General features: G+C 44.7%; 3 protein-coding genes across 5 annotated transcripts in view; 1 reads left to right on the top strand and 2 right to left on the bottom strand.

The window, feature by feature from the left end:
* Positions 1–6770, bottom strand: part of LOC126991037 (uncharacterized) — a 16110-nt gene extending 9340 nt beyond the window's left edge. The window contains exons 1-5 of the mRNA XM_050849728.1: positions 6696–6770; positions 2609–2713; positions 1931–2078; positions 1429–1509; positions 545–632 (exon numbers count right to left, since the gene is read on the bottom strand). Coding sequence (XP_050705685.1) covers positions 545–632; positions 1429–1509; positions 1931–2078; positions 2609–2713; positions 6696–6770 — 497 coding nt within the window. The remainder of the gene's footprint in view (positions 1–544; positions 633–1428; positions 1510–1930; positions 2079–2608; positions 2714–6695) is intronic.
* A 2543-nt stretch (positions 6771–9313) lies between these two features.
* On the bottom strand, positions 9314–21162 carry LOC126991027 (polyamine deacetylase HDAC10-like). The gene is made up of 6 exons (XM_050849718.1): positions 20785–21162; positions 13054–13160; positions 10917–11014; positions 10129–10289; positions 9656–9864; positions 9314–9392 (listed from the first exon to the last, which is right to left on the bottom strand). Exons 2-6 carry the CDS (start codon positions 13072–13074, stop codon positions 9366–9368), a joined length of 516 nt encoding a protein of 171 aa, XP_050705675.1. The 5' UTR covers positions 13075–13160; positions 20785–21162; the 3' UTR covers positions 9314–9365.
* Positions 21163–51518: 30356 nt separating this feature from the next.
* LOC126991036 (very low-density lipoprotein receptor-like) lies at positions 51519–67279 on the top strand. 3 transcript variants are annotated; one of them, XM_050849725.1, is made up of 9 exons: positions 51519–51683; positions 53324–53516; positions 57996–58136; positions 58366–58476; positions 59364–59528; positions 60285–60395; positions 61906–62019; positions 66175–66309; positions 66771–67279. In XM_050849725.1, exons 1-9 carry the CDS (start codon positions 51615–51617, stop codon positions 66824–66826), a joined length of 1095 nt encoding a protein of 364 aa, XP_050705682.1. In that variant the 5' UTR covers positions 51519–51614; the 3' UTR covers positions 66827–67279. The 3 variants fall into 3 exon arrangements, with proteins under 3 accessions (XP_050705682.1, XP_050705683.1, XP_050705684.1); XM_050849726.1 differs by lacking the exon at positions 58366–58476; XM_050849727.1 differs by lacking the exon at positions 57996–58136 and having other exon boundaries at positions 66771–67278.
* The last annotated feature ends 4810 nt before the right edge of the window (positions 67280–72089 follow it).

The raw sequence follows: 72089 nt of genomic DNA, 5'->3' as shown, positions 1-72089 counted from the left end.
GGATAGAAGGAGGGAGAAAAGGGTTAGACTAAGATTAGACTCTTTCTTTATTAATATCTCTTTGGCATCATCTATAAATCTCTCTATTTCTCATTTACTCTCTCCCATCTCTCCTTCCTTTATCCAGAATCTGTTTTGCATATATATATATATATATATATATATATATATATATATATATATATATATATATATATATATATATATATATATATATATCTCTCTCTCTCTCTCTCTCTCTCTCTCTCCTTCCTCAATCCTAATTCCAACAATGAGAACAACTTCTTTGCCTCAACTCAACCCAACTGATCCTACTGGCTGACACTGCATCAAGTTTATAAAGCAGGTCCAAGGAATAGAGAGAGCTGCATACCCTCTATGCTTTGCTATGGGTGGCTATACAGGTGTTAGTCAGTGCAGGTGTGAAGGGAGACTCATACTAAGCAAGGCGAACAAGGAGCAGTAAACAACTGAACAGTGAACGACGGAGCAGTGACATAAACATGAACACACACATCATACAGACAGTGCCTCCACCACCCACCTGCAGCCGCTGGCCTCGCCCCAGCACCCCGGCACGCCCCAGCATCTCCCACACCCGCTGGATGCGCTCTGGCCGCTCTGGATGTTCCCTGTGTGTGGGGGGGGAGAGGGTGAATTAGTGTGTCCCTCTGTGTGTTGTGGTGTGAGGGAAACTTGTCTGGTAAAACAGGTTGCTCTAGTACGAGGGTAGAAAGCTGCCTCAAGGGGTTCTGTGTGGTCAAAGTTATGGTGGTTAAGTGTTGGTTAGATAAGTGAGGAAAGCTTTGTCTTCTAGCTCTGGTAAAGAGTATTAAAGCTGCCTGAATGGGTGACATATGTAACAAGGAATTGGGTGAAAATAAATAAATGTTATGCAGAAAGTTGGAAAGTTTGGTTTAGTCGGCACAACATCTGTGGTCATATGCCAGAGAGAGACAGAAGGGAAGGAATTATAGGAGAAGGGAACAGATCCCAGGAGACGGGACACAACCCCCGATTAATACCTGGTACCCATTCACTGCTGGCTGGACAGGGGCGTGGGGTATCGGAAAAGCCTCCCAAATTTTTCCACTCTGCCCAGGAATCGAACCCGGGCTCTCTCGGTTGTGAGCCGAGAGTGCTAACCACTGTACCACGAAGTCCTCTATAAATGGTATGTGTGAGGGAAACTCTGAGTCTTTTTGAGGTAAAAGCTCTGGTAAAAAGATGCCATGTGCTGCCTCAGTGGGTTTGGTGTGGACAAGAAATTCGGTCCAAGTAGATATATATGTGAGGGAAACTTGGTCTTCTTGAGGTAAAAACTCTGGCAGGTACCAAGAGCTGCCTCGGGTACATCAGAGTACTTAGACTATCTTCATTAAGTTTTGTCTGTGAATGAAAAAACACCTTAGTGTGTAGTGCACTTACCCTTCCGTAAGGCTGCGTGTTGCTCCACCTGCTCGTCACACACCAGACACAGCCTCGGAGACTCACTCAGCACCACGGCCTCTGAAGACAAGGCACAGAGCTCCTCAGTGACTCCTGTTTGCTGTGACTGAGCTTCCTATGAAAGGTGTACATCCCTCCCTCTTCCTTCTCCTCCTCCTCCTCAGCCATTATTATTGGTCCACTGCAGTACAAAGGCATTTCCTAATGTTCCCAACCTCTTTCACATCTCCTTCACTCCCTCCCATCCCTTAACTCTCCTTTCCCCTCCTTCCTTTCCCTTTCTTTGCCTCCCTCTCCCTTCCTCCCTGCTTCCTTTTCTTTCCCTCTCAACCCCCCTCTTTCTCTCCCTCTTCCTCTTTGCCTTCCCTTTCCTTTCCTTCCCTCCCTCTCTTCCATTTTTTCCTTTCTCCTCTTCCTTCCCTCTCCCTCTCCCTCTTTCTCCCCCTCCCTCCTCCCCTTCCTTCCCTTCCTCCCTACATACCTTCCCTCCTCAGCTGCAGCAGTTTTTCACCAATCCTCTCCCTGAGCTGCTGGTCTGTGGTGTGAGGAGCTGCATGGTGTCTCTGGTCTGGAGGCGTAGGGGCCAGACACTCACCAGGCCTTGGAAGGAGAGGCTCGGGGTGAAGGTGCTGGGGTCAGCCTCGCCCCACACCTCCTGCTGGCATAAGGACCCTGGTACTGGAAGCAGCGCCAGTGTGCCCGCTGGACGTACACCAGGCTCAGCAGTGTCTCCTGGAGGCTGGGGAGGACAGGGAAGGGAAAGGAAGGTCAATGTTGAGAAAAAGAGCAGGTTAACTATAGGAAAAAGACATTGTTTCTGAGATCCAAGAAAGGCCATCAAGGAAAAATAAAACAATGCAATAGGCCTAAACAGCTTCCTCTTAATGAGCAGACATGGATAGGGAAAATAAAATAGACAGCAACAGTAAAGTAAGGAGAATAATAATAATAAAAAAGAGGGACAAAAACAATATTAAAACAAAACAGTTCAATAAATCCTGCATCAGAGATAAGGCAGACAGAGAGATAGATAAATGGATATAGAGAGACTGATATAGATAGATAGATAAAGACAGATATAAGCAGAGATAGATAGATAGGCACAGAGATGGACAGATTGATACAGAAAGATATAGACAGACAGACAGCTATCAGGCACCTTGGTGATGGCTGCAGGGGGGTCCAGCAGGGGGGCAGTGGTGGCCCAGCAAGGCACTGAGGGTGTGGGCGGCACTCTTGGCCTGCACGGCAGGCAGCTCCCACCCTGCACACACAACAGGGATTGCTTATTACCATTACTATTATTATTATTATTATTATTATTATTATTATTATTATTATTATTATTATTATTGTTATTACTATTATTATTATTATCAATATTACTATCACCCTGCTATATAATAATAATTGTCTGAGCTATTTTTTAGATTTCTGTGCAATATTTTTTTTTCAAGTTTTCAGTGGTCATTTTTTTTTTCCCAATTGAATTCTATAGGGAGGTAGAATGCATACCAGTGTGTGGATGTGTGGTGCTCAGTTCCTGCCACAATGTTTGGGTGAGGTCAGACTGGTCACCTCCAGCACCAGCACCACCTTGCCCCACGCCAGGGCCATCAGCTGGGAGGTGAGGTGTGTGTACAGTAGGGTGGAGTGAAAAAGGGGGTATTTGCACTTTTTTTCATAATGAGATATCCTATAGTAAAAATTTTATGATAAATTCTCTAAAAAGTTATATGTTAAAATTTCAGGTGATTAAGTTAATATCTTCAGGTGCCCCAACGAAATTTAATATTTTGAAATTATGCTAAAATGGTATCTGCTTATAAATGTTATAGGTGACAATTATCAGTCCTTATCCAATTTCAATAGTGAAGAATAAGCACTATTTACTTCCAAATTATAAATGTTAAAAAGGCAATTGCATTAAGTAATATCTATAGGTGCCCCAACGCTAATCAAAATAGATATATGTTGGTCATAATATTCTTTATTTGTATGGGTGCCAAGGCATTCTCATCAACAAACCAAACTTAGGTAAAAGTTTCTGCAACGTCATATTGCACTTTAAAGTTGCATACAGACGTTTTGTTTCATGTACAGCTCTCAGTTTGTTCTGTTTACTATTTGATCAGTATCAACAGAGCAATCCAGAACCCACCACGAGGAGGTGGCTGTACCTCGGGTTCCACCCAAGCCCAGCCCAACCACCCATCCATGTGAACTTGGTCAATTTCAGGATTTCATTTTACACACAGAATTCTGCTTTAGATTCAAAGGTAGGCATCTTTTTGCATGATTCAATTCTTGCACGAATTAATCCATCTCTATTTTTTATCCCACAAACTGATGATGAAGCTTTTGTCACGAGCTTTACAACTCTTTCTACTGCTTGAGTGTGACACGGCAAATTTGCAAATACTTTCTTCTGCTTTGACTCAATCAAGTCATCTATGTCTTTGTCAGAGAGGTTGTAGGTTAAGGGAGGTTCTGTGATATTCATATCATGCCAGTTAATTATGTCAGTGTAGTCTTTGGCATCAAAATTCAGCACAGGAATTTTGAAGATTCTAATGGATTGACCCTTGCGTTGTTCTCTGGCCCTTTTAGTCCTCCTCCAAGCAAGTTCTCTTATGTGGCTTCTGTCATCATTCATCATCCCCAATAAAACATTTTCCGGGTGAGCAAAAAATGCATTGCGCTGAATAACTGGATACACAATTTCCCTTATATCAGCCTTAAGTGACCGCGAAAGTTCAATAGTCTTAAACACATTTTGTGATCCATGCTCACAGCCAGAATGAGTTTTAATTGTAAACCACATAGGAGCATACACTTTCATCACATACTGAACAATAGTTTTCATAGACTCTGATGGCAATTTGGTTGATACATACAATCTCAAAATGCGGTTTGCTGTCGTAAGCCAACGAGAATGAGCCAACTTTCCAGGATTTCGTAAGGCTAAATCTTTAGAGCAATCTCCACTTGACACTGCATGGTGGATGTCGTACAGATATTTTTGGTCAGTACTTAGCACATTTCGGTCTACAGTTGGCAAATCAGATGGAATTTTTTCAAATTCCACTACACTGAGCTTTTCACAACCTCTAGTTTTTTCCCATTTCTCCAACAAACCCTCTAGGTCCTCCTGTTTTGCCATCTAGATTTTCAATGAGATGTCGAAGAGGTAGCTCATTGGCGCAATTGGCAAATAAACCAGTGAAATGGTTTGCCTAGTTTAGTCTCTAATAGTCTAATAACACCACCCTTTTGCCCTGTGTTGACAGCTGTACCATCACAACCTAAAGCCTTGATTTCATCTTTCTTCATTTGTGCTGTCTCAATGAACTGTGCTATGCAATCAGAAATTTCCCTTGCTGAGCCACTCTTAACTGCTAAATGTCCCATGTACTTTGATCCTGGCTCTTCTACTAATGAAATATGCTCTTCCTGGATTCTCTTTCGATAATACTTATTCCCTTCTTGTTCTTGGATTAGTGTGGTGTCCTTTCTACCATCAAAATAAATGCTAAGCAGAGGCTTTTCAGAACTGGCACTTTGCTGAAGAGACTTTCGTTGCTTTAGTCTTTCTCTTCGAACTTTAGATCGATCTATTACATAAGAGGAGTCTGCCTCAGAAGTGCTTGCAATATCGTGCAAAACAGAACTAGCTATAATGGCTGCAGCACGATCGGAAACACTAGTACGATCACAAGCAGATGCCAAAGCGGGAAGATGTAAATTTTTCCGTGAGTGTTTCTGTGAAGGAGATGGAGTTCTTTTTCTTCGCTTAAGGGATTTTGGAATTGTGAATTCCTGGTCTTCTTTAATATTTCCTTCATTTTCTGAAGACGAGGATCCATGCACTATACTAGGCTCTTCTGTCATATTTGTACTCCGCTGACGTTCATAAAAACGGTCCAGCCTGCTTTTCCTTTCAATTGCAAGTTTGTTTCTTTTTGTAGTTACAACATCAATTGAGCTCATGACCATTTTCCTATCAGTACGTTGATCAGTTAAGAATGTCTGTTCTTCTTTAGGCACTTTTCTTTCTTTCAAACAAAGACAGTCAGTGAAACACTTGCATTTACAGCAAGAAGCGTCAAATAATGTCTTCCTTGCATGATCTCTGAATTGGTCACACTTACGTTTGTATGAAGGCACATCTTTTCTACATTTCATTGGTTTCAGAATGCATCGGTACTTCTTATGATAATCTAGTATCATTTTCTTAATGCGATCATGAGAAACACATGGGATTGAGGCTTTTTTCCACAGAGACTCTATTTTCTTACTTACAATATTTGCAATGTCATTGACTGCAGGATCTTTCTTAGTAAGCTGTTGCATCTGGTGTCTCTCATATAGGTAACACTTCATCATATCTTCATAAGTGGGAAGCATTCTACCACTTAAATCACTAAAGCTGCCAAATATGGGACAGTCTATCATTTTCCGGGTTGCTGCCATTGTAGTGATCTAGCCTGAAACAAAGTAACGAAATACTGTAAATAATAAAAAAAAGAAAATAAACCAATAATTGACAATTCTAAATATTGCTTTAAAGTAGAGCGAATGCAGCACACTCCTCCCTCACTGAGTGTTTCTGTGTCACTGATGGGAATACAACAACTAGCAACTGCTAACTAAGACGTATCGTAGCCTACCATACGAGTTATATTTCCTGAATAATACCTGTTGGTAAATTTTCGCAGAAAACTGGTTTATATGAGTATGTAAGGTGTATCTATGATATTTATGCCATTATACAAGATTTAACTGTGGGCACTGTGAAAACTATAAGGGAAGTATGTAGAGAAATAAAAAAAAACATTCAATACAGTTTTATGCTCTTTGGGGCACCTAAGAAAATTGTTTAAATTCAAAATGCTTTTAACACAGATAATGGCTATTGACATATCAAACAAAAATCACTATTGCATATGGAATTTCGAAAATTTTGTTTTTCACTCCACCCTAGTGTACAGGCCTGGCCACACCTCCAGCACCAGCACCACCTTGCCCCGCGCCAGGGCCATCAGGTGGGAGGTGAGGTGTGTGTACAGGCCTGGCCACACCTCCAGCACCAGCACCACCTTGCCCCGCGCCAGGGCCATCAGCTGGGAGGTGAGGTGTGTGTACAGGCCTGGCCACACCTCCAGCACCAGCACCACCTTGCCCCGCGCCAGGGCCATCAGCTGGGAGGTGAGGTGTGTGTACAGGCCTGGCCACACCTCCATCACCAGCACCACCTTGCCCCACACCAGGCCCATCAGCTGCGAGGTGAGGTGTGCGTACAGGCCTGGCCACACCTCCATCTCACCCTGAAACACCAGACAGTGAAATAAAGTATAATAAATATACTGTATTATTATTAATATTATTATTATTATTACTATTATTATTATTATTATTATTATTATTATTATTATTATTATTATTATTATTATTATTATTATTATTATTACTATTGTGTTTGGCTTCCCTGTTAAGAGTGGTTCACAATAGGAAGTTTGTGATATAGTTGAGTAAAATAAAATATATATACCATCTTTTATTATTATTATTATTATTATTATTATTATTATTACTATTATTATTATTATTATCATCGTTATTATGAGGTTTGACTTCCCTGCTGGAGTGATTCACACCGGCAAGTGTCTGGATGAGGAGACAGAGCTGAGAACATCCATGAATTTATAAAAGTAAGTACAGTTGTTTGAAAGCAGATATGGAGGCAGGTCAACACAAGCTTAGTTAAAATCCTCTATACTATGACTAAATAAATGCATACAAAAAAACAGACAAGCAAGCAGAGGCACACACACACACACACACACACACACACACACACACACACACACACACACACACACACACACACACACAGATACATTGTGACTTAGAATGACCTTGAAAATAGAGAAAATTGAGCTCAAGCGAAAAATATTCATGAATTAATGCTAAACTTGATAAACTGAAATTTGGAGACAGGACCATACCAGTGTAAACCATCCTGTATATCACTAGGTAAATACACACACACACACACACACATACAACCTCCACCCTAACGGACATACACAAGAGCCCACAAGTGTAGCTCAATTCCTATATATCACAACTATAGTCTGTTCACTTAATTCTGACCCAAGCTGACAATATAAACCTAAGCGTGGTCATAAGCACAGTGCAGATTAGCAGAAAGTGCTGCGTGAGATAAACACAAACAGAGGTTAAAAAAACTTGGAAGCCACAGCAGCAGCCAGTCAGCACTCAGCTTGCAAACACACTTAGGTTTATGTTGTCAGCTTGGGTCTGACTTAAGTGAACAGACTTTAGTAAGGCTTTAGGCCAAGAGAGAGAGACTGAGAGAGCAGGACTTGCCTTTTCATCCCCCACTGCCGAGTCATAACCAGCAGACACAACACTATAACTAACTCAGGACCAACCTAGAAGAGAAAATAGTTGTGCTTAGGGTTCAAACGGCACACCAGGTTCAGTCTAGCCTCCTCCGATCATATGCTGAGGTTTGTGCATAGGTATGTGTGTGTGTGTGTGTGTGTGTGTGTGTGTGTGTGTGTGTGTGTGTGTGTGTGTGTGTGTGTGTGTGTGTGTGTGTGTGTGTGTGTGTGCTCTGAGGGACAGTAGAGTGCTTGCAGCTATGAAAGGTTGGCAGGACAAAAAAAGACCATCCATTGCATTTTCTCAGACCAATTCACAACCATTCAACTCTGAGGTCGGTAATATAAGACATTTTCGCTTCTCACATCAACTAGGTATTTCTAAAGGTCAAAGAGGGGACCAGTCGGGTTCTAAGGAGTGTTTCCTTAAGTTCAAGTGTCATGCCCCAAGATTTTGATTTTATCTTTCCTACGACTCAATAATCCCACACGTCCTCTGCGTGTATTGAAACACAAGGGAAATTAATCACGACAAGGAAAGGGTATTCACTGGCTGCCTGGGATTGAACCCGCGACCAGCGTGACGGGAGAGCCACTCTTTACTGAGTCAGCCAAAGAGGTACCTCACTGGCCAAGTGGGTTACGGGAGGCTCCCTCATCAGGCCTAGTCACCGCACTACACAAGGAACAGAAGAAGGGCCAAACTACCACCAGGGTCATAAAACTACTCCAGGAAATGCCCACAACTCCTACGAAAGCCTTGTCAAATATGTGAACATGGGCGGCGAAATGTCTAGTACTACGGCCCTGAGACTCAGGTTATAAACATTATGAGTAAATAGAAAAAGAATAAATAAATATATTAAAAAATCATCAGACATGCTAAGAGTTGCTCCTGTAAAAGTGTGCAGAACTGAGTGGCAAGAAGAGTGTCACTTTCAGAGAGAGAGTGTCGTGATACTTCCCTCCTGAAAGTGTTCAAGTCATAGGCAGGAGGAAATAAACACAAAGGTCTTGAGGCTGTTCCAGAGGAGGAGATGAAAGAATGGAGATGCCAGAAACTCTTGCATAAGAGATTTGGATAGCACGAAGCCATGTGGTGAAGGGACTGAGGAAGCTGCATTGGTTGGACATGGTGTATGGTAGCATCAGACAGCCTGGCAGCAGCATGCAACTCAGCACCTGACCTCAGAGGCTACACATCAACACACACAACTGGCTCTGACCTCAGGACATCCCAGGACAGCCTCATAGCCAGCCCACACTATCACCAACTCAGGGCTTAACTGTAGAGGGCAAAGCTTGCTGAGATAATAAATATTACACTAATGACTTCAGATTGGATATCAATATCACCTAATGCCCATACAGGTATGTATGGTGGCCAGGGTTCCTGTGTCAGTGCGCAGCCTTACAGAGTCACACACAAACACAACAATTACTTACACTAATGACTTGACGTATTGCAAGAAATTATGCATCATCACTCTCAGATGTACAAAAATGTCACACTGTTGCCAACTCAGGACTGAACTGTGGAGGGCAAAGACTGGTGTGATAGTAACACTGACTATACTAATCACTTCATGTACTGGAAAAAATATATATTATCACCATTACAGTTGTGGAAAAAACTATTACATTACTGACTGCAAAATTAGAGCACTGGCAATTGATGCATTAGTCCACAACTGATATGAGGCATCTCAAACCACAGAGACGTCCACACCAAAAGAGTGAGTTTGGAGATGCTTAGGCTTGATACTTCCCATGTATTAGTCAGCCCCACAACCCACCTTGTAGGCCACGGGCAGCAGCACTTGGTGAAGGGTGGCCAGGAAGTCGTGGTTGGTCATGCCAGTTGTGTTGAGCGGCACGTTGAAGTTGAACCTCCGGCCGTGGCCCTGCCTGCCTGCCTGCCTGCCCCATGTAGTCGTAGTTGCTCTCCCGCAGGTTGGGCCAGTAGCTGCCGGGCTCGTAGCAGTGGATGGAGAAGTACAGCACTCTGGGGGGGGACAGTGACCATTACTTCACTATATGCTAAGTAATGTCATTATCTCATCATTTTTTGTGTATGTACCAGTGGCCAGTAATGCTTCTCTCTCTCTGTTTCTTTCTTTTTTCTCTCTCTGCTTCTCTCTTCTCTTTCCTTCCCTTCCCTCCCTTCCCTTCCTTTCCTTTCCCTTCCCTTTCTTTTCCTATCCATTTCCTTTGTTTTCCATCCCTTCCTTCCCTTCCCTTCTCTCCTTTCCATCCCCTCCTTCCTCACCTTGGCCCTGCTGTGTGGCCTGTCCGTGGTGCACATCCCAGTCCACTATGAGGGCGCGGCTGAGGCGGTGTGTGTTGAGGGCGTGTCGGGCAGCCAGCGCCACATTGTTGACGAAGCAGTAGCCACAGAACTCACTCTCCATGGCGTGGTGGCCGGGCAGTCTGCAGAATGGAATCACAGAGGTGTGTGTTAGAGTCTTGACGTTAAACAGTAAATGAAGATGATGATAATGTGTCTTCCTCTCCTCTCCTCTCCTTCCCTTCTCTTCTCTTCCTTTCCCTTCCCTTCTCTTCCCTTGTTAGATGTATGGCGGCCAGGTACAGGGCTGAGAGTAAGGACACTGAGGTGGTATGGGCACATGAAGAGGAGGGAGGAGGGTGAGGCATTAGGGGGAGCTGTCCAGGAGGTCTGAGGCACAAAGAGAGAACTTGCTGGCAGTTCTTGTTGGGTGTGAAGGAGCTGAGTACAGGGCTGAAAGTAAGGAGATGGAGGTGGTTTAAACATGTGACGAGGAGGGAGGAGGGTGAGGCATTGGGGACAGCTGTTGGGGTGGAAATGCCAGGCTGCCACCCACAAGGCAGGCCAAGGAGAGCATGGAGGCAGTGTGTTGAAAAGGACTTGGCATCACTGGCCACTGAAGAGGCTGAGGCAAGGGACAGAAATAGGTGGAAGTATCTCACTGACTGCTGACAAGAGACATGCAAAGTCTACCCACAGTGGTACTAACATTAATGACAGCAGACTTTTACCCGCGTTCCCAGGTGGAGGTGAAGGACTAACACACACACCTGACAATAGCAAAGCTGTTCTGGAGTCTCCCGGCAGCCAAAGCGTCCACCAGGTCCAATGTGCTGCCCGCCGCTAGCAAGGCACTCTCATATGTGGCCTGGGGAGAGAGAGAGACTTATTAGCAGAAGAGGAGCAGCTATTGTGTGAGGCCTGACCCTGTTGTTGTATAGTGTATAGGGACTTTGTTATGGTGGATGAGCCCTGTTTCAATATAAGGTGATTAGAGTAGCAGGGGTGACCAAATCAGTTAAGGCAGTGTTCTGTTGTAGTAGTTTTAGTAGTGTACAGGAATGATGAATGAACAGATGGATGAAGAAAAGAAGGAAAGAGAGAGTCAGATTGAGAGGCAAGGAAGAAAAGAAGGAAAAAGAAAGATTGGGAAGAAGAAAAGTGGGAGAGAAAGAAAAGGAAGGAGGGAAAGGAGAGAAAGAAAGGAAGGGAACAAAGAAAAGAAAGAGAAAGAAAGGGAACAAAGAAAAGAAAGAGAAAGAAAGGAAGGGAACAAAGAAAAGAAAGAGAAAGAAAGGAAGGGAAGCAGAAAAGAAGGAGAAAGAAAGACAAAGGGAAGGAAGGAATGCAGGAAAAAAGAAATGACGGAAGAATCAAATAAAAAAGAAAGGAGTGATGAATGAATGAAGGAACCACAGAACACACACACACACACACACACACACACACACACACACACACACACACACACACACACACACACAGACCAGGAAACAAGGACTCACTGGATGGAAGAGTATGGAAACAGAGCATGCAGCAAGGTCCTCCAGCTTGTTGGCGTAGTATTAGTATTAGTAGTAGTAGTAGTAGTAGTAGTTATAACGGAGGGTAAGGGAGTGGAGTGAGGGTAAGGAAAGGGGTGGAGGGAGGGAGGAAGGGCATTATTATTATTATTATTATTATTATTAGTAGTAGTAGTAGTATAATTATTATTTTTATTATTATTGAGATTTATGAGATGGCAACAAGGTAAAATAAAACAATGCTCTAGACCCAAAGTTCCCTTAATGAGCAGACATGGATAGGGAATACAAGAGAGACAGTGACAGCAAAGTGAGGAAAATAATAAAAAGAAAAGAAAAAGGGGGGAAAAAAACAATACCCAAGGTTCACTTCAGGAGCCCAATCAGGTTGCAAATAATATATAGCTCCTAAGAAACACTTATTCATCATTTACCTTCCCTGGCAAAATGTGAAAGCTGAAAAATTTCATTCCTTTCTTCCCTCCTCCCTTCCATTCATTATTTTTTCCCTCTTCCCTTCCTTTCATTTCCCTGAAATCTACCTAACCTCCATTCAGTCACCAATATGACCAATGGAGAGAAACAAACTCTCTCTCTCTCTCTCTCTCTCTCTCTCTCTCTCTCTCTCTCTCTCTCTCTTGCACACATCAGATATGTAAAATGATTATCCCTTGCCAGTGTGTGTGTATTTACCTAGTTGTAGTTTTACAGGGCCTTGGCTTATGCTCGTGTGGTCCCATCTCTGTATCTGTATTTGTATTTGTGTGTGTGTGTGTGTGTGTGTGTGTGTGTGTGTGTGTGTGTGTGTGTGTGTGTGTTGGGGTCCTAATCTGTCAATCAGATTGTATCTTACTGACAAAATGTGTGTCAAATGTAGCAATTTTAATATGGAATGCCACGTAAACTGTACTGCATTGTAGGGATCTTGCTTTTTCTCTCCCTCAAGTCTGGACATCTAACGCCACTTAGTAATGAAGGGGAAAAACTTACACTAAGCTGCACACAACTTTCTACTCTGTCTCATTCCTGTACTATACAAATCCCTTATGCAGGAGTAAACCACCGTCTGCATTCCTTTATCCCTTTCGCTGGTACACTCTAGAACAAAAAAGCTTCCTTTATCTGTGTTTCCTCCTGCCTATGACTTGAACTCTTTAATGAGGGGAATATCAAGACACCTCTCCACCTGTAACTGACTCTCTCCAGACCACTCACTTCTATCTACTTTTACAGGACCAATGCATAGTGGGCTTTTTTCCCCTTGAGCTGCTTCATTTACTGGACAAAGGAAAAAAAGAAAAAGAGCTTCTCACTCCCTTGGCCTCTGCCTTTTCCTGACCTACTAACAAAGACCAGAGCTGCCCAGCCTCAACCTCTGCCTCACCTGCTTCTCCAGACTTGCCATCGGTTGCTGCCGCTGCCGCACCCCCAGCAAGAGGCTGACTGGGATTCCTGGCTGACGTCTTCCTCTGGGGCGTGTCTTCCGTCATCCTGCAACACAAAGGTTCACCTTCATCAACTGGTTAAGATTTATTTCAGAGGCAATATTTGCCCAAGGTTTTTGATATGGGGTCATTTTCAATAATTTTAAATGTAGAAATTCAACTGTGACAAAACAGAGCCTTGAGGACACATTATTGTGGGGATAAATGCCTAACAGATAGGTAATAACCAATATCTATAACCATTGCAAAGTGGATCACAGGGATTTATCAAAAACTACCCCGTGTGCTGCCACTCCATGTTTTCTAGGGTGAATACAAACCCATCAAAGCCTGACATGATAACCAATATCTATACCCTTGTAAAGCATATCAAAAAAATTTCAAAAATAATATACAATAATCAGTGGTAGGCATTGCAGCCAAGAAAGGACCTTGCACAAGCACTAGGTAGCTTATGACACACTTGTGAGACCAACACTTGAATACTGCTCCACGGTGTGAGATCCTTACACACAGAAACATTGATAGGCTAGAACAAATCAACACCAAGGCGGCTAGGTTCATTACAAACAATTACACTTGAACGCCTGGCATCACAACACAGATCAAACAACAAATAAACATGGAACCTCTTCACATACGCAGACAAGCACACAGACTTACACTGATATACAAGATCACAAACACTCACATTGTCATTGACCCACACACATACTTACACAACGCAAACAGTCAACGTACTCGTAACACACACACACCCATAAATACCAAACATATCACACTAACACTGACGCATACAAGCACTCATACTTTCCACGCACCATGTGTGACTGGAACAGCCTCCCTCAACAGATTTTAGACTGTGGTACAATAGACTCATTCAGAAAACAAATACACACTCACTTGTCACCACTACACACCAACACTAACAATTACACTTGATTCACTTCCCTCCCCCACACACCCAGCTCCCCCGTCCCCCAACAGCCAACACAAATATGCATGTTATGCACCTGAATGGGTGCCCTGCGCATTATAAATCAAGATCAAGATCAAGGTAATTTTGCTGTGCAGGTGTAACTACTAATTTTGCACTTGTGCACCGGCATGAGTGCAATATTACACAAGAATGAGCACTGCACTGCTGATATTTACTGAAGAACAACACTGTGCAAGTCATTGCACAGTGCCCCATCACTAAACTTAACAGATCTATTCAAATTTAACATCACCTGCTGGGTGGGGCTTTGTCCCCGTCAACCCTTCCTTGGTTTAAAATATCCAAATCTGACACAGCACCTCCTTAGGGGGGCATTACCTTTGTTCCCCCTTGACCCCTGGCGTGTGTCATGCTCCACCCACTCAACAGGAACAGCAGGCACCCATTTAACTGTTTCTGCAGGGAATGGTTATGTAAAAAGCTGAGCAGTAGGGGTGGGCAGGTACCGGTACCAGTACCAGTACTAACGGTACCAGCTAAACGGTACGGTACCGGTACCAGATTGCTCGGATTTATTTATTGGCTTTATTGATAATTCTTCATGTCCGATTTTTTTTTTAGGTTGCTAATAAATATTGTTATTGTTATTAGACTACGATCGAGTACATCCTTATTTCCTATACATGCTATTTTTTTATCGAAAAAATAAATATTCACTTCATTCAGAGAGAGAGAGAGAGAGAGAGAGAGAGAGAGAGAGAGAGAGAGAGAGAGAGAGAGAGAGAGAGAGAGAGAGAGAGAGAGAGAGAGAGAGAGAGAGAGAGAGAGAGAGATCACCACTCAGTGAGTGGATATCTCGGTGATATGGGTACTCGATAGTCTATCAATAACAATATTATCAATAAATAATAAATAAATAAATTGAATAATGGGTGAGGCAGTGACTCAGCCTCCACACAGGGCCATATCGGTGATACTGCATGGAGGCGGGCGAGCGTTACTAAGATCCAAACGGTACCGGTATTAGCGGCTATGATCAATGCCGAGTGATCTTGAGGCTTTGCGGCACCAGGTACCGGTACCGGGTGCCGGATGAATCGATTCTTCTCGGCACCCGGTACCGGTACCTGGTGCCGAGAAGAGTCGATTCAGCCGGCACCCGGTACCGGTACCTGGTGCCGAGAAGAATCTATTCAGCCGGCACCCGATACCGGTACCAGGTGCCGCGAAGACTCATGATCACTCGGCACTGAGCATTGCCGCTAGTATTGGTACCGTTTGGATCTTAGTGACGCTCGGCGCTCGCCCGCCTCCATGCGGTATCACCCGGTATGGGCCCTGTGTGGAGACGCTGAGTCACTGCCTCGCTGACCTCCCAAGATCCCACCATTTTGTCTTGCTTTTCGTTTCCATCACAGCTCCCGTTTCCATTATTTTATTATTTTATTTATTTATTGGAGTTACTGGATAATTCTTGATGTCCGATTCTTTTTCTTTTTTAGGTTGCTAATAAATATTGTTATTGTTATTTGACTATGATCGAGTACATCCATAATAACTATACATGCTATTTTTTTTTCGAAAAAATAAATATTCACTTCATTCAGAGAGAGAGAGAGAGAGAGAGAGAGAGAGAGAGAGAGAGAGAGAGAGAGAGAGAGAGAGAGAGTTTTCTTTACAGGAAATTTATTTGGGAATTTTATCATAAGTCATTAAGATAAAAATACTCCTTCGGGTAACGGTACCGGTACCGGTATTAACGCTAAATGAGTTTTCGTGATTAGAGCGCTTCTCCGTGTCGTATTTGGCCGGCAGCAGTCGAGTGTTTAGGAAGAAGAGGAGGAGGAGGAAAAGGAGAAGAATGTGGGGGAGGAGGAGGAGGGGCGGCTGTCTGGTGCTGTCGAGAGATGGAAGGTGGCTGTACGAGAGAGAGAGAGAGAGAGAGAGAGAGAGAGAGAGAGAGAGAGAGAAATTAACGGTACTTGCCCATCTCTATCTCTCACACAGACATGCCTTCCTTCGCCTCCCCGTTCCTCACCCTCCTGACACCCCTCCCCTCGCCCCCCTTTCTCCACCTCCCTCAGCCTTCTCCTCCCCCGTCATCCTCATGAGCGAGGGACCTACACGAGTACTATACACGCCTTGATGATGATGATGGTGATGCCAGAGTCGAGAATGTTGTGTTACCTTGAGTCATTATTATCAGTCCGGTGCAAAACATAGGACTGTCCCAATGCTCTCTCTCTCTCTCTCTCTCTCTCTCTCTCTCTCTCTCTCTCTCTCTCTCTCTCTCGTACAGCCACCTTCCATCTCTCGACAGCACCAGACAGCCGCCCCTCCTCCTCCTACCCCACATTCTTCTCCTTTTACTCCTACTCCTCTTCCTACTAAACACTCGACTGCTGCCTCCAAATAAGACACCGAGAAGCGCTCTAAACACACACACACACACACACACACACACACACACACACACACACACACACACACACGCACACACACACACACACACACACACACACGAGCGCCACAGGAAAAGAGAAACACAAAGCCCCAGCGCAGAGAGAGAGAGAGAGAGAGAGAGAGAGAGAGAGAGAGAGAGAGAGAGAGAGAGAGAGAGAGAGAGAGAGAGTATATATATATATATATATATTTTTATATATATAAATATATTAATATATATAATATATATATATATATATATATATATATATATATATATATCAGTCAGTGATTTTTATGAATATCGTCTCGCTTTACATAAACATAAAAAAAACACCTTACAATGCGCGCGCGAGCGACAGCAAGAGAGAGAGAGAGAGAGAGAGAGAGAGAGAGAGAGAGAGAGAGAGAGAGAGAGAGAGAGAGAGAGAGAGAGAGAGAGAGAGAGAGAGAGAGAGAGAGAGAGAGAGAGAGCAAATACTATATCCAAGTCTGCGTTTTTTATCAATAACATCTATCATTTTACACATGGAAGGAAACCCTCCGAAAAGATATATATGATTCATGTGACCCTGAATTCCTTCACCTCGCCTCAACGCAAACATAACAACTCGTCAAATACTAGCAAACCAACATTATCACTTTTTTTATTCAAGAACCTCAAAACCAACTCTACGAAAAGAAATGACTTACATGAACTTATATTCCTTCCCTTCCTTACCTCAGAGCTAACGTAATAACTCCTCAAATACAAAATACAAACAAATAACAAGTTTTAATTCCCCCACCAAAACGTAGGGCACATAAATCATCCCGTAATGGCGTATTATTAACTGCCGCACCATTAAACTCATCACATAATTGCAGGCTTCTCGTACCAATGAAAAAAATCACTCAGGAGCGAATGGCAACAGGTATATTTATTTATCCTGCTTCCCCGTCGCCGCCTTCGCCATTAGATACTCAGTGTGGGAGTCACGTCGATACCCGCCAGGAAGGGAGGACTTGGTATAAACATTTCCCGCTGATGGAAACGTGGTGCTCGCCTCTCACGCCAACCCAAACTATATTCCCCTTAATGGTCAGGTTTTCTACTTGGCACCGGCTACTAACATGATTTATTGTACAGTATTCTCCAATTCCTAAGCTTTTATTGTGGGTAATACTACTTCGGGGCTAATGACAACGTTAATCCTGTAATTGGCTTCCCAAAGGATATAGTACGGACTAAGTTTATTCAATGCCTATCTATCCCATAATTACAGAACCTGACAAACGCCCTAAACCACATCGATGGACTATTTTCTGAAACATTTCGGTTTCCAAGCCAAGGCTTTCGTAGTATTCCTGGCTATTTCCATGGGTAGTTTTATGACCCTGGTGGTACTCAAACTCTTCTTCTGTACCAGGAACCTAAAAAAAACACTCATTAGACCCCAAGTAATCTTCTTTCCGGCCTTTGAAAATCGTTGATGTGAGAGGTGGAAGCGTCTGAGAACACCAACCAATATCAGCACCAAACATTACACAAGGACTTTTCGCATTTAGTTCTTTAGCTTACAAACCCCATCTGCGTCAAACAGTATAACTTGCTCTTATTAGTCCCGCCTTCCTGCCTCCCTATTATTACCAGGTCCTGGCGTGATAGGTTCTCCTTTTCTTTCCTCCTCGTCCTTCCCTCAGTAACTAATGGACACACAAGGACAAAACTCATTCATCCGTTTACTATTGCCCTCCTCTTAACGCCTTCCTGCCTCCCTACTACTATCATCAGGTCCTCGTTTACTACACAGGTTCTGCATAGCTTTCCTCCTCTTCCTTTCCTGGGTAACTAATTAACACAGGCACAAGACTCATTCATCTTTATAGTGTTGTCCCTCCGCATTGCCTTGCTGCCTCCCTCGCGTGATAGGTTCTGCATTTCTTTACTGTCCTTCCCTCCCTCAGTCCTCAGTATGAACTAACGGGCAGTCACAAGACTCATTCACCCCTTCCCACACACACACACACACACACACACACACACACACACACACACGCACACACACACACACTTTGTGGGGTGGTACAGGCTGTCAACCACGAGTCTAGCATGTGATCAGACCGTGGCTGGATGACTCTCTCTCTCTCTCTCTCTCTCTCTCTCTCTCTCTCTCTCTCTCTCTCTCTCTCTCTCTCTCTCTCTCTCTCTCTCTCTCTCTCTCTCTCTCCCCAAACAAGTAACAAGCAGGCTAGCAACACACTGACAAACACATTCTCATGCCTACACGTTCATGCACCAGCCAGGGCCCACATTTTCAAACATTTCGGGGCCTACATAAACACCCACATTAGATAAGATTTTCGTAGGGGCTGTGTCAGTATTTCCATGAGTAGAATTATGAGCCTGGGGATTGTTTAACAGGACATCTACACCGTGAACGTGGAAAACACACACGAGAACCCGACTAGTACCCTTTGGAAATAGTTGGGTTAAGATTCGTTGTAGGTCCGTGCCAGCATCTCATTACCTACTTTATGAAACATCAGTATCTCTTCATATATATTTTCTACAAACCTTCAACAGTCATGGAAACGCTTTGAAAATCCAATTCAAGGACTTTTTTTTTACTCCTGAAAATAGGGGATAATGTTAACGAAAGCGCGTCGCCTCCTCCGGCGACGTCCGCGGCGACGCTGCACCCGGTGTTGTGAGAAATACCTCCTCGCTGAAATAAGTCACATATACATGTGAGGGGGGGTCCAGGGGGGGGCGTAGTCTCCCCTGGTTAGAAGGGGGGGTCGAGGGGGGCGCAGACCCCCCGTTAGTAGGTCGTACAGTTCGGCTGGAGTAGTTTAAATATGCTCCCCGACCCTAAACCCTCTGCGAGCTATTTTACGGCTGCGGCGGCAGCAGCGTCGCCGCGGCCGCCGCCAGAGAAGGCGAATCGCTTTCGTAAACATTATCCTCTATTTTCAGGAGTAAAAAAAAAATCCTTGAATTGGATTTTCAAAGCGTTTCCATGACTGTTGAAGGTTTGTAGGAAAGATATATGAAGGGATAGTGATGTTTCATAAAGTAGATTATGAGATACTGGCACGGACCTTAAACGAATCTTTACCAATAGTTGTTGTGAGAGCCGAAAGCGTATGAGAATACGAGCGCAGCGCCAGACAGCCAGACAGCGGCCCCACACCACGACCCCAACGCTGTGAACTCCCCTCCAGGGCCCTCCCTGCTCCCCTCCGCTCTCCTCAGCTCCTCCACGATCATCAGTGTCGGTCCTCGGCGGGCATAACACCGTAAACAGTACCAGGTGACCTCAAAAGTGCCTCTCGTCTCCTCTCTCTATCTCCACTCCGGGGACATCAGGACCGACAGACTGGGAAAAGTGATGAGAAATGAGGGAGAACCGGGAAGAATGTGGCTGAATGGCGCAACGAGGAGGAGAAGCGAAGAGACGACGTTGACGAGCTGTGGAAAATGAACTTAAAGGGAACGGCGAGTTTGTGTGATGAGACATGAGTTTACGATCTGAGAGAGAGAGAGAGAGAGAGAGAGAGAGAGAGAGAGAGAGAGAGAGAGAGAGTGGTGGGTGGTGTGTGTGTGTGTGTGTGTGTGTGTGTGTGTGTGTGTGTGTGTGTGTGTGTGTGTGTGTGTGTGTCACTGTTTTTTCTCGTCCTGCATCGTCAATCAAAAAGTCGGATATTTTTTTCTCTCGTCCTGCATCGTCAATCAAAAAGTAGGAGTGCAAATCTCTCTCTCTCTCTCTCTCTCTCTCTCTCTCTCTCTCTCTCTCTCTCTCTCTCTCTCTCTCTCTCTCTCTCTCTCACACACACACACACACACACACACACACACACACACACACACTCACACACACTAAGGAGCCGTCAGCCTGTCACACTTGTCTCCCGGCTGGCAAGGGGACGGGAGGTGACAGGTCGGCAGAATCAAGCAAGATAGAGGCTGTAGAATCTGTATAGCCTGTAGAGGAACCAAGTTAGAGACTGTACAGGCAAGCAAGTTAATATGTGGTCTAAGGGCAAGCAAGTGTCTGTAGGCTGCATAGTCAGTTATGTCTGTAAGCTATATTGTCTGCATGTCTGTAGGCTGTATAGTCTGTAGAGGCAAGCAAGTCTGTAAGGGTAAGCAAGTGTGTCTGTAGATTATGTAAGGGCAAGCAAGCAAGCGTCTGTAGGGGCAGGCCAGTGTGTAGGCAGCAGCGACAAGCATATTAGTCTGTAAGAGTCTGTCTGGGCACGCAAGAGTACATGGGTGCAGGGCCAGGCACGCGGGGCACGTTACCTTGTGTTCGCGGGGGAGGGCCTAGTGGGAGTAGTCCGGTTAATCCTCGGGGCACACACGTGGCCCTGCTCGCCGGCAGATCACGGCCCCGCTGGCAGGCCTCGGCCACCTCGTTAGCTGCAGCAAGCACGCGTTCTTCTTCCTCAGCCTCTTCTGAACTGTTCCGCTTTGTATCGCTTCATGGCTCCTACTTGCTTCTTCTTCACACTTATATACTCCACTGCACACTTATATACTCCACTGCACACTTAATACTTCACTCTGCACACTTAATACTTCACTCTGCACACTTAGATGCTCCACTCTCCACACTTGATTCTTCACTGCACACTTAGATGCTCCACTCTCCACACTTAATACATCACTGCACACTTAGATGCTCCACTCTGCACACTTAATACTTCACTCTGCACACTTTGATGCTCCATTCTCCACGCTTAATACTTCACTGCACACTTTGATGCTCTATTATGTACACTTAATACTTCACTCTGCACACTTATTACTTCACGCCGCACCGAGCTCTGTTTCTCCGTACACTTTGCCTAGTCTCTTGTTTTGCTTTTCTATTTTCTTTTCCTTCGTTTTCTTCACTCTAGCCAAGTGTGGTCTTTCAGCATTTCCCTTTTCTGTCCTTTTGTTTGTTTCCTACTGTTACACTTGCTGTTTTCATTTATCTTTTCCTGCTGTGTTCTTTTTTCCCGCTAAGTGTAAGTGAACTATGAACTTCATAAATATATCCAAACAACTGATTATTACCTATCGCACGTGTAGTGTCAAGCACCCGCGAGTATAGGGAACTAAAGGTTTCAAAAATATATCCAAATAACTGATTATCTATCGCACGTGTAGTGTCAAGGGAAACTTCCCCGAGCCAGACAGTGCACCTCACGGCTCACAACACCGTCACCGTCACTGGCAAGAGGCTCACTGATCAGCTGACGGAAGGCAGGCCGCAGGCGCGGGCCGCGGCGCGAACACGAGGATAGCGGGAGAAACCTTGTACTCCTACCAACCAAAGGGCGGTTCTGCATCTCGTACAATGGTTTTAGTGCATACTAAAGTTACGAAACAATGAAATAACTCAGTTTTATATACCGCCTACACAGATATAATGCTTTGTTTCGTTTTCTTATCGACAGTGACCGGTTATGACACGTCTGGCACCTGCATCACTACGCTCCGCTCTTCCGCAGTAGAATTGCAAAAACTGTCAACTCTTTCACTGAACAAGCTTATTCGTGTACTGACTGACAGTAAGAATGGAAAGGTCGACAGAGGACAGAGAGGTGAAAGGCTGGAGACGGTGACGGAGCGGCGGGCGGCGGGGAAGAAGGGAGGCAGGTTGGACACAAGTGGTGGTTGGGGGTGACACACACACACACACACACACATACACACACACGTAGCAGATGCAGAGGGAAAGACATATTTGTATAATTTCCTAGACACCAGAAAGACTGATTTACAATATGAAGAGCCTGAAGTTGGTATTAGAGACGCTTCCGCCTCCTACATGAACTCAATGAAACTGCCTCGTTATAGTGAAACCAGATTTGGCGTTGGCTCCAGCGGGTCCTTTCCTCCCCGCCGCTCTGCCACACACGCCCAACACCCATCGTTTCCTCTCATGTATTAGCTCTAGGTAACATACGAGATAAAGACAGGTGTTGGGGCGGTGTTGCAGAAGGGACCCGCGGGAGCCAACGCCAAAACGATCTCCTCAATCTTGTTTCACTATAGGAGCACCGTTGCCAGATTATTGTCCTCAGAGCATCGTATTTACCATAACTATTGCCAAGAAACACCGAAAATCAACCATTTTAACGATAACTATATATGAAGTCAGTTATTGGGGTGGAGGAGACAGATTTCGGCTCTGAAATCGGCAAACATAAGAGGCTGAGTAGGACAGTCTGGCACCGCTGTAGGAGGCACGAGGGGACAGGGCGAGCGAGGGAGGGAGCGGGAGGGACACGGAAGGGAGGTACATGTATACAGTACCTGGTCAGCAGGTATAATAGTTACGCGTGAATCCGTTTGACTTGTTCCTTCACCGTCGACCCAATTTCCTCTCTGACTTCCATCGTGCGAGTCATGAGCGAGCGGCGGGACGGAAACTGAACTAGACCTCCGCCAAACACCATATTACTGCTGCCATTGACGCGCTGAGGATAAGTGGAGGGGGGTGAGAGGAAGGAGAGAGAGAGAGAGAGAGAGAGAGAGAGAGAGAGAGAGAGAGAGAGACGAAACACAGTTGTCTATAAACAATCATTGCTCTCTCTCTCTCTCAAATATTTCCGAATACACGAACTAAATCATTTACGTACATAATTTCTAGTTAAATATAATAAGTATCGGAATAAGGATAAGAACAAGAATAAGAATAATGATAGTGATAACGGATGATTTCGACGCTGCAGTTATGCAGTTACCGTGAACCGCAGAACCTTTGTGAAAAATGTTATGCCAGTCTTCTAAGACATTAACTATTGCACTAAGTGAGGGAACTGGTGGTTGACTAATAATAACAATGGGTTTATGAGTTGAACTTATTTATCGTGAACCACAGAACAGAGTGAAAATAATAGGCTAGTCTTCCATGCTGTTATCTATCGCTGCTAAAGGTAATTAAAAAAAAAGAATATACAAAATATACTATACTAGAACTACGTAGAACCGAGAATGAAAGTAATACGCCAGTTTACTAACATGTTATTTATTGTTGTTAAATGTGACAAACAACAAAAGAAAATATTCCGCCCCTTCTCCCTTCCCTTCCTTATTTGTGGGTCAGCACCTTGGTTTGGGTTAGTAGAAGTAGTAGTAATAGTAGTAGTAGTAGTAGTACAGCAGCAGTAGTAGTAGTAGTAGTAGTAGTAGTAGTAGTAGTAGTACAGCAGCAGCAGTAGTAGTAGTAGTAGTAGTAGTATATTCAACTAGAACCTTCATATTAAGTGCTTTCAATCTTCCGAGGAAAATAAGAGGCTAATAACTTAGGGCCGCTTTCACAGTCACTTTGTTTGTGTTGATCGTTGCCAATGGCGGCGATCGCCGCTATAATATTTCACGTGACAATGGCCTATGGGGTGGTGGCGGTTGCAGATGAAGCGAGAGGTGTCGAGAGTGTGTGGGAAGGTGCGGGGCTAGGCTAACTCCGCAGCCGCAACTACCCTATTGGACAGTTTTATGTAGAAATACTATAGCGGCGATCGGCGCCATTGGTAACGATCAAAACAAACAAAACGGTTGTGAAAACGGCCCATGTTGGTAGCTCTGTACATAATCTTTCCAGCTTAGATTCCAAAGGAAAGGCAAGGGAGAAGGTCTTTGTTTTCTTAATACGGTTAAATTTAGATGGTGTATACATCAAGGAGGGAAGTGTAGCAGTAAGGCCCGTACTCACAAACCTTTGGGGGGCTTACACACACACACACAAACACACATTTGGTAAGGCTTCGGTAGAGGCTGGGTTAGTATTTTCATGGGTAGTTTGATGAACCTAGTGATAGTTTTAATTTAACACTGGATGGTTACCTAATACACGTGGAACATATTCTCAAACATTTCGAGGCTCACACACCCACATGTGATAAGGCTGTGGTAGAGGCTGGGTTAGCATTTTCATGGGTAGTTTTATGAACCTAGTGATAGTTTTAATTTATCGCTGGATGGTTACCTAATACACGTGGTCCATATTCTCAAACATTTCGAGGCTAACACACTTACATTTGTTAAGGCTGTGGTAGAGATTGTGCCAGTATTTCCATGGGTAGTTTTAGGACCCTAGTTATAGTTTGACAAGGCTTCTGTACCACGAATGTTAGAGAACACACTTAAGAACCCGACTAATCTCCTTTGGGGCCTTGAGAAACATTTGTTGCAGGAGCCATAAGCGTCTGAGAATACGGAGTCACTACGGCCCTTGACTTGTTGAATGAGGAGGCTGGCGTGCAGGCAGTATTGGCTTGGAGTTGGAAGGAGGGGAAGCACAGGGTTACCACATATAACTCTGTAAGGGGGATGGACAGGTCGGGGCTTCTGGATTAATGTTGTGTACATTGACTTTTAAATACTGTTTACACACCCTCGTCCGGGAGTCTGACAGGGGAGGGACACACACTAACCACACCCACAACACACACTCATAATGACACACGGTAGAGTCAACAGTCGTGCCTTACGTTGACACAAAGGCTTGAATTTGTACACGCGTATAGTGGTAGTACCTCGTGAAACAATAATAAATCATTGCCATAATTAGAAGCTGCTTGTCTGTTTATCTGTTTGTTTGAAAGTGATGCACATCTGTTTCATGTAATCACTTACTCAGTAATTACAAACTGATAAAGCCATGTGTTTATGTATTTATATGTATTTATGTCCGTTTATTTCAAGGGGATAGAATGTTCAGATTATCACCTGCTTCTCATGAACTCTCTTTGTGCCTCCGCAGTGCAGTGGTTAGCATCCCTAACTACGAATCTGGGGGCCTTGGTTCGAATCCCGCCTGTGCAGTCAGGGTGAAACCCACCTGGCTGTTCACCCCCCCTTTGGGACTGGTCGGTAATTGGGTACCTGGGGAAACCAAGGGAGGATAAACTGTGGCAACCAGGATGTCACAATTGCCCGTATCCCGTGGTAATGGGTTCTCACCCAACACAGGCACAAAGGCCAATGCAACACAGGTGAGCACCGATGCCACGCGCAGCTTTAGCGGATCTCCCTATAACTTTACTCACTAAGTCATGTGAACGTTTCAGTAATCACAAACTAATGAAGGTGCCCCGTGTGCCGATGGTTCCTGCGTGTGTCCCCGCGGCCCAGGAGGCAGGTGGCCCAAGTCGCCCCGCGCGGCCCCAGGTCCCGCCGGAGCAATGCGAGGAACGTGACCACCCGGCCTCCCACTTACAGGCTCACTTCCATTACAGTGTACAATGCCGCGGACTCCCACTCTTATGATGCCCCGGAAATTGGCTTCCGTGCAGAGGTGGGCTAATGCGCTGTTTGAGATTTCTTATTTATGCCCATTTTCATTACTGGGGTCTGGAAAGGTTAAGGTAAGGTAGAATAATGAAAGCCTATTTTGGAAGATGGCTTGTCCTTGGGAATGGTCTGCTACCAAGATATTTCTGAGTAGCTGAAGCAGGCAAAGAAAAATAATAAGTAGCACTACCCCACTTTCATTACTTTATAAGGGCTGGAAAGGTTAAAGTATGGTCACGGCTCACGGGTATATATTTTGGAGGAAGTTTCGTCTTTAGGGAAGGATCTAATACGAAGATATTTCAGAGATTGGCTGAGAGAGGAAAAAAAAGCACCCCAATATGACTTAGGGAAATACTGGTTCATTATTTGCTTTAGGAAGTTAACAAAAAAAGTAATGAAACAAATATATAGTTAATTATTCTCGTGATGTTGGTAGTGGTCTGAGAGAGAGAGAGAGAGAGAGAGAGAGAGAGAGAGAGAGAGAGAGAGAGAGAGAGAGAGAGAGAGAGAGAGAGAGAGAGAGAGAATATGGGCATTTGAAATATAAATCTCGTTTAAACTACCACCCGGAACATCAAACTACCCCTGGAAATGCCCAAAACTCTTACGAAAACCGTGTCATATATCTATGGTTGGGCGTCTAAATGTTTATGAATATGCCCTCAGAATCCCTCCCGTTACCCTCAGCCTCTCACAAACCTTCCCCGTGTTGTACTTATCTCTGCTCTCTGGTGTTCTTTTACCGCCAAAGTGTTATAATATTGATGGCTGCAAGACTCTCCTCTCTCCTGCACTGCCTCGGTACATGACTTGCTACTCTCGCTGATCTATATTGCAGCGATTCTTTTTACTACTTCGTCCTTTACAATGGAAACCTCCCCCACAAACGGACGTCCTTTCATTTTATTTCCTATCGCTATTTCAAGTTCTGTATCGAAAGAGGAGTGTCAGAGGCGTGGTGCAACTAAGCCTTGTCAAACAATCACTGTGGACAAAACTACCCATGGAAATACTATATAGCACAGCCTCCACGAAAGTCTAACCAAACGTGGGTGTCTAAAAAATAGCCCGTATTCTCAGACGTATCAGCTCCTCTGTTCTCCTGTTTGAAAAGCCTCTCGTAGAAGTTGCTGGAGTTTTGCGGACCGTTTTTTTATCCCATTGATTGTTTTACCGGTCTTCTGCACCTTGAACGGGGATATGACCTATGGAAACCCAGTTAATCTTCTCTGGGACCTTGGATAATAGTCGTTATGAGAGCCCGATACCTTTAAAACATGGACCTGAGTACCGAAATGTTTTAGAGTACGATCCGTAGTATCAGTAAAAGCTGCGACACAAAACATTACAGTATCTACAAAGGTGTGAACGAACTTTTGATGAGACTAACGGGAGATAAGATTATTTGAAACTTGAATGCGACCGAAAAAATAGAGACAAGAATGAAGCCGCCATCCCGTACAGCTATTGTAACAAGCAGTGCATCTCCAAGTCCATTGATGTCCTGTCTTGTAAATGAGGGCAGCACCAGAGCCATACAACAGAAGAGTCTCGCCAACTTCATCACAGGCGCCATGTTGATACCGAAAGAGCCGCGCGAAATTCAAACTGATGCTGATACAAAATATGTTGTTGTGCTTTAAACTGCCTGTGCTTTAAACTGGCTGAAGGAAAAATGAATGAATGAATGAATGAGTGAATGGGAAAATGGGTGATTAAATAAATATGGTAGACTCATGTACGTGTATGTGTTCTAACGTACAAGAATATCTAATTGTTGGCAGAATGGGAGGCGAAGCGCAGACCGAAGCACACGATGCAAGACTACATTAACGGACACCCACGAGTCTGCTTCAGCACTAAAGGAACGTCGAGAGAGAGAGAGAGAGAGAGAGAGAGAGAGAGAGAGAGAGAGAGAGAGAGAGAGAGAGAGAGAGAGAGAGAGAGAGAGAGAGAGAGAGAGAGAGAGAGAGAGCGCCCGGGCAGTCCCATTACCTGAGGCCGCCTACTCCTCGCTGCCGGGTAAGTGGCCCAGGGAAGTGTGAATCTCGTTAGCTCGAGTTGACGCCTTGCTCCAGTCTGTCCCGCGAACATACTCGCTTCAGCACGCTCCATTCTCACTCTTTCTGCCTTAGACGTGTTGTTTATGGAGTCAGTATGTTCCCTACCACCTACATACCCACCTTCCTACCTACCTACCTACCCATCTACCTACCTATACTCGCTTCAGCGCGCACCCTTCTCACCCTTTCTGCCTTAGACGTGATATTCATGGAGTCAGCCTGCCCCTACCACCAACCTACCTACCTTCCTACCTACCTACCTACCCACCTACCTACCTATACTCGCTTAAGCACGCTCCCTTCTCACCCTTTCTGCCTTAGACGTGTTATTCATGGGGTCGGTCTGCCCCTACCACCTACCTACATACTACTACCTACCTAACTACTTACCTACCCACCTATCTCTCTACTTACCTACCCGCTTATCTCTCTACTTACCTACCTACCTTTATGCTGGGAGTTAGGAGGCGAGCATCATGGAGTACGGGAACAGACATAGGTTGAATACACTATAAGGATGCATAACGTCCTACGATAGAGTATACAGAGCGTGTTTTAAGCAAGTATATCCTAATAGCGAAGCAGAATAAGAGCAAAATTAGTTCGCACCATATTCTCTTCTGTTGGTATGTGGCAAAAGGGAACAGACAGTCGGAGGCAGAGGCGAAGAGGAAGTAGAAGAGGCACTTAAACCATCAGTCCGCATGTATATAGCCTAATAGCAGATGAAAATAAAGACAACATCTGTTCTCATCGTGTACAGGTAGCAAGACAGAGATGACATTTGGCGGAAGAGGCTGGATCATGAAGGAAGGCGAAGAGGGGGTAGAGGGGGCACTTAAACCACCATTTCGTAATACCTAATCAGATTAAAGGTAGATTATATTCTTACTTATGCTTTCGCGTGGAGGCAAGAGGAAGCTTAGGGTTGGGGGAAGAGGCTGGATCATGGAGGAAGGTGAAGAGGAGGGAGGAGAGGCACTTAAACCACCATTCCGTAATACCTAATCAGAATAAAGGCAGATTATATTCTTACTTATGCTTCCGTGTGGAGGCAAGAGGAAGCTTACGGTTGGAGGAAGAGTCTGGGTCATGGAGGAAGGCGAAGAGGGGAGAGGGGTCACTTTGAACCACCATCCCGTAATACCTAATCAGAATAAAGGCAGATTATATTCTCACTTTATGCTTCCGTGTGTACAGGAGGCAAGAGGAAGCTTACAGTTGGAAGAAGAGTCTGGGTCATGGATGAAGGCGAAGAGAGGAGAGAAAGGGCACTTAAACCCCCATCCCGTAATACCTAATCAGAATAAAGGCAGATTATATTCTTACTTATGCATCCGTGTGGAGGCGAGAGGGAGCTTACAGTTGGAGGAAGAGTCTGGGTCATGGAGGAAAGCGAAGAGAAGGGAGGAGGAGCACTTAAACCCCCATCCCGTAATACATAATCAGAATAAAGGCAGATTACATTCTCACTTTATGGTTCCGTGTGGAGGCAAGAGGAAGCTTACGGTTGGAGGAAGAGGCTGGATCATGGAGGAAGGCGAAGAGAGGTACAGAAGGAGCACTTAAACCCCCATCCTGTAATATCTAATCAGCATAAAGGTAAAGTTTTCCTGGGTTGCCATTGTGTTATTTTCTTGCCCAATTGTTATCAGTTCTACGCACCATATGACCTTCCCAAGTCTGTGCTATGTCGTATTCATTGAGTTGGCTTCTTTCGGTACTTGCGACAGCGTGAGCGAGTCGCACGAGGTCAGAGACAGCCACACCTCAGTGCGCGGGGCAGCGGAGCACCGCTCGCCTGCCCGTCACCCGTCTTCTCTCCTCTTTTCCGCGTTGTTCGCCCGTTTTATTTGTTTGTAGTTCGTCCGGAAGGGTGTGGGTTCCGGTTGATGACTGCTAATGAAAGTCATCATTTGCTGATCCTAGTGTCAGTTCATCACAGCTTCCCACGGCCAAAAGCACGACGTGTTGTTAAACATCCTGTTGTGCGACACCGACCGGGTGTCGCCACACGTATAATCATACATTCATATGTACATTATATTATACACATTACAGCGCTCGGTTCCCTGAAAGTCGCAACCTCGCGGCTCACCCCACCTTTACACATTGCTGTACCTATCCATGTTACTGTCGCCCAAAGTGTACTAGCTAAGCGTGGTCTCGTTATAGTTGCTTTGAAGATTATCACAGAAGTCAGAGCCCGCCTAACAATACAACATAGGGAAATGCCAATGATAATAATCATGGAAGTAACAAGAAATGGGTAATGTACATACAGGTTGAGGTATATAGGGCTAGAGTCGTGGACGTGGAGTTGAGCACTATTCCGAAAAATAACAAAATAATAGCTCGAAAAATTATTTACATGATACATATCCTAGAAAAATTAAATTGACTAAACTGTCATTGGGATACATGGTAATGGAGCTATTTGGAATAGTAAAAAGAAAGTCTCCTAATAGTTACAATGTGATAACAAGGACAAGTCTGGAAAACCTTAGAAGCATCGGCAGCCAGCACCACTAACTCCTAATACTCAGTTTGCCAGGTCTACAGTACTATAAAAAAAAAATCCTGTCACTAAGTTGTGAAATCACTGTTGGAACAAATATCACTAAAATATATAACTCCAGCATAATCGATTAAAGTAATTCCAGCATTAATAAACATCACATTAAAAAGACAAATTTCCACCTATCCCTCGATCGTAACGAACGTGGATGACTGACATCTGTGACGCCAAAAATAATTTTCGTAACGGGTAACAGTGGTATGTATAGCAAAGGGTAAGTAAGACTTGTCTGCATACTTCCAAAGCTTACAGATATTCACATGCTGGTTACATTAAAAGTTAGGGACAGCATCTGCTCAAGTTTAGTTAAGTCTCATTGCAGAGAAAAAGTCTGTTTTAAGCAGAAGCACATGAGGTTCAAGGTTAAATTGTACCTATCCCTATGTTAGTTTAAACCCTTGGTCATTACGGCTTCAATTAAATTAAGAAGACTAACTGCCTTGCATCAACTCAGCAGTAAAATAAAATAGTGGGTTAGAGTGAAAAGTATTACTCAAGGACTCCCCTCTCGCATGAAAAAGATGCAGGCAACAGCTAAGGAACCAAATATAAATTAGTAAATGCGAGGATGCAGGTTACAGTCGTATGGTGGAAAGATAGACAAAGCAGCGTCAGGCTGAACCTCAAGCCGGCGCTAGTCTTTGGAGACGATCACTATGCACATTGTGTATTAAAAAAAAAATCGTAAAGCTCAAATTTCCGTCCACCTATTTATCTGACTATTTCTGCCTAAACCACGGGTAAAAGAACACACCAAGGATTTTTTTTTTTTAATTATCGCTGGTGACACCCAAAAAGGTTTAGGTCAGAGGGTCGAAGGCCCCCCTCCCCGACGGAAAAAGAAGCTTCAAAAAGGACCCAAAATTACTTTAAGTGCCATAAAAGTTGGCTGATATAACCGTGTAGGTTGCCAGTGGGGCTGAAGTCAAGGGATACTGCACTCCTTCGAAGAGGAACTTTAAGGACAATCATGTACACAAGGAACTCTAGTAATAATGTAGCATTAGCTACAGAAATGGTTTCTCCATCTGTCCAGTTTCCTTGTTTAAAACACGAGATAAAATCAGTAGATAGCCTATAGGCGTCCACTGGCCTGTTAAAAAGGCCATTCGTTTGCACAGTGTCCACAGCAAAATTTACACCCTTTACGAGGCTGTGTTGCCCATCTTCCCCAATTGTTTCAAGAAAAAGTGACGGAAACGCATCATAACCCTTCCGTCCTGTGAACGCGCTCCTGTTTATGAAGGCCGTTCTCCCGTTCACAGGATTGACCTTCGAGTGGCTGAGAGCTATTTTATCTCCCGGATTTGACACGAATGAAATGTCCATGACAATCTTACTTTGAAACAAGAAGTCCCTGGCCGAATAATCTGCCTCCCCTGCTACCCTGCGAAAGGCCTAACTGCTGTTGCTGTTAGCGGGTGACTAGGGGCAGAAGCCATTGTGAGATTAGTAAGGAAACTAAATAGTAATACCTCTTGGTTGCTCATGCAGCGTAGAAGGAGGAGCAAGCACCCTTTGAAGACTGCTACCACCCCTTTCATGACAGTTACCGTTATCCGTGACGGCACTGTCATTTCTCTCTACCCACCCGTCATAGTCCTCGGTGAGAGCTTGTAACTTCGCGTCAGGTTTTTCTGCCATTAAAAAGAGATACTAGTAAAATGAGGAGTAAAATGATAAAAGAAAATAAAATATCGCTGCAAAAATAAGTAAAGTAATAATCATTCACCGCTAAGTATGTGCTCACTCCTCTCCGATGCTTTTAAAATGAATAATAAAAGAGGAAAAAGAATAATGAGTGAGGCTTAGCAAGACATAACTTCTCCACTGTGCAATAAAACACACAAAAGAAAGGAGAAAAGAAAATGAATGATTATACATAAAATGCGTAACAATGATACTCAAGAAAAATAAACTTCTCCACTGTGCAATATAATACACAAAAGAAAGGAGAAAAGAAAATGAATGATTATACAGAAAATGCGTAACAATGTTACTCAAGAAAAATATTAAACATCCACACGCCAGAAAAATCAACAGCTGAAAAATCTAATAGATTAGATACGCCCCCACACGCCTAAACACATGAACATAATAATAGTAATTCACCTGAAATCATGTTACAGGTGGTGTAATTACGGAAACCGTATATATATATATATATATATATATATATATATATATATATATATATATATATATATATATATATATATATATATATATATATATATATATATATATATATATATATATATATATATATATATATATATATATATATATATATATATATATATATATATATATATATATATATATATATATATATATATATATATATATATATATATATATATATATATATATATATATATTCTTTTTTTTTTTTTTTTACAACAAAGGAGGCAGCTCAAGGGCACACAAAAAACAATAATAAAAAAGCCCGCTAATCGCTGCTCCTAAAAAAAAAATCAGAAGAGGTGGCCAAAAGCAAGGTCAGATTCGGAAGGAGAGGTGTCCTGATACCCCACTCTTGAAAGAGTTTAAGTCGTAGGCAGGAGGAAATACAGATGAAGGAAGATTGTTCCAGAGTTTACCAGCGTGAGGGATGAAAGAGTGAAGATGCTGGTTAACTCTTGCATAAGGGGTTTGGACAGTATAAGGATGAGCATGAGTAGAAAGTCGTGTGCAGCGGGGCCGCAGGAGGGGGGGAGGCATGCAGTTAGCAAGTTCAGAAGAGCAGTCAGCGTGGAAATATCGATAGAATATAGAAAGAGAGGCAACATCGCGGCGGAATTTAAGAGGTAGAAGACTATCAGTAGAGAGCTGATGAGACGAAGAGCCTTAGCCTCCACTTTGTCCAGAAGAGCTGTGTGGGTGGAGCCCCACCACACGTGAGATGCATACTCCATACGAGGGCGGACAAGGCCCCTGTATATGGATAGCAACTGCGCGGGGGAGAAGAACTGGCGGAGACGATACAGAACGCCCAACCTCGAGGAAGCTGATTTAGCGAGAGAGGAGATATGAAGTTTCCAGTTGAGATTTTGAGTTAAGGATAGACCGAGGATGTTTAGTGTTGAAGAAGGTGACAGCTGAGTGTTGTCGAAGAATAGGGGATAGGTGTTTGGAAGATTGTGTCGAGGTTAAGCGTTCTGCAGCCTCCAGTCTGGAGTCGTGTACTTCCTGTTGTGATGGTCTTCTATTGAAAGAAGTTGAATAATGCAGAGTGGAGTCGTCGGCGTACGTGTGGACAGGACAGTTTGTTATGGAAATTAAGACCATTGATGAATAACAGGAAGAGAGTGGGTGATAGGACAGAGCCCTGTGGAACGCCACTGTTGATAGGTTTAGGGGAAGAGCAGTGACCGTCTACCACCGCAGAGATAGAACGGCCGGAAAGGAAACTGGAGATAAAGGAACAGAGAGAGGGATAGAATCCGAAAGAGGGCAGTTTAGAAAGCAAAGACTGGTGCCAGACTCTATCGAAGGCTTTCGATATGTCTAGCGCAACAGAGAAAGTTTCACCGAAACTGCTAAGAGAGGATGACCAAGAGTCAGTTAAGAGAGCAAGAAGATCGCCAGTAGAACGCCCCTTGCGGAATCCATACTGCCAATCAGAGAGAAGATTAGAAGTGGAAAAGTGCTTTTGAATCTTCCGGTTAAGGATTGATTCAAAAGCTTTAGATAGACATGAACGTAAAGCTATTGGGCGGTAGTTTGAGGGATTGGAGCGGTCACCCTTCTTAGGCACAGGCTGTACAAAGGCATACTTCCAGCAGGAAGGAAAGATAGATGTTGATAGGCAGAGACGAAAGAGTTTGACCAGGCAGGGTGTCAGCACAGAAGCACATTTTTTAAGGACAATAGGAGGCACTCCATCAGGTCCATAAGCCTTCTGAGAGTTGAGGCCAGAGAGGGCATAGAAAACATCATTAGGAAGAATCTTAATAACAGGCATAAAGGAGTCAGAGGGGGGATGAGTAGGAGGAATATGCCCAGAATCGTTCAAGGTGGAGTTCCTACAGAAAGTTTGAGCGAAGAGTTCAGCCTTAGAGACAGATGAGACGGCAGTGCTGCCGTCAGGGTTAAGGAGAGGAGGGAAAGAGGGAGAAGTGAAATTGGAGGAGATATTTTTGGCTAGATGCCAGAAGTCACGGGAAGAATTAGAAGAAGCAAGGTGTTGACATTTTCTATTTATAAAAGAAGTTTTGTTAAGTCGGAGAATAGATTTGGCACGATTCCGGGCTGAAATGTATAGATCAACGTTAGTGGGAGTTCGAAGGCTCTGGAACCTTTTGTGAGCCGCCTCTCTATCTTTAATAGCACGAGAACAAGCATGATTAAACCAAGGCTTTTTAGCATGAGGAGTAGAGAAAGTACGTGGAATGTATGCCTCCATTCCAGAGACAATCACCTCTGTTATGCGCAGAGCACACACAGAGGGGTCTCTCTCCTGGAAGCAGTAATCATTCCACGGGAAATCGGAAAAGTACATCCTCAGGTCGTCCCACCGAGCTGAAGCAAAATGCCAGAAGCATCGCCTCCTCGGTGGACCCAGAGGATGTAGAGGAGCGATAGGACAGGATACAGAAATAAGGTTATGATCGGAGGAGCCCAACGAAGAGAACAGTTTGACAGAGTAAGCAGAAGGATTAGACGTAAGGAAGAGGTCTAGAATGTTGGGCCTGTCTCCAAGACGGTCGGGAATACGAGTAGGGTGCTGAACCAACTGCTCTAGGTCGTTGAGGAGAGCAAAGTTGAAGGCTTGCTCACCAGGCTGGTCAGTGAAAGAGGATGAAAGCCAAAGCTGGTGGTGAACATTGAAATCTCCCAAGATGGAGATTTCAGCGAAGGGAGAGTGGGTCAAGATGCGCTCCACTTTAGAGTTAAAATAGTCAAAGAGTTTTACATAGTTAGTAGAGTTAGGCGAGAGATAAACAGCAAATATATATTTAGTATTAGAATGACAATGAAGTCTTAGCCAGATGGTGGAAAATTCAGAAGAGTCAAGGTCGTGGGCACGAGAGCAAGTGATGCCGTTGCGCACGTAGGCGCAACATCCAGCTCTGGATTGAAAATTAGGATAGAGATAGTAGGAGGGAACAGAGTAGAGGTTGCTGTCAGTAGCCTCAGAAACCTGTGTTTCGGTAAGGAAGAGAAGGTGTCAGCTAAAATGTGTTAAAAACCTCGAAGACAGCAACTCGATACCCCACTACTCAGCACGCTCGCGTCCTTCGTCTCGCCGGTGCGGGGCAGGACTGCAGGGGTGGCAGGGTCTGCCGTCCGTCGGCTGGTAGCGGTGGTGGGAGGGGCGACAGGCTGATAATATACGCCCACCAGTCACCCTCAAAGGTCCGAGTTGCCTGGCGAAGAAAAGTGCGCACCTACGACTAGTTGTGTCGTAGGAAGAAACAAGCGCCAAGACACCTTCAAGGAGACTTGGTTGTGCGAGGCGGGGCGCGCGGGCTGTGTGGACTGTGCGGGGCGGAGCGGGGCGTTGCCCTCGGGTGTGGCTGGGTGCTGACTTGACGCTCACGGAGTAGGCAGGCCGCAGTGTTAATGTTTAAGGCGCGGGGGGGAGGGATGACTATTGAAGGGGGGAGGGAGAGAGGAAAAGGGGTGTAGTAAGGGGTCATTGAAGGGGGGAGGGTGAGAGGCAAAGATGTTATTCAGTTTAATAACAATTTTTTATTGAAATTCAGATTTTTTTTTTTTGTAAGTCAACTTTTTAAATTTGAAATTAAAGTATTTTAATTTTAAAATCAACCTAGATAATCTTCCTGCTTATGTTCAACAATGCAAGGCATGTCAAAAGTCTAAGGTTATTAAATATATAAATGTCACTTTATAGTATTTTTGGGTGCTCATGAAGTTGGCATGACATGGCAATCAAAACACATCATTTTCAATGGTCACCACTGTATTTGTAAAGATACACTCTGCAGTGTATATTCTTTTTTTTATGAGTATCACATAAGCATATTTTCTTCTTTCCCTCTACCTATTTTCATTGCAATAAAGAACAAATTATATTCAAATATTCTCTCCACATATTCACTTAATGGCCTGAATACCTTGTTAACTTTTCATATTTTCTAAATTTTCCATATTTTGTTTTGTCCCGACTGTTGTGTTGTTTGCAATAAGTATGGCATTACATAAAAATATTAATATTTCCCCAAAAGATGAAAAAAATGGATGGCTCAAAATATTAATATATCCCAAAAAGAAAAGAAAGTGGATGAATGAAGACTATTGAAGATGGCAGAACGGATGGCAGAATTGCTGGTTCCCTGTATTGGAGACAGGATTAATTTTTTAGAAGCACTTGAGAAATTAAAATCAGAAGCTGGGTAGCCTGCAACATGTAATGAAGAAAAGACTGAGGGAAGTCAAGAAATTCCTGGGACATCTGGTCCTGATCCTGAAAGATACCAAGCCCTGGCTAGATCTGATCCTGCTCCACGTCCAAGTGCTACCACATCTGATCCTGCTCCACGACCAAGTGCTACGACATCTGATCCTGCTCCAGGACCAAGTGCAACCACATCTGATCCTGTTCCAGAACCAAGTTTTGCCACATCTGATCCCCTTCCCCAACTAAGTGCTGCCACATCAACAATCACTTGGTGTGATCTTAAAAATTACAAGTAGGTTATATGAGAGAGAGAGAGAGAGAGAGAGAGAGAGAGAGAGAGAGAGAGAGAGAGAGAGAGAGAGAGAGAGAGAGAGAGAGAGAGAGAGAGAGAGAGAGAGAGAGAGAGAGAGAGAAAACTTCCTGTTTTTTATAATAGTGAATAGTTGAAGGTTAAGTACTAGTTACTATTAGAAATGGAGAAATTTGTATTCGGTATTGAGGAATAGGTAGATTGTTAGCCTTTTTGTTAGCTGTTTTTAAGTGTTTTTGTTTTAAGTGTTAAGTGTTAATGTTTAAGGCGCGAACTGCTATCTCACGTCAGGTCCGATGTACCGTTGCCTGCTTTCACAAGTTGATTGCAGTAGGTGAGATAACACAATAGCCTTTTAGTTGGCCGAGCGGTAGCCGTTATAAGTTCACTTTAGTTCACTTAGTTCTCTCTCTCACAGGGCAATACCAATACAAAATGTAATTTTAACTATATTAACAGTTGTACATAAAATTTACAGTTTACGTGAGCGAGTCGCACGCACACCAGAGCCAGCCACACCAACGTGCCAGGGGCCGGCGAGCACCACTCGCCCGCCCGCTGCCCGCTGTCTTCTCTCGGCTTCTCCCCGTCTTCGCGTTGTTCGCTCGTTTTATTTGCTTGTTAGTTCGTCCGGAAAGGTGTGGGTTCCGGTTGATGACTGTTGATGAAAGTCATCATTTGTTGATCCTAGTGTCAGTTCATCACAGCTTCCCACGGCTCTGACGTGTTCCATAACATCCTGGCAAAGGCACTGGGCCTGTGCTTAGACACACAGTCACACACTCACATGTGCATTATAATATACACATTACAACATATTTTTAACCTGTTCATCTACAATCTGCCTTTGACTGTGTGAAAGTCAGCACCTAAAGGCTCACCGGGCAGGGCAATGACATCACGATACTGATGTGAAAGCTTCAGAAGCGGGCCCCTAAGCTCGGGATAATCGACCACTTTAGTCTGACTAAAGAATCGACAGATGAGGCCTGACATGTCTTGTCGCCGGCGTCGGGTTGACCCACTGCGCCGACACAAGGCCGCTTTAACTCTAAAGGTTCTGTCGACACCTGTCCGTCGAACGCTAATGCGCGACCCAAAAAGACTCCATTTTTTAGTTTAACCGGACCGCCAGTGGCATTAACCGCTAAAGCTACGGTCCTACTTCCCTCGCGTACCGTGTTAAGGGTGGACTCTATCGCAAGCGTGTTCACACGACTAGGCCCTTCTAGCCCTAGATAGGTAATCTAGGGGTGTCCGACACCCCCAGCCTATGTGCTGAAGCATGTTTCCCTCTCCGCCACAATGGTGTCAAAGAACACCGCAGTGCGGGTGTTTTCTAGTAATTATGGTCTTAGTCTCACAAGAGAGAGTGGGCATCATCGTCGTTCTTAGCTCCAGGCAATTCTGTGGCTGCTCTGGGGGCGCAGGACGCCCCCAAACCCTAATAGTGAAGCTGAATTTTCAGGGAGAGAGAGGGACGACTTATTGTGACAAAACTCGAGTTTCTGCGAACACACTTGCTGGACAATAGTGCGTGAGCATTTCTTATGGAAATTGTTGCTTTTGTGATGAGGTGGGGATGGCGAGCACCCCCTTTGGCCGTAAACTGAGGAATGTGTACGCTTGTACTTGATGGTGTCCCATATGCGATTTTTCTCGTTTTTGGTCTTTTTTTGTGAGTGAGATTTTGATGACGAAATATGTATAGCAATTGTTCTTGAAGTGAATATTAGAAAACTAAAGTGACTATATAATATTTTACAAGTGGTTACTGGGTGTTCTGGTGCCGATAAATATGTATACATGCACAGTGAATATATACATTTTTTTACTGGGACCTGGGACCCATGTATGTTGGGGGGATGAGGAAAGACACTGGGGAAAAAAGAAAAGGAGCTGTAACTTTTTTCCCCAGAAGTAATGACACCAAAGTGTGGTCCGACTGTGCTTCTTGCAGCATCCCCATATGTGGACGCGCCACAGCTACCTTCTCTGCTAGGACTGCAGGTAAGACCAGGTAATTATCATGAAAATATGAAGCAAGGTGTTTTTAATGCCTTACTTGGCTTATATCTTTATTTTCATCCATTATAAGTCACTAATATATGGGTTTATAAGCGTTGAATATACCAGAAAAGAAATTACTAAAAAAAGGAAGAAAAAAAATCCCATTTTTCAAAACACTTTTCCACTATCTTCCAACAGGGTCTGCTGGCTGCTGTCTTCAAGGTGGATTACCTCATCCCTCCACTTATATTTGCTAGACAAAGGATGCCCTGGGGTCAGGGGATTATTGTTATACATATGTTTTTTTTTTAAATGTAACTAAATAAATGAGAAAGTTTTTTTGAAATATATTTTTCAGAATTTCAAAGTTCTGTGTTCTACTAATATAGAAGTTGAAATTATAGAGGAGACCTTAGACATCAAATGACTAGCTTAAGTCTTTCAATAAAATCATTACCTGATTTTCTGTGTATTTTATTTCCCTTGGGGTCCAATCAACCCCAAAATATGGCAAGTGGCAGGATTTATATGATTACCTATCTAGGGCTAGGCAGATGTCACAACCTACGGTGGCGTTAGGGACTGACACGGGGACGTGCATTGCAGTAATACTTGTTTTTCCTCATTAAATGTTCAGTATATGTTTGTGTGGAGCCAACTGTACTTTTCCTGATAGCCAATGTTTAGATTTGTGACAGATTTTTTAGACATACACAGCAATACGCGTTGGTGTTGTATATGACTGTGACTTTTAATTTTGTTGAAGTTATGTTTCCTGTCTGTAGCTACGTGTGCACCGACGGAGTTCACCTGCAGTGACGGCTCGTGTGCTGCGAATGAAGAAAGGTGTCCTACTACGATTGCCCCCACCGACACTACTACCGCCACTCCTCCTCCTGGTGAGTGATGTCATTCCCTTCTCTCCTGGTTGCTCATTGAATCCCCGCTCTGCTCCCACCTCACTGTGTGCTGTGTGTGTAAAGCCAATTGTACTTTTCCTGAGAGTTAATTTGTTTAGATTGGTGATTTCGACTTTTTAGGCTTACACGGCAATATGCGTTGGTGTTGTGTATCATTGTGACTTTTGATTTGTTGAAGTTATTTTTTCCTGAGTAGCTACGTGTGCACCGTCGCAAGTCGACTGCGGTGGCGGTCTTTGTGCTGCGGATAAAGACAACTGTCCCACTACCGCTACCACACCCACTACCACCACCACCACAACTCCTCCTCCTCCTCCTCCTCCTACTACTACTACTACTACTACAACTACGTGTGCACCGTCGCAAGTCGACTGCGGTGGGGGCCTTTGTGCTGCGGATAAAGAAAATTGTCCGTCTACTACACCCACCACCAATACTACTACTGCTACTACTAATTCTACTACTACCACACCCACCACAACTACTACTACTACCACACCCGCCACAACTTCTACTACTACGGCTACCACTCCCACCACCATATCCACGACTACTCCTCGTGGTGAGTAATGTTATTATTAAATTTTCTCCTTGTTGCTCATTGAACCCCTGCCCTCCGCCTGCTGAATGAGTGCTATTACGCCGGGTGTGGCGCGGGCCAGTGGCAGTGTAGAGACGGTGGCTGCATCAGTGAAAAGGACCGCTGCGCTGGTTGCGTCCACTGCAGGGACGGCTCGGATGAGGAAGGCTGTCGACCTAGTGAGTAGCAAAGACCGTGTGACCGTGCACTAAGGCGGCCTGCTGAACAGTGACCTTCAAACTTCTACTGTGACGCCGACTCTCTTTTAAGACCTGCAACCCCTCCCAGTGAATCCATTGTCATGGTTGTAGTTCTCTTTCTCTTCTTTTTTTCTTTGGTTTATTCCGATTATCAATTTTATTGTTTTTTATCATTATTGATTATTATTATTACCTCCGCCAACGGAGTTGGAAGGTGATATTTTCGGTCCGGTCAGTATGTTTATGTATTTGTTTGTTCGTTAACAGTCTCCTGGGCACAATTTTGCGGATATCTCATCCAATTTTTCAGGGAAGCTTCGCGTTCATCCAGAATAGAACGAATTAATTTTTTTGTTAAAGGTCAAGGTCAAGGTCGCAAAAAACGTCATTGGCCATAACTTCGGTTCTCGTCATCGTAGAGACTTCCGACTTGGTTCATATTTTAGCTCATGGAAAGACGCAACTTGCATGGCCTTGACCTTGACCTCTAACCTTGACCTAAAAAAAGTTCGACCAAGGTCAAAGTTTCCGAAAAATAGAATTTCATCAAATGCTTCCATAAGATGCACCTAGTCCATCCAGAATAGAACCCATTAAATCTTTTATGTCAAAGGTCAAGGTCGCACAAAATGTCAGATTGGCCATAACTTCTGTTCTCGTCATCGTAGAGACTTCAGACTTGGTTCATATTTTAGCTCATGGAATGACGCACCTTGCATGGCCTTAACCTTAACCTTTGACCTTGACCTCCAAAAGTTCGGCCAAGGTCAGAGTTTCCAAAAAAAAAATCATCAAATTTCGAAACAAATGCTTCCATATGATGCATAGGCTCACAGTTGATGCCCATACCAATTTTCAGGACAATCTTTGGCGGAGGTGTGCACTCTACGAGTGCTATGCGTCTAGTTATTGTTATTATTTCGCAGTTTCTCTTATTATTTGTATCACGAATAATATTAACATAATTATTGTATTTCTACTATTTTAACTACTACTACTGCTACTGCTACTACTACTACTACTACTACTATTGATACTACTACTACTGCTACTACTAGTACTACTACTATTACTACAACTACTACTACTACTACTACTACTACTACTACTACTACTACTACTACTACTACTACTACTGCTACTACTACTACTACTACTACTACTACTACTACTGCTACTACTACTACTACTACTACTACTACTACTACTACTACTACTACTACTACTACTACTACTACTACTACTACTACTACTACTACTACTACTACTACTACTACTACTACTAACACTCCTACTTTTTTTTTTTTTTTTACAACAAAGGAGGCAGCTCAAGGGCGCACAAAAAAGAAAACAATAATAAAAAAAAGCCCGCTACTCGCTGTTCCTAAAAAAGAAACAAAAGAGGTGGCCGAAAGGAAGATCAAATACGGGAGGAAAGGTGTCCTGATACCCTCCTCTTGAAAGAGTTCAAGTCGTAGGCAGGAGGAAATACAGATGAGGGAAGATTGTTCCAGAGTTTACCAGCGTGAGGGATGAAAGAGTGAAGATGCTGGTTAACTCTTGCATAAGGGGTTTGGACAGTATAGGGATGAGCATGAGTAGAAAGTCGAGTGCAGCAGGGCCGGGAGGGGGGAGGCATGCAGTTAGCAAGTTCAGAAGAGCAGTCAGCGTGGAAATATCGATAGAAGATAGAAAGAGAGGCAACATTGCGGCGGAATTTAAGAGGTAGAAGACTATCAGTATGAGGAGGAGAGCTGATGAGACGAAGAGCCTTAGCCTCCACTCTGTTCAGAAGAGCTGTGTGAGTGGAGCCCCCCCACACATGAAATGCATACTCCATACGAGGGCGGACAAGGCCCCTGTATATGGACAGCAACTGTGCAGGGGAGAAGAACTGGCGGAGACGGTTTAGAACGCCCAGCCTCGAGGAAGCTGATTTAGTAAGAGATGAGATATGAAGTTTCCAGTTGAGATTTTGAGTTAAGGATAGACCGAGGATGTTTAGTGTTGAGGAAGGTGATAGCTGGGTGTTGTCAAAGAATAGAGGATAGTTGTTTGGAAGATTGTGTCGACTGGATAGGTGGAGAAACTGTGTTTTTGAGGCGTTGAAGGACACCAGATTCTTCTTGCCACAATCGGAAATAATAGTAAGGTCTGAGGCTAAGCGTTCTGCAGCCTCCAGCCTTGAGTCGTTAAGTTCCTGAAGGGTGGGTCTTCTATTAAAAGGAGTTGAGTAATGCAGAGTGGAATCATCGGCGTAGGAATGGATAGGACAGTTCGTTTTGGAAAGAAGATCATCAATGAACAACAGAAAAAGAGTGGGAGATAGGACAGAACCCTGTGGGACACCACTGTTAATAGATTTAGGGGAAGAACAGTGACCGTCTACCACGGCAGAAATAGAACGGTCAGAAAGGAAACTGGAGATAAAGGTACAGAGAGAAGGATAGAAACCGTAGGAGGGTAGTTTAGAAAGCAAAGATTTGTGCCAGACCCTATCAAAAGCTTTTGATATGTCCAGTGCAATAGCAAAAGTTTCACCGAAACGGCTAAGAGAGGATGACCAAGAGTCAGTTAAGAAGGCTAGGAGGTCACCAGTAGAACGCCCCTTGCGGAACCCATACTGGCGATCAGAAAGAAGGTCAGAAGTGGAAAGGTGCTTTTGAATCTTCCGGTTAAGGATTGACTCAAAAGCTTTAGATAGACAAGAAAGTAAAGCTATAGGACGGTAGTTTGAGGGACTGGAGCGGTCACCCTTCTTAGGTACAGGCTGTATGAAGGCATACTTCCAGCAAGAAGGAAAGGTAGATGTTGACAGCCAGAGGCGAAAGAGTTTGACCAGGCAGGGTGACAGCACGGAGGCACAGTTTTTAAGGACAATAGGAGGCACTCCATCAGGTCCATAAGCCTTCTGAAGATTGAGGCCAGAGAGGGCATAGAAAACATCATTTTGAAGAATCTTTATAACAGGCATAAAGGAGTCAGAGGGGGGATGAGTAGGAGGAATATGCCCAGAATCGTCCAGAGTGGAGTTTTTAGAAAAAGTTTGAGAGAAGAGTTCAGCCTTAGATATAGATGAGACGGCAGTGTTGCCGTCAGGACTGAGGAGTGGAGGGAAAGATGAAGAAGTGAAGTTGGAGGAGAAGTTTTTGGCTAGATGACAGAAGTCACGGGAAGAGTTAGAGAAAGCAAGGTTTTGACATTTTCTATTAATGAAAGAATTTTTGGTTAGTCGGAGAATAGATCTGGCACGATTTCGGGCAGAAATGTAAAGTTCATAATTAGCATTAGTTTGAAGGCTCTGGTACCTTTTGTGAGCTACCTCTCTATCATTGACAGCACGATAACAAGCGTGATTAAATCGAGGCTTTTTAGCGTAAGGAGTAGAGAAAGAACGAGGAATGTATGCCTCCATTCCAGAGACAATCACCTCTGTGATGCGCAGAGCACACACAGAGGGGTCTTTATCCTGGAAACAATAATCATTCCACGGGAAATCGGAAAAGTACATCCTCAGGTCGTCCCACCGAGCTGAAGCAAAATGCCAGAAGCATCGCCTCTTCAGTGGGTCCAGAGGGTGTACAAGAGCGATAGGACAGGATGCAGAAATAAGATTGTGATCGGAGGAGCCCAACGGAGAGAACAGTTTGACAGAATAAGCAGAAGGGTTTGAGGTAAGGAAGAGGTCTAGAATGTTGGGCCGATCTCCAAGACGGTCGGGAATACGTATAGGGTGCTGGACCAACTGCTCTAGGTCGTTGAGGATAGCAAAGTTGTAGGCTTGTTCACCAAGATGGTCATTGAAAGAGGATGAAAGCCAAAGCTGGTGGTGAACATTGAAATCTCCTATGATGGAGATTTCAGCGAAGGGAGAGTGGGTCAAGATGTGCTCCACTTTAGAATTCAATTAGTCAAAGAGTTTTACATAGTTGGTAGAGTTAGGTGAGAGATAAACAGCACAGATGTATTTAGTAATAGAATGACAATGAAGTCTTAGCCAGATGGTGGAAAATTCAGAAGAGTCAAGGTCGTGGGCACGAGAGCAAGTGATGTCGTTGCGCACGCAGGCGCAACATCCAGCTTTGGATTGAAATTTAGGATAGAGATACTAGGAGGGAACAGAGTAGAGATTGCTGTCAGTAGCCTCAGAAACCTGTGTTTCGGTAAGGAAGAGAAGGTGAGGTTTAGAGGAGGAGAGATGATGTTCCACAGAATGAAAATTAGAGCGAAGACCGCGAATGTTGCAGAAATTGAGAAGAAAGAGGTTCGAGGAGTTATCAAGACTACTACTACTACTACTGCTACTACTGCTACTACTACTACTACTACTACTACTACTACTACTACTACTACTGCTAATACTATTACATCTCAGAGCACTGCCGCCACTGGGAGTTCAGGTGCCGGGATGGTTCGTGTATCAACAAACGATTACACTGCAACGGCTGCCGAGACTGCCGCGATGGCTCAGACGAGTGGCACTGCAGACTATACTGGTTCTGGCCGCGGCCATGGCACCATGGTAATACAGACACACGCAGACATACACTGGTTACATATACTGGTTGTGTTCTATATATTGCCTTCGTATTGTATAGACTACCTTTGCAAATAGGCCCCTCCCCATTAACCATTTGGTGGTCATTATTTCGGCCCCCAACCCAAGAGGGAAGGCACTGCTGTAAGCCGAAAGCAACCCATCCCATCAGGACACTTGACGGAGAGGCACTACTTGGCCCAACGGAGGCAGTGTGTGGAGGCATGAACAGGGGCCACCGCTCTAGACACGGCTAAGGGAGGAGACACTTCTGTAAGCCGTAAGCAACCCACCCCATCAGGACACTTGACGGAGAAACACTACTTGGCCCGACGGATGCGGTGTGTGGAGGCAGGTGGGGAGGCCTTGGGAAGATGATGAACTGCTCTGTAGTGCCGGTGTAGTGGACCAGACACTCCCCCGGAGGATAAGTTTCCAAAGTAGCAACAACGGCTGACTCCTTAAGGCACAAGACCCAAAACAAGATATATCTGTGCGACCTACAGTGCTTGATGTGTTCTCCAGACCGTATACCGCAGTCAGTCCGCTAATCAGTCCTCAGTTCACTCAGCGTCAAGGTACAGTGTACACACAAAGTATAGCACTGTAACATGAGTCTCTGCTGACTGGACGCGATGGCCCATTGTTTCATTCACTTCTCGGCAGTGTGGTTGAGTGGTTACCATGCGGGCCCCGCATTCAAGACGTTCTGGACGACGCGGGTTCGAATCCGGCCGCTACCAACTGGGACTTTTCAGTCACCCCCGACTGGCCTAAGACTACCCACATGCTATCCTGAAGACCACCCATCAACCCGGACTCTAGAAGAAACCGTTCAAGTGACTCAAGAATGAATTCGGAGGGGCAGCATGAGCCAAGAATAAAAATGGCGCCAATATAAAAATTACCTGAGCCATGAAGCACTTGGGCCGGCCACCAGGCCCGTGAAGAATTCCTACCGACGCTATAGGCTAACACTTACAAAAAAATCTGAGGTCTTTGGGGTTCAGGAGATATGAAAATGACAGCGGGCTTTTTTTTTATCTTCCTGACCTGCCTTTTTTGCTGTAAAAAAAATCTTTAGCAACTCCCATCGTCTGCAGCTCTGGGGCGTGGGGGCCGCGCATGCGCAATTGTTGGTGTGGGAACTTCTTGCCCGCCACAACGGTTGTAGTATTTTGAGTGACCTAAGAAGGATCATGTTTGGGGGCCAGTCGTGTACTCCGTCCTGTATTTATTGGGGTAATTGCATTATATGAAAGTGTCACATCTCAATAAAATAACGATTTTTTCAAGGAATGTACTGAGGGTTCCTGCTTCCCTGGGTTCTCCAAATGATTCTGTCCACTGTTAGAACTTTAGAACTTTTTACTGCACACTTTGCAGGAGCAGCGTCTACTGCCTTTTTGTTGCTTTTCTTCCCCCTGAGCGGCTTCCTCTCCTTATAAAAAAAAAGTAGGTGCCTGCGTCCCTTACACATGTTTGGCTGCAGTTCTCTCTCTAATGAACTGTTCCTGGCATGCCATTTATCTGTAGCCTTTATCAGCATTATCGTGGTTTTATTTAAACAGCTGTTGGTGTATTGTAAGTAATATTAATAAAAACACAGATTGACTTGCACGATCACCTAACAAGCGAGTGTGACAACCTGGCTTCGATGCTCCACAAGTGACGAGTGGACGGAAACACCAAAACATGGCGACGTCACCGCTGCAGGAATGTTTCTGGTCATGTTTTGCTTCGTGAGATCAAGGAGGATATTAAGTGTTTGATATATTTGATTACTGATATATACAGCTTGGTTTTATCTGATAACACACACACACACACAGACACTCAAATGTCTCTGGCATTGAGTCACACATTCCACGAGCTTTATCTACTACTCATGCTAAAAATCCTTGTTTTAATCAAGCTTGTTCTCGTGCTATTAAAGATAGAAAAGCAGCTCACAAACGGTACCAGAGCCTTCGCACTCCCGCTAATCACGATCTGTACATTTCTGCCCGGAGTCGTGCCAAATCTATTCTCCGACTTACCAAAAACACTTTCAAAAATAGAAAGTGCCGCATTCCTGCTTCTTCTAATTATTCCAGGGACTTCTAGCACCTAGATAAAAATATCTTCTCCAATTTCACTTCGTCATTTTTTTCTGGAGTTTTCCAGCAGAAGGAATAAAAGAATGAAGATTATTATTATTATTATTTTTTTTTTACGTTGTTGCCTATCGCGCCGGTAGGCATCTTCCCGGTGGGGCCTGATGGTCGGCCCAAGGCTTCTTCCAGGTGGGGCCTGATGGTCGGCCCAGCCCGTTCTGGCGCAGGCGAGTGTTTATAGTGGCGCCATCTTGCATTGGCTCATGCTGCCCCCAGGAACTCGTTCTTGATTCGCTTGGACGGCTTCCTCTAGAGTCCGGGTTGATGGGTGGTCTTCAGGACAGCATGTGGGTAGTTTTAAGCCACTCGGCGGTGACTGAAAAATCCGAGTGGTAGCGTGAGGATTCGAACCCGCGTCGTCCATCACGCGGCGAATGTGGGTCCAGTACGCTATCACTTCGGCCACCGCCTACCCTTGATGCTGGTGAAATCTTGCAAAAAGAGATTTAGAAAGAATAAGGATGAGCAAAAGTGAAAAATCGTGTGCAGCTGGACCACGGGAGGTGGGGAGGCATACAGTTAGCAAGGTCAAAAGAGCAGTCAGCATGAAAATATCGATATAAGATGGAAAGAGATGCAACACTGCGGCGGAATTCATGAGGTAGACGACTACCGGTAAGAGGAGGGGAGTTGATGAGTCGAAGAAGCTTTGACTCTACTCTGTCTAGCAGAGCTGTATGTGTGCAGCCATTACACATTATAAGATACATACTCCATACAAGGGCGGACAAGCCCTCTGTCTATGGGAAGCATCTGGTAGGTGGAAAAGAACTGGCAGAGACGATACAGAATGGCCAAGTCGAGGAAGCTGATTTAGCAAGGGAGGAGATATGAATATGTTCAGTGAAGATTTTGAGTTAAGGACAGACCGAGAATGTTTATTGTTGGAGGTGCTAACTTTTTGTTGCCGAAAACTACGGATAGGTATTTTGAAGATTTGTCGAGTTGACCGTGGAGAATTTGAGCTTTTGAGGCATTGAAGGATACCAAGTTCCTTCCCCTCCATTCAGAATTGATAGTAAGATCTGAGGATAAGCGTTCTGCAGCGTCCAGCTGAGAGTCATGTAATTACTATATGGAGGGTCATGCGTTGAAAGATGTTGAGTAATGCAAGTCATTAGCGTAGGAGTGGCTAAGTTTTTTTTATCTCTATGACGCCGGTAGGTTTCTTGGGGGCCTAATGGTCGTCCCCAGACTGTTATGGCGCAGACAAGTGTTTATAGTGGCGCCATCTTGCTTGGGTCATCCTGCCCTCCGGAACTCAACTCAGATCCTACTTTAAGAGAGAATCTAAAGTTCAGGTTGATAGGTGATCAGTTGATAGGTGGTCTTCAGGACAGTATGTGGACAATCTTAGGCCATTCGTCGGTGACAGAGAAATCTAAAAAAAGCTTTGAGCGGCGGGCGGTACGCAAACCCGGGTACTCTTAGACACGGCACCCGCACGCTAACCACTCAGCCACCGCCTCCTCTTGAAATGGTTATTAATGGACAACAGAAAGAGAGTAGGAGATATAACTGTGTTCCTTGGGGCACCACTGTTGATAGGTTTAGGAGCAGAACAGTGTAAGTCTATCACAGCAGTGAGAGATCGTCCAGAAAGAAAATTGGAGATAAAAGTACATAGAGAGGGATAGAGTCAGTAGCAGGGTAGTTTACGTAGAAAGCAAACATATGTGCCAAAGTCAGTCAAAAGCTTTCGAGATGTCTAATGCTACAGCAGAAGTTCCACCGAAACGGCTAAGATATGATAACCAGGAGTCAGTTAGGAATGCAAGAAGATCACCCTTGCGGAACCCATACTGGCGATCAGACAGGTCAAAAGTTGATAGTCGCTGAAGAATTTCCTTGTCAAGGATTCAATAAAAAGCTTTCGAAAGACAGAAAAAGTAGAGCTATAAGACGGTAGTTTGAGGGATCGGAACGGTCACCCTTCTGAGGCACAAGCTGTATGCAGGAGTACTCCCTGCAGGAAGGTAAGGTAGATTTTGAAAGGCAGAGATGAAAGAGTCAGATCAGGCAGGGTGTCAGCACGGAAACACAGATTTTAAGAACAATAGGAGGCACCCCATCGGGTCTATAAGCCTTCTGAGTGTTGAGGCCAGAGAGGGCATAGAAAACATCGCTCTTAAGGATTTAAACAAGAAGTATAGTGGAGTCAGAGGTGGGTGAGTACGAGGAATATGCCCTGAATCGTCCAAAGTGAAATTTTATTTTTGAGGAGAGCAAAGTTGTAGGCTTGTCTACCAGGCTGGTCAGTGAAAGCGTATGAAAGCTAAAGCTGATGGTTAAAACTGGAACCCCATAAGATGGAGATATAAATGAAGGGAGAGTGAGTCAAGATGTGCTCCACTTAAGATTTCATATAGTCAAAGAACTTTACATAGCTGGTAGAGTTAGGTGAGACATAGACAGCACAGATGTATTTAATAATAGAATGACAATGATGTCTTAGCCAGATAGCAAAAAATTCTGAAGAATCAAAGTCGTGGGCACGTGAGGATGTGATGTCGTTGCAACGCAGATCCAACCTTGGATTTAGATTTAGTATATAAATAGTAGTAGTAAATATAGTAAAGATAACTGCTAGTAGCCTCAGAAACCTGGGTTTCGATGAGGAAGAAAAGGGGAGGTTTAGAGGAGGAGAGATGGTGTTCCACAAAACGGAAAATAGTACAAAGACCGCGAATGCTGCAAAAGTTGATGAAGAGAAAGTCGGAAGAGTATCAAGACACCTCTTTGGTCTAGAGCCAGGAGTGAATTATTCATGACATCCTTGCATTGCATTAATCCCCCAGCTGAATAGTCACCGTGGGCGCCCGAAAACGCCCTAACCGCCGCCATGTTCGGCAACATTTTCATGGGTCTTTGGCCAAAGTTGCAAGACAATTTGTTAAAGACAACATATGATAACGTAAAAGCCAAAATAAAGAACGAAATAACTACATGTGAATCACCAAGATGGTTCTCCAGACACCTGTCACACCTTTTACTTTTTTTCATAATTTCAACACCTGTCTTTATCTAAAACCCTTCTTTCCTGTCCATTTTTTTCTTCACAATTTCAAAACTCGTCTTTATCTTAAACCCTTCTTTCCCCTCCACATTTTTTTCGTAATTTCAAGACTCCATCTATAACCCTTCTTTCATCCCCATACTTTTTTTATGATTTCAAAACTCGTCTTTCCTACAACCCTTCCTATCTGTCCCTTTCCTTCTCTCTGTTCCCCTGAGCAGCCACCTTTTCTCTAAAAAAAAAATATATATACATATATATATATATATATATATATATATATATATATATATATATATATATATATATATATATATATATATATATATATATATATATTGCACACCCCTTTGGTCTGATCGTCATTTTCTGACTCACAGCTCTCAGCCCTGTCACCGAGTCATCCTCCCATAAATCACTGGCGCTTTCCTGTGTCTTATCTTTTTACTCCTATCTCATCTTACCAAAGACTTCTGACGTCTGGCACATAATTAGTTTTTTATTAGCTAACTCGAGCCATCTGCACACTTCCCCCTACACACCTTCCAGCCCCAATTTTGTCATCCTCAGCAGGTTTGTTAGCTTTACCAGGTCACTTGATAACATATCTTTGACTTGTTACCTTAAAATAATATTTTCAGCCAACAGATCCCTAATTCGTTTCCTCAGACTGCTTCAGCTTAGGAACTGGTCTTGTAACTATTAATTTTAACTTAAAAGGTTCTGGAGTCGTCGACGGCGTGCTAATGTCGGCAGCGTTTTATTGATTTTGCAACAGCCAGGGATCGCTTATCATTAATACTTGCTTCCTGTTGGTTATCACGTCTCACTGATAAGTAACCACATCGATAGGAACACGTCATATTCGGTGTATTTCCTGCCTCTTATCACCTCCTACGCCTTAATCTTACTTTTTTGTCATTGCCTAGATAGCCCGTTCTCTATGCATTCCGTGCCTATACCCATTTCAAAATGGCGGAAGTCGTGGCCTTACATATATGCCCAGAGCCACCCTGAGCCACGCTACTTTGTTCCGCTCGGCCCCAGCGTGCGGGTCCCGTGTGTGTCAGAGGAGGCAAAGAAGCTCACCCCCCAGCCGCCGCCATGCCGCCGCTGCGCTCCCTGGTGGTGGTCCTGCTGCTCGCCGCCTTCCTCGCCCACTCTCTGCCTCAGGTAGACCAGAGACATGCGAGCATTAGGGACAATGAGCAGAACCTAGGAAGCGCTACAGACCGTCACAGTTCTGAGGGAGAACGCGGATGTCACACTCGCCATTGGCTTCAAAATTTGAGACAATCCTGAGTAGAGGAGTCTGAGGGGATGCCCACATAGCTCATGGGTTTAGGAAGGCGATAGATCGTGGCACAAGTTACTTGGTATGGGAAGGGGACCTGCAGGGTTATTTAAGCGTGTTTAATACACAGTAACTAACAGCAATCCTTGCGATGTCCCAAAGTATTTATTTATTTTTTTACATCCCCGCCTATAGAGCCGGCAGGCTTTCTTCAGGAGGCCAGATGGTCGGCCCAAGCCCGTCGTGGCGCAGGCAATTTTTTTTTATAGTGGCGCCAATTATGCTTGGCTCATGCTGCCCCCCCAGAACTCATTCTTGATTCACTGGACGGTTTCTTCTAGAGTCCGGGTTGATGGGTGGTCTTCTGGACAGGATGTGCGTAGTCTTAGGCTACTCGGCGGTGACTGAAAAATCCCAGGTGGGGATTCGAACCGACGTTGTCCATGGCATGGTGAATGTGAGCCTAGCACGCTAAGCACTCAGCCACCACCTACCCATGTATAGCATTTGAGCAGATATTTTGAACGTATGGTGTTGGGACGAGACTTGGGATAAAGTGTCGCTTCATTGAACACGAATTGACAACAAAAACTTCAGAAAACTCGTAAAATCAACTTAAAATCTTAACCATAAACTGGGAAAAAAATATCAGACAAGTGTCACTGAAACTATTTGAGTTTGGAATAAATGGTTAATCTCTTTGTAACTAATACTGTTTTGCAAACCCCCAAGGTATATTAATAAATATGTGACCCTTGTTATTTTATCTGAATCGTTTTCTCTCGAGAAAAATATGTAATAAAGAAACAGCTAATTGGTGATTATGCGATAGTTACAGCAATGGATAAAACGCAACACACGAACTATTTCTCGCAGTTAAAGTTCATTACATCGGGACAAAAATCATGTATACATATTAAGCAAATTCATATGCATATAAGAAAGGACATACTCTTCCATTTACCGTTCTGATACGTAATAAGATTAGATAAAGATTGCCTTAAATTATCACAATGCTGAGGAAGTCTTTAACTCTAAATCTACTCAAAGAAAAATCAAGTTGATTCTTTTTGGTATGAAAACTCAATTATCATGTTAGGACAGCTTGTTGGGAGGGTGGGTCAACCCCAAGGATTCATCGGTATTACGAAGAATTCCAATTCTCCTTCAATATGATTACGAGCGACCTTCTTCTAACTCCGCCACCAAATGGTCTGAAAACAAAACACGCCCACCGTGGTGACAGTGAACACGGAGACGACATCTGAATGATCGGTGTTGCTCAGAGGTACCACCGGGAATGGTGTCGTAGGGTGGGAGAGGCAATGTGCCCCGGGGTATACTCCCGTGAACTGATATATTTAACGAGGGACAGGAAAATGTATGCGTAGTCTCCTACATTTATTTTTGACGCCATTTTTTTTCGTGTGTGTGTGTGTGTGTGTGTGTGTGTGTGTGTTATCACGCATCTACACGAGTCCTCTATGTCTCACTCTCCTCTCTCCCATTACATGGTCAGGATGGCCCGAGCCGAAACTTAGACTTTACTTTTGCGGACAAGACGAGGGTGCTGGCCAGCAGGGTGTCAGGCCGTGACCTGACGCGACCTCGGCGACAATCTTCGTCAAGCAGGCTCGTGGACTACCAAGGAGGCTCAGGAAAGCTGGAGTACAAGGACGAGAGAGACATGGACGAGCCTGGGACTGACTCGGGTGAGCTGGTTTGTTTGATTCTTGCCTTTATTGCAGCAAAGTAAAAAGATGGGATGCATGTCAATGGTGGGCCATTCCCACATATGTTCTTTTGTAGATATAAGGTTAGGAACTTCTCCCTCAGCAGGAGAGGAACAACATGTCCGTTTTTTGTGTGAGTTCAATTCTATGACGACGACGAAGGAAGGAAATGTTAACCTCTGGAACTTCAGAGCTATGCTTAATATTTATCGTAGGTATGTCTTCCACAGTTAGATTCACATTAAAAAAACGTGGAGTGGGTTGTCCTTGGGACGACTACCATATGTGTCAGAGTGGCCGTATAATTTGTGGTGTGCATGTGTGCGACGCCAAGGTGGACTGTCCGGATGGGGACGACGAGCAGGACTGTGGGGAGTATGTGTGAGTACGTGTGTGTGTGTGTGTGTGTGTGTGTGTGTGTGTGTGTGTGTGTGTGTGTGTGTGAGGGGGGGGGGGGGAGAGAGAAGGGAGAGAGAGAGAGAGAGAGAGAGAGAGAGAGAGAGAGAGAGAGAGAGAGAGAGAGAGAGAGAGAGAGAGAGAGAGAGAGAGAGAGATTTACATAGATTTACATAGAAAATCAGACCACACAGACCCCATGGTCCAGCCTTGGTGGTCTGTCCTTAAACCTAAGTGATTTTACATTAATCAGAAGACTCCAAAACGTTGCATTTCTACTCTAGTTGATATTAAGTTGAAGGAAGTGACGGTCGAGCTTATTTTTGAAGGAGTCAATCGTGTTACACTGGACCACTGACGGTGGAAGCTTATTCCATTCTCGCACTACAACGTTGGTGAAGAAAAATTTGGTGCAGTCTGAATTTACTTGTCTACATCTGAGTTTTACGCCATTGTTCCTCGTGCGCAAAGTGTCATCGATCATAAACAATGTTGATCTGTCTACATTCGTGAAACCATTAAGTATTTTAAAACATTCGATCAGTTTTCCTCGGAGGCGACGTTTCTCAAGAGAGAACATGTTAAGGGTAGAAAGCCTTTCTTCGTAGGATTTGTTGCGCAAGGAAGGGATCATTTTCGTTGCCCGACGCTGAACACCTTCTAATTTAGCAATATCCTTTGCATGGTGGGGAGACCAAAACTGTACCGCATATTCCAAGTGGGGTCTGACTAAACTGTTGTAGAGCGAGTATTACATCTTTATTCTTGAATACAAAGTTTCTTTTAATGAAGCCCAACATTCTGTTCGCTTTATTTGCTGCATCGATGCATTGCTGTGAGAATTTGAGGTTTGACGCGATTTTGACCCCCAAGTCTTTGACGCATTGAACGCTTTTGAGTTTAACGCCGCGCATTTCGTATTCGAACTTCTTATTCCTCGTTCCAACTTGAAGGACCTGGCACTTGTCTACGTTAAAGGGCATCTCCATCTATCCGACCATGTTGAAATTTTGTGCAAATCCTCTTGGAGGCTTTGCCTGTCTTCGTCAGTGAGAACCGAGTTGCCAATCTTTGTGTCGTCTGCAAATTTACTAATGCGGTTATTGAGTCCAACATCCACGTCGTTGATGTAAATAATGAAGAGCACTGGGCCAAGGACCGAGCCCTGAGGGACGCCACTAGTGACAGGCGCCCACTCTGAGTTAAATCCGTCAATCACTACTCTTTGTTGTCTGTTGCTCAACCAATTCGCGATCCATTGGTTTACTTGACCGTCAATACCTATTTGCTTTAATTTGTAAAGTAATTTATGATGCGGGACTTTATCAAACGCTTTCTGGAAATCAATATAGACTACGTCCAGTGATTTGGTTACGTCATAAAGAGTGAAGAGGTCGTTATAAAAGGTTAATAGGTTTGATAGGCAGGATCTTTTGTTTCGGAAGCCATGTTGTGAGTCCCCAATCAATGAGTGGCTTTCAAGGTAATTCACAATTTTGTCTCTAATTATGCCCTCAAGTAGCTTACCTACAACCGAAGTTAGACTAATGGGCCTGTAATTACCTGGTACTTTTTGTCTCCTTTCTTGAAAATCGGTGTCACGTTAGCCTTTTTCCAATCTGAAGGGACGATGCCTTGTCGCAAGGACATATTGAATACGGTTGTGAGGAGGAGAGTATTTCGCTCTTTGTTTCTTTCAGCAGAGTTGGATATACTTTGTCAGGTCCAGGACTTTTATTTGTTTTAAGTGAATGGAGAGCTTTAAGGACTTCATCGGTTGTTATTTCAAAATTAGGCAATGCATGCTCGAGATTTACAATAGTACTGGTGTTGGTGGTAGCGAGAGGAAGACTGTTAGTATTAAACACCGAGGAAAAGTAATTGTTTAAGAGGTTTGCAATGTGTTGGCTGTCAGTCACTAGTGCACCGTCGCTGTTTGTTAAAGGTCCAATACCACTTTTGATCGCCTTTCTGTTGTTTATGTAACTGAAGAAAGATTTCGGATTATTTTTACAGTTGGCTGCAATATTTTCTTCGTATCTACGCTTTGCCTGACCTACTAGTCTTTTTACTCGTCGCCTGGCATCATTATAAAGTCTAATGTTTTCGGGCGTGCTTTGTTCTTTCTTTAGCCTGTAAAACAATTTTCTCTCATTGACTGATTGTTTAATTTCGCTATTGAACCACGGTGGGCTTTTATTAGTGTTAATTCGCTTCTCGCACAAGGGGACGAATGTGTTCTGCTGAGTGAGTAAGTGATTTTTAAGGCTTAGCCAGGCTTCCTCTACGTTGCCGTCATCTGATAGTTGTATTTCTGTTAGTTTTTGTCGGATTTCTACGAAGTTAGCTCTTTTGAAATTGGGCACCTTTACTTTATTTTCAGTCACTGATGATTGAGCTTTAATGTCGACGCGCACTAATTTATGATCGCAAGAACCGAGGTGTTCTCCTACCGTGACACTACTGATTAGGTTATCTTGGGTCGTTATAGCAAGGTCGAGTATATTATTTTGTCGAGTTGGCTCAGAAACCATTTGGCTTAGATAATTTTCTTCTAGAAATTCGATCATTCTATGTGACTCGCCTTCTGTACCTGACAGTGTCGCCCAGTCGATATGGGGGAGGTTAAAGTCTCCTAATATCAGTGTGTCGCTGTTATTAAGTGACTGCCTTAAGACGCTGCACATTTCAAGGTCGTCATCGAGTGATTGCCCGGGAGGTCTGTAGGTGACAGATATATTTAAGTTGACTTTTGCAATGTTTACTCGCACGCACAAATGTTCAACGTTACTGTTTCCCGGTGTTTTGTCAGTGGGTTGCAAATAGCTTTTGACATAAAGGGCGACGCCACCGCCTCTACGGTTTACACGATCTTTGTTGAAGAGTCTGTAGCCATCTATGTTGTATTCGGAACTTAAATCAATATTTGTGGTGTCGATAAATGTTTCGGTTATAGCAATTATGTCAAAATTTTCTGTTAAAGCAAGACATCTCAGTTCATCAAATTTGTTTCTTAGGCTACGTGCATTGAAACTGAGGATTTTTAAGTTATCTAGAGGCTTAGTAATAGAGGTGGTGGTACTTGCGGGATCACGGTTACGGGTTTGTCGTGATGCACGGCGTCTATTTACACGGGTGGGGTGGAGGGACGTGGCCGTGACTCGTTTTTTGTTCGGATGACACGCACTGCTTCGTTGAGGAGCCTTCCGAGTCTGGCTGCCCCGATGGGAGAAAGGTGCAATCCGTCCCTGTGGAAGAGCTCATTTTGTCCATAGAAATTGTCCCATGCGTTTAGGAACTCCACGTCAAGCTCCCTACAAAGAGTCTGTAAGCGGTTGTTTAGGCTGAAGGCCTTACTGAAAAAGTCGCTCTCCGCCCAAGTCCGTGGTAGAACTCCTGAAATCAAAATGTTAGGGGATTTAGTCTTATACTGCTGGATGAGCCTACGGTACTTCTCCAGGAGTTCCTCAGACCGGGTCGTGGTGACGTCGTTCGTACCTGTGTGAATAACAAACAGTGAATCATTAGTAGCCTGGGGGGAGATCTCCTCAAGAGCAGCAGTTATGTCGTCGATCCCAGCACCAGGATAGCAATAGTTCCGTCTTCGACGAGGAACTCTGCCGCAGAACTCAACGACCTGCTGGCGAATCATGGAGTCACCCACCAGGAAGGTGCTCTCCTGCTCGTCCTCCTCCTCCAGAATGGCAAACCTGTTGAAGCAATGAACAGGATAAATCGCTTGTCTGGCTGGTTTGGCTCCTCCATTCACGACGGTGAAGCCATCATGGGCGGTGCCACTAGCATCCTCCCGTTGCGTGGTGTTGTCCGCTGGTGTCGACGGTACCGCTGAGGGCAAGGGGGCGGTTGGAGAAGGGTTTGGCACCACAGCAACGTTAGCCTGGATGAATTCCTGCAAGGAGGCAACAGTGCGAGAAAGCTCTAGAGAGAGAGAGAGTCGCGTATATGTTTTGTTCTTTTCTTTGGCGATAAGCAAGAAAGGTAAAATCAATTCTATGATGTTATGCGCATTCTAATAATCCTGTGCGTGTCTGTTTTTCAAAGCTGGACCCGCATTTGATATAAGTGAAAGGAGTTGTCCCGGGGACAACACATACACGTGTGTGAGCGGCGATACAATTTGTAGAGTGAATATTTGCGACGGCAATAGGGACTGTCCGGATGGGGACGACGAGCAGGACTGTGGTGAGTATCGAGGGGGGGGTAGGGGGGGAGAGAGAGAGAGAGAGAGAGAGAGAGAGAGAGAGAGAGAGAGAGAGAGAGAGAGCGTGTCTCAATGCCCATTTCTTTCATATATCTTTCTCTCACACACACACACACACACACACACACACACACACACACACACACACACACACACACACACACACACACACACACACACACACACACACACACACACACACACACACAGAGTGCAGCGCCGACAAGTTCCTTTGTGATAAGACCAAATGCATACCTAATACTTGGCTCTGTGATGGCGACGAGGACTGTGAGGACAAGACAGACGAACAGGACTGTTCAGGTTAGTACAAAACAGATGATCGACGGAATGCTGGGAATGAGAGCGGGAAAGCGGAATAGAAGTAATCAAGGCGGGCGTAGGGAAGTCGAAAAAGGAGAAAAAGTGGAAGTATTATTGGGAAATGGTTTATGTAGGGTTTGGAAAGAGTCGATGTGAAAGATAACTGTGCTCGACTGATATTCTACAGCAAAAATAGACTGAAACGGGCTAATGGGAAGGGGATTAATCGGTGGAAGAGGTTTATTAGTGTGTCCTGATAATGGGTTTGAGAAGTTTAAGTATGCTTAAGAATTTAGACGGGCGTTGGAAAATTAATGGAAAGATGATAGACTCGTGTGAGGATAAATAGGAAAGGGACTGATGTAGGGCATGGGAAAGTTTGAGGTGCTTGAGAGGGTTAAGGTTGGGGAGCTGAAAGGATAATGAAAAAGGGATAAATACTATAAGCGGGAAAAATGCGACTGAAGCCGGGCTGGGGAGGGTTGATGTAATGCTTAAGACTGACTGGATGTGTACGACGAGGGCCTATGTTTGACTGATGTTCTTTGTTAATTTCTTTCCCGCTTGTCTTACTTCACTGCACTACCGATCTTCTGGCCATCATCCATTCCCCTTCGTCCTCCAGCATTTTCATTCAATTTTATTTTTTCTGTGCTTTGCGTGGTTGTTTTAAGAAGGATTTGTGAAAGTTAATTTTCTTTATAGCAGCAATACTTGTTTTTCCTCGGTAAATGTTCAGTATATGTTTGTGTGGAGCCGACTGTACTTTTCTTGATAGTTAATCTGTTTAGACTTGTGACTTCGTTTTTTTGAGACACAGTAACATACGTTAGGGTTGTATATCACTATGACTTGATATTGTTGATATTATTTTTTCCTGTGTGTAGCTACGTGTGCATCGCCGAAGAATTTCACCTGTAGTGACGGCACGTGTGCTGCAAGATGTGACGGCAACTATGAGTGTCTCGACAACGCTGATGAAGAAAACTGTCCTTCTACCACTACCACCACCACCCCCACCCCCCCCATCACCACCACTACTCCTGCTTTTAGTGAGTGGTCATATTTCTCCCTCTAGAATCCATATTGGCTTTGTTATCGCCAACATTACCATTTTTTTTGGTTTATGATCCAAAATACCGGTGCCGCACTTCCGCCAGCTCCAGAGTAGGTCTAGCCTGCGTACAGTTGAGTTGTTAGCCACGCAGCGTTGTGAATCTTTGACGGTGGTCCAGTATAGTGAAGCCAGATTCCCTAGATCGTTTTGTCGTTGGCTCCCGCGGGTCAGTCCCGCCATGCCACTTTGCCACACAGTCCCAACACCTTCTCTTCCCCTCATATATTAACTCCTTTTAACTTCAAAATAAAACTAATTAACGATTTAATAATCTAATAGGGGTATGCAGTGCTATGATTGTTTCGTTTTTAGGATAATAACAATGATTTTGTATGAATACCACAACACTTGATTGTATTGTTTTACAACGCTGTCAGTGTGCTGACGGGCTGCCCCACGATAGTCCCTCCAGGCCACCCGCCAGGATAGTAGCTGCCCTCGCTCTCATTGTCCGTCCCCACCCACGCTCGTGTGTGTGTGTGTGTGTGTGTGTGTGTGTGTGTGTGTGTGTGTGTGTGTGTGTGTATGTGTGTGAGAGAGAGAGAGAGAGAGAGAGAGAGAGAGAGAGAGAGAGAGAGAGAGAGAGAGAGAGAGAGAGAGAGAGAGAGCACGTCTATTCCTATTTCTCAAATACCGCTATATCTATCACACACACACACACACACACACACACACACACACACACACACAGAGTGCAGTAACGACGAGTTCCTTTGTGATAACACCAAATGCATCCCGAAAGACTGGCTCTGTGATGGCGACGAGGATTGTGAGGACAAGACAGACGAACATGACTGTTCAGGTGAGTACAAAACAGATGGACGACGGAATGCTGGGAATGAGAGCGGGAAAGCGGAATAGCAGTTATCGAGGCGGGCGTAAAGAAGTAAAAGATGGATGAGGAAAAGTTGGAAGTCTTATTTGGGAAATGGTTCATGAAGGGTCTGAAAAGAGTCGATGTGAAAGATTGCTGTGCTGGACTGAAATCCTATTGTGAGTGGATAAATAGGAAAGGGACGAATGTAGGGCATGGGAAAGTTTGGGGTGCTTCAGAGGGTAAAGGGTGGGGAGTTGAGAGTTTAATGAAGAAGGAATAAACAGTATAAGCGGGAAAAATGCGATTGAAGCCGGGCTAGGAAGGGTTGATGTAATGCTTAAGACTGACTGTGGATGTGTACGAGGAGGGCCTATGTTTGACTGATGTTCTTTGTTATTTCTTTCCCGCTTGTCTTACTTCACTTCACTATACCGATCTTCTGGCCATCATCCATTCCCCTTCGTCCTCCAGCATTTTCAATCAACTTTGTTTCTTCTGTGCTTTGCGTGGTTGTTTTAAGAATCATTTTGAGTTAATTTTCTTTATAGCAGCAGTATTTTTTTTTCCTCAATAAATGTTTAGTATAGGTTTGTGTGGAGCCAACTGTACTTTTCTTGACAGTTGATCTATTTGTGACATGGTTGGCAAAGCCAAAGGCGCGATGGATTTGTATTACGTTTGTAAGGATTTCACAGGCGAGAAATGGATCGGATGCTGTTTGTGCCCTAAATGGTGTCATGTGAAATGTGCTCATTTGTCTGGAATTAAGCAGGAGAATATACCTAAAGTTAATTGGATGTGCACCCCATGCCTCAATAAAGTATCTCTGGCTACCATAATTGTGAAATTGGATGAATTCAAGCAAGAATTATCTAAAGAAATATCTGTGGTATAAACTCCACTCTGGAAGAAATATCTGTGGTATAAACTCCACTCTGGACGATTCTGGGCATATTCATCCTACTCATCCCCCCTCTGACTCAACTATACCTGTTATTAAGATTCTTAAGAATGATGTTTTCCCTGCCCTCCCTGGCCTCATCCTTCAGAAGGCTTATTGGCCTGATGGAGTGCCTCCTATTGCCCTTAAAAACTGTGCTTCCGTGCTGACACCCTGCCCGGCCAAACTCTTTCGTCTCTGCCAATCAACATCTACTTTCCTTCCTGCTGGAAGTACGCCTATGTACAGCCTGTGCCTAAGAAGGGTGACCGTTCCTATCCCTCAAACTACCGCCCTATAGCTTTACTTTCCTGTCTTTCTAAAGCTTTTGAATATATCCTTAACCAGAAGATCTATAACCATCTATCCACTTCGGACCTTTTATCTGATCGCCAGTATGGGCAAACAAAACATAACAGAATGCTCAACCTAACGTTTTTCCCCAATCCCTGACCTGACCAATGATGAGGTATCATCTACCCATGGTGTGTCGGCCTTAATTTGTTACTCATTTAACTCCTGCCCAGCCCTGCCTAACTGTGTGCTGTAATGCAGGGTGTGGTGCGGGCCAGTGGCAGTGTAGAGACGGTGGCTGCATCAGTGAAAAGGACCGCTGCGATGGCTGCGTTCACTGCAGGGACGGCTCGGATGAGGAAGGCTGTCGACCTAGTGAGTACCAAAGACCGTGTGACCGTGCACTAAGGCGGCCTGCTGAGCAGTGACCTTCAAACTTCTTCTACTGTGATGCTGACATCCTTTTAAGACCTGCAACCCCTCCATGTTGTAGTCTTCTTCCTCTTCTTTTCTCTTTGGTTTCTTCTGATTATCAATTTCTTTGTTTTATTATTATTAATTATTATAATAATAATAATAATTATTATTATTATTATTATTATTATTATTATTATTATTATTATTATTATTATTATTAATTTTATTAATATCATTATTATTATTATAATTTATTATCATTACTATTATTATATAATTATTGTTATTATTTCACAGTTTCTCTTATTATTCGTATCACCAATAATATTGACATCATTAGTGTAATAATTCTACTATTTCAACTACTACTACTACTACTACTACTACTTAACCACTATTACTGCTACTAAGTCTACTACTATTACTACTATTGCTACTACTACTACTACTACTACTACTACTACTGCTACTACTACTACTACTGCTACTATTACTGCTACTAACTACTACTACTACTACTACTACTACTACTACTACTACTGCTGCTGCTACTACTACTACTACTACTACTACTACTACTACTACTACTACTACTACTACTACTACTACTACTACTACTACTACTACTACTACTACTACTACTACTACTACTACTACTACTACTACTACTACTACTACTACTACTACTACTACTACTGTAGCAGTCACCGCTCAAATTCCGTGTTCCTTCCCCTCAGTGACAAGAAAATGGGGTGCTGCAAAGAGAGACTTAAGATTCTCAGTGTTTTCATGTAATGTCCATCGTCACTGTGTCTGTCAGTCTGTCTTGTCGCGTCTTCATCGTTAACTTTCCTTGTATTTGTTTACCTTTGACTGTCCGTCCACGTTCTCTTGTTGTCCACCGTTACACATTGTTCCACACATACACCAACACTTAAATGTTAACCTACACAAACAACATTCACACAAACGCATACACAAACAAACACCTATCCTATGTGTTGTCCTTGTCGTGATGAGGTGTGTAAGTTCTGTCCAATAAAGTAACCCTGGCGGATATGATCTATCCGTGAACCGATTAGCACTTAGAACACTCGCTACCACCTACATGTGGTGACCCCGGAGTGTTTCTATGGTTCAATGGGGCTTATAGGCGGTGCAGTTTTAATTGCTCTCTCTCCTAGAGTGGAGGACCTGGGCAGGGTAACTTGTCCATTCGTCCGCCCTCTCCTGGGGCAAAAATCCTCACCTCCATTCGGGGTTCGTGGGGCTGAGCACTCAGGTCGGGAGAAACATTACGCCATAGGCGTAGTTGCCACCTTCAGGGTTTTCCCCCGCCCTCCCCTAGGCGCCTTCTGCGCCTTCCCCAGGCACCCTCTGTGCCTTCCCCAGGCACCCTCTGTGCCTTCCCCAGGCACCCTCTGTGCCTTCCCCAGGCACCCTCTGTGCCTTCCCCAGGCACCCTCTGTGCGCCTCTTCCAGGCACCCTCTGTGCGCCTCTTCCAGGCACCCTCTGTGCGCCTCTTCCAGGCACCCTCTGTGCGCCTCTTCCAGGCACCCTCTGTGCGCCTCTTCCAGGCACCCTCTGTGCGCCTCTTCCAGGCTCCCTCTGTGCGCCTCTTCCAGGCTCCCTCTGTGCGCCTCTTCTAGGCTCCCTGTGTGCGCCTCCTCCAGGCATCTTCAGCGCCCTTCAGGCATCTTTTGTGCCCCATGGTGCTTCTCCCGGCGCTCACCCACCCACCCCCACCCCTCCTCCTCCCTGCTTTTCTGCTGGTCCGGCGACTGAGACACGCACACCGTGTGACACACTACACAGACTCAGTGAACACTCAAACACAGTGCGACACATTACTGAGACACAGTGCCACACACTCAGTGTACACGCCACACACAGACTCGGTGTACACGCCATACAGACTCAGTGTATACGCCACCACACACCGCAGACTCAGTGTACACGCAGACACAGTGTGACACCCTACTGGGATTACTAGCTGCCCCCTGGATTAACCACCGCCTCCTGGATCTACCACCGCCGTCTTGGATTATCCTACACTTGTGGATCCTTGTGTACAGTGCAGTGTGTCCAGCAACAGTTCAGTGCAGCAAGTCCCCAGCAACAGTTAGTGTCAGTGTTACATACTAAGCGTATAGTGTTGTGTTACAGTGCCTTCTTGAACACTGGTTCACTCCCCGAGCCACAGAGGCCCCTGGCACGTGCCAGCGCCTACAGTACACGCAGTTCGTTTTACTCTCACGGACTGCCGCGGCTCCTGGCACATGCTAGCTCCCCTAACTTTTCAACTCGCTGTGGCCCCCGGCTCGCTGGCATCTAGCGCCTTCCCACGCAGTCGTTCGACGCACTCACGACTGCCGCGGCTCCTGGCATATGCTTGCGCCCCTCAATTCTCAACCGGCTGTGGTCCCTGGCACGCTGGCATCTAGCGCCTTATCACGACGCCCTCACGGACTGCCGAGGCCCCTGACACGCTGGCAGCTGGCGCCTTTAATACACGCAGTCGTTCTACTCTCACCGACTGCCGAGGCCCCTGACACGCTGGCATCTAGCGCCTTATCACGACGCCCTCACGGACTGCCGAGGCCCCTGACACGCTGGCAGCTGGCGCCTTTAATACACGCAGTTGTTCTACTCTCACCGACTGCCGAGGCCCCTGACACGCTGTCAGCTAGCGCCTTCACACGCAGTTCCCTCGACGCACTCTATGACTGCCGTGGCCCCCGGCGCGTTTACGCCAGTGCTTGTTGCCCATCTCCACGCCGCTCGACTTCACCATACCTGACGACGACATGCAACTCTTCCTCTACTACGGCGGTGTCCTTCAGAGCACCACTCTTCTGCTCAGGACCCGTCTACGTGGTTCGCGATTCGGGAGTGCGGATTCAAGCATTCCAGGATCTATTAAACAGCCAACCACTCAACTCACCGCAGCCCACCTTACGCAGCCCACCTTACGCAGCCCACCTCACGCAGCCCACCTCACGCTGCTCAACTCCTCGCTGCTCAACCCCTCGCTGCTCAACTCACCGCAGCCCACCTTACGCAGCCCACCTTACGCAGCCCACCTCACGCAGCCCACCTCACGCTGCTCAACTCCTCGCTGCTCAACCCCTCGCTGCTCAACTCATCGCTCCTCAACACTTCAGCTCGACTTACCGTAGCTGTCCTCACTGCACTACTCACTTCAGCTCGACTCACCGCAGCTGTTGTCACTGCATTACTCACTCCAGCTCGACTCACCGTAGCTGTTGTCACTGCACTACTCACTCCAGCTCGACTCACCGTAGCTGTTGTCACTGCATTACTCACTCCAGCTCGACTCACCGTAGCTGTTGTCACTGCATTACTCACTCCAGCTCGACTCACCGTAGCTGTTGTCACTGCACTACTCGCCCCAGCTCGACTCACCGTAGCTGTTGTCACCGCATTACTCACTCCAGCTCGACTCACCGTAGCTGTTGTCACTGCACTACTCGCCCCAGCTCGACTCACCGTAGCTGAACTACTCAACGCAACTACTCAGCGCAACTTACCGCGCATCTCGACACAACTGTACACAACGCTACTCATCGCAACGCATCACCGTCTGCCACAGCGCCCCAGCACCAGGGAAGATTTCGTTCCTCCTTCCTCGTCACTGGGGGGGAGTAATCTGTAGCAGTCACCGCTCAAATTCCGTGTTCCTTCCCCTCAGTGACAAGAAAATGGGGTGCTGCAAAGAGAGACTTAAGATTCTCAGTGTTTTCATGTAATGTCCATCGTCACTGTGTCTGTCAGTCTGTCTTGTCGCGTCTTCATCGTTAACTTTCCTTGTATTTGTTTACCTTTGACTGTCCGTCCACGTTCTCTTGTTGTCCACCGTTACACATTGTTCCACACATACACCAACACTTAAATGTTAACCTACACAAACAACATTCACACAAACGCATACACAAACAAACACCTATCCTATGTGTTGTCCTTGTCGTGATGAGGTGTGTAAGTTCTGTCCAATAAAGTAACCCTGGCGGATATGACTTTCTCTATCCGTGAACCGATTAGCACTTAGAACACTCGCTACCACCAACACTACTACTACTACTCCGTCTCAGAGCGCTGCCGCCACTGGGAGTTCAGGTGCCGGGATGGTTCGTGTATCAACAAACGATTACGCTGCAACGGCCGCCGAGACTGCCGCGATGGCTCCGACGAGTGGCAATGCAGACCACATTGGCCATGGCACCATGGTAATACACACACACACACACACACACACACACACACACACATGCACACAACGTCACCCAGTGTATACCCTTCATGATACTGTGTTCGCAGCAATCAGCCACTCTCCCTCCCCCAGTAAGCGTGTGTCTTTGGAGCGTCAAGAAGTATCAGCTGCCCACTAATGGCGTTAGACTAATGTGATTGTAGTTACCCGCTGTTTACCCCATTTAGTGTACATCACTGGCCAGTGCTAAAGTCTGGCAAATATTGGTTGTGTTCTATATATTGCCTTCGTATTGTATAGACTACCTTTGCAAATAGGCCCCTCCCCATTAACCGTTTGGTGGTCATTACTGGCCAGTCCAGAAGCCTTGCAAGTAATGGATGGATGTATATACTTATTGGAGTGTTTGTGATTTATTGTTCTCATAAGAGTAAGATGTGTTTGTCAGGGATTCATTACTCTCCCTCTCCTTCTCAGGGCGGAACAGATTTACGGAGGCCGATCCTAACCTAAGGGAGGAGGCACTGCTGTAAGCCGAAAGCAACCCACCCATCAGGACACTTGACGGAGAGGCACTACTTGACCCGACGGAGGCAGTGTGTGGAGGCAGGCGGGGAGGCCTTGGGAAGATGATGAACTGCTCTGTAGTGCCGGTGTAGCGGACCAGAAGCTACCCCGGAGGATAAATTCCCAAAGCAACACCAATGGCTGACTCCTTAAGGCACAAAACTCTAAACAAGACATATCTGTGCGGCCTGCAGTGCTTAAGGTATTCCCCAGGCTGTATGACGCAGTCAGTCAGGCAATCAGTCCTCAGTTCACTCAGCGTCAGGGTACAGTGTACTCACAAAGTGTATACACTGTAACATGAGTCTCTGCGGACTGGACGCGATGGCCCAACGTTTTATTCATTTCTCGGCTGCGTGTTGCACAACACACTAAACTAGCTACATCTTTGAGGTCTGCGGGGTTCAGGAGATATGCAAGTGAGCAGGCTATTTTGTATCTTATTAAGCTGCCTCCTTTGCTATTAAATAATCTTTATCAACACCCGCCGTCTGCAGCTCTGGGGCGTGGTGGGCTGCGCATGAGCAAGTTTTAGTGTTGGAACTTCTTGTCCGCCACACCGGTTGTAGTATTTTGAGTGACCTAAGAAGGATCATGTTTGGGGGCCAGTCGTGTACTCCGTCCTGTATTTATTGGGGTAATTGCATGATATAAAACTGTCACATGTCAATAGAATAACGATTTTTCAAGCAATGAACTGAGGGTTCCCTGCTTCCCTGGGTTTTCAAATAATTCTGTCCTCTTTCAGAACTTTATAATTTTTTACTAGACACTTTGCAGGAGCAGTGTCAGCTGGCTTTTTGTTACTTTTCTTCCCCCTGAGCTGCTTCCTTTCCTTATAAAAAACAGAAAAGCAAGTGGGTGCTTGCGGCCCTTACATAAGCCGCCCTTCTGTTTTGGCTTTAGTTCACACTTTAATGATATGATCCTGCCATGCCATTTATCTGTAGCCTTGATCAGTATTATCGTGGTTTTATTTAAAGAGCTGTTGGTGTATTGTAAGTAATATTAATAAAAACACATTGCCTTGCACGACCACCTAACAAGCGAGTGTGACAACCTGGCTTCGATGCTCCACAAGTGACGAGTGGAAGGAAACACCAAAACATGGCGACGTCACTGCTGCAGGAATGTTTCTGGTCATGTTTTGCTTCCTGAGATCAAGGAGGATATTAAGTGTTTAATATATTTGATTACTGATATATACAGCTTGGTTTTATCTAATTACACACACACACACACACACACACACACACACACACACACACACACACACACACACACACACACACACACACACACACACACACACACACACACACACACATACACACATTTATGATTTGCCAACATTCCTTTAGAATAAATATTTTATTGTGTATAACATCGAATTAAAAACTAAAAATAAAACATTTATCTACGAAGATATCTATAATTATAGTTCCAGCAGCTCGAGGAACAAAGACAACTCGTCCTGTTCCTTAAGGCTTACTCCATACTTCTTCTTATTATTATTATTCTCCTCCTCCTCCTCCTCCTCCTCCTCCTGCGTGATTTGCTCCACGTCCTTAGGATGCTTGAGTGCCTCTTCCTGCCCCTTCACTGGATTCTGCAGCTTGAGGAACACAAACAGTTCGTCTTGTTCCGTGTGGTCCATTTCCATCTCTTCTTCCTCCTCCTCCTCCTCCTTGTGTGTCACTGTCTCCTCCAGTTGAAGGAACTCTAGGAGTTCCTTTCGTTCCTCATCCTCCATTTCGTACTGTTGTTTCTCTCCGTATTTGTCCTTCACAAGCGTCACCTCCTACTCGTGACTGCCGTCAGCCAGGTGCTGGGACAGGCTCGTCATGCTTTTGCTGTATCGCCGGAACAACTTGAGGAAGGGGAGGGCCGTGGTCGGCGCCTCCACCTCCGCCCCAGCGGGCAGCAGGCTCTTCACAACGCGCACAAAACTTGCAGTCTCGCAAAAGAACGCTGTGGAGTCTGATAGTTGTGACTGGTGCTCTCTCAGATCCCAGCCATCGGTTTGACGCGGCTTTTTCAGAACTTTTAAAAATTTGTCCTTTAACTTTAAGCCCCAGCTGCCTCCCAACTATCGTTCATTGTTGTTATCTTCTCTCACTGCCTTCACCTCTTGACTTAGGGGGAGGGGAGGGGAGGGAGTGAAGAGAGGCTTGCTCTTTATATTCATCCAACGGCATCAAATTCTTTATGTATAAGAACAGGATGTTGCGGACTTTTTTTGTTATATTCATGTGGCATTTGATCTCTGTATGTGTCCATTCTGGGTCTGCTGAGGAGTGTATATAAAGTTAAGAGTAGGCAGAAAGAAGAATCAGGGTAGACGCTGAATACCTTATAGTCTTGCATTTGCCAATGGTTCATCTAACGTGGTGACTGTAGGGTAGACCTGCGGAGAACGATCGATGAACTGTACAGTCTAAAAGTAGGTCTGAATATGAGAAAGAATAAAAGGAAGATAATGGTTTATTTCTTTATTTCGTTATTTATCTTCCTTTTTTATCTTTATCCTTTTTCTCTTTCGCATTTTCTCTCTCATAAAAGATAAAAAAAAAAAAAGATTACCGCAACAGTAGGAAAAACAGGCTCAGCAGCACCAGATACAACAACAATGACAAAAAACAAAATAATGAATAGAAGGAAGGAAGCAGTGGCTGAGTGGTTAGTGAGGGCCCCGGATCCACCGCGTTCTGAACGACGCGGATTCGAATTCGCCGCTACCACCTGGGATTTTTCAGTCACCGCTGAGTGACCTAAGACTACCCACATGCTGTCCTGAAGACCATCAATCAACCCGGACTCTAGGAGAACCGTCCAAGTGAATCAAGAATGAGCTCCGGGGGGGCAGCATGAGCCAAGAAATTATGGCGCCACAATAAACACTTCCCTGCACCAAGACGGACTCGGGCCGACCATCAGGGCCCTCAAGAATGCCTACCGGTGCTACAGGCCTCGACGTAAAAAAAAGAAAGAAAAATTCCTCCCACGCTTGCTTTAGGCCAGATGAAGAAGAGGAGGCGTTACACTATGGGAGGGGAGCGAAGAGAAGGAGAGGCGACGTAACATAAGTGCAAGGGCATATTTGTATACGGGGGTGACGGGAAGAGAATTTAGAGGTAAGGAAAAGACTATCAGTAGAAGGTGGGTTATTACTCTTGTAAGTCATCTAAAGGTATAGGTAGAGTCTGTGCTACATCTAAGGTAAAGTAAGGGGCCTATGCTATATCTGTGCCTGGCCGCGGTGCTCATCTCTATCGCATGGTCCCTTGGACTTGTGGTGAATAAGAACCCATTACCCTGGGACACGGGCCAAGTGTGACGTGCGTTGTAGTCAAGACAGGCACCGAACAAGGTAGAAATGTGAAATTAATAGGATTTGGACTTTTTCAATAGTTGTTCTCTGCACGCCAAAAACATTTATTTGATAAGGTAGAGCCTCGTCTAACTTTTTATAAGATAGTTTCCGGCATCTACCTCTCTCCTTATCTATGTATTCATTTATCTATATCTATCGATCTATCTATCTATCCATCTAAAAGACTTTATACATAACGGAAAAGTTTCAGTGTAAAACGGATGATGACCACGATGATGATGTTCATGATGATGTTCATGATGTCTATGATGATGACATGAACATACAAAGTAATTTGACACATAGGCCGTGCCGATATCCAGTCCGCGGCAGAAAGGTCATGTATTCACCTCTCATACGTGTTCAAGGAGCACGAGTGAAATGGGATGGAAGAAGCAAGAGTCTTCCCATAAATTTGCCAATGAGAGAGAGAGAGAGAGAGAGAGAGAGAGAGAGAGAGAGAGAGAGAGAGAGAGAGAGAGAGAGAGAGAGAGAGAGAGAGAGAGACGAACGGACAGACAGACAGGCTCATACGTGCACGCTGACAGACAAGCAGAGACATGCAAGTTTGACAGACAGACAGAGACGCGCAAATATGCAAGCTACAGTCAAACCATTTCAAATAGTCCGTTTGGGCGTTCGATTCCGCGGGTTCTTTCCTCCCCTTTGCTCTGCCACACTGTCCCAACACCTATCCCTTCCTCTCATATGTTACCTATAGGAAACGGAATGGAACGCCCAAACGGACTATTTGATATGGTTTGACAATAGTGAACAGACATAATATACAAACCCAAGCAAACAGACGGACAAACAAGCTGGCAAGCAGAGAAACACACACAGACAGACACACGGACAAACATTCAGACACTAACGAAGAAATAGATAAATGACAGACAGACACAGACGGATAGATTGGTAAGCAGACCGACAGACTATAAAGGCAGATAAAGACGGACAGGCATGCAGGCAGACAGACAGGCAGATAAACAAACAAACAAAAATAAGACAGAGTTGTTTGTCTTCATCAACCGTGACGTGGTGTGCTTTAATACGAATTCGTGTTTGTTTACCAGCGGCGAGTTAATATTCCTCTCCGTTTTGGGCGGAGATAATATTGTGCAGGAAAAAAATATTATTAAATGCAGATATGAATGAGTTTAATTTTTCTACTGTCCAATAGGATACACACACACACACACACACACACGGTAGCAAACCTTTATGGATACAAACTTAAAGCTTCTGTATGCTTCCAGGTCACAAGAAAAGCTGTATATGAACTAACAACGTTGCGTTAAAAAATATCACAACCCAAACAAATTCATCTACAGATCCTGCATGATGTTTCCGCGGAATGCCAGCGAGAAGGATTAAATTACGTTGAAGCGGAAAGAGAACAGGCCTAAATAATCATCATTCTCCGGACAAAATGAAGAGGGGAATATACTGTGGCAGAAGGATTATGATTACAGCTTAACCTCTATACATACACTGCACGTCCGCCTCACCTTTCTCGTGTGTGTGTGTGTGTGTGAGTGTGTGTGTGTGTGTGTGTGTGTGTGTGTGTGTGTGTGTTATTAGGGCGGCGGGTCAAGGTGGTGCTTCTAAAATGTGGCTTCTTTTCATGTAAAGAGGTGGTGGAGGCGGTGGTGGTGAAGAATGAAATTAGGAAAAGTGGAAGCAGATGGCGAGGTTGAAAAGGAAATGGATGGAAGTCGTGAAGGTTGAGAAAAGAATGAGAAGAATAAATAGGACGAAAGGAGGAGGAGGAGGAGGAGGACGATGACGAGGAGGAGGTCGGATAATAAAATCAATATAATGGAAAATAACTTCATGAGTCAACATATGCATGA

The sequence above is a fragment of the Eriocheir sinensis genome, unplaced genomic scaffold (genome assembly GCF_024679095.1).
Source record: "Eriocheir sinensis breed Jianghai 21 unplaced genomic scaffold, ASM2467909v1 Scaffold230, whole genome shotgun sequence".
NCBI classification, from domain to species: Eukaryota; Metazoa; Arthropoda; class Malacostraca; order Decapoda; family Varunidae; genus Eriocheir; species Eriocheir sinensis.
The sequence above is the reverse complement of the archived record's forward strand: the minus strand, read 5'-3'. Positions and strand labels throughout refer to the sequence as shown.

Excerpts from the sequence above, each read along its gene's own strand:
- LOC126991027 (XM_050849718.1), bottom strand. The coding sequence starts at position 13,074 with ATGGCAAGTCTGGAGAAGCAG. Across the intron at positions 10,290-10,916 it reads AACAGCTTTGCTATTGTCAG|ACTGCCCGGCCACCACGCCA; the intron begins GTGTGTGTGTTA and ends TCCATTCTGCAG. Across the intron at positions 9,865-10,128 it reads GGCCACACAGCAGGGCCAAG|AGTGCTGTACTTCTCCATCC; the intron begins GTGAGGAAGGAG and ends GTCCCCCCCCAG.
- LOC126991036 (XM_050849725.1), top strand. The coding sequence starts at position 51,615 with ATGCCGCCGCTGCGCTCCCTGGTGGTGGTCCTGCTGCTCGCCGCCTTC. Across the intron at positions 53,517-57,995 it reads CGAGCCTGGGACTGACTCGG|CTGGACCCGCATTTGATATA; the intron begins GTGAGCTGGTTT and ends TGTTTTTCAAAG. Across the intron at positions 58,477-59,363 it reads AGACGAACAGGACTGTTCAG|CTACGTGTGCATCGCCGAAG; the intron begins GTTAGTACAAAA and ends TCCTGTGTGTAG.